This window comes from Clytia hemisphaerica, unplaced genomic scaffold (assembly GCF_902728285.1).
Source record: "Clytia hemisphaerica strain Z4C2 unplaced genomic scaffold, Clytia hemisphaerica genome assembly, whole genome shotgun sequence".
In the NCBI taxonomy this organism is placed as follows: Eukaryota; Metazoa; Cnidaria; class Hydrozoa; order Leptothecata; family Clytiidae; genus Clytia; species Clytia hemisphaerica.
Genome location: NW_027103907.1, coordinates 1,008,008 through 1,059,381, shown reverse-complemented (window position 1 = coordinate 1,059,381; position 51,374 = coordinate 1,008,008). Strand labels below are relative to the sequence as shown.

Below are 51,374 nucleotides of genomic sequence, written 5' to 3'. Positions count from 1 at the left end.
TTTTGAATTCTATCAAAAGCCACTGCAGATTATATCGATCGACACAAACTTTATATTACACCCCTGTCTCACAGCCCCGGTGGAACTCAGTGGGGATACAAATTCCTATTGAAATCTCAATAGGGATGAAAATTATATTTTGTGAATGTTCAATTTTAGCAGCAATAACTTTTGCGCGTGGCTAGGGAAAGTGAATAGAAAATTATTTCAAATCTCATTTTTTTCTTCAATCGAAAGAGTGATATGCTAGTATCTCCCCCCCCCCCCCCGGAGCAAAGATAAGATTTAATGAAAGAACGTATCTCAAATCATACACAGAAGTCTCAGAAAAATAAAAAATGAATTTATGCAAATGTAATCTATTCTTGATATGCGTAAGTCAGTTTTCTAGCCGAAACACGATTTTACCCTTGACTTACGCATATCAAGAATTGAAGCTTAACATGAGAAATGTACATTCCTTTATACTCCGTACACCTTTGGTTCTTTCGATATTAATGTAATTGAGACATGTGTGATTTAAAATTCCATAGCTCTTCGCCACAGGCTAAATTTCGGAGAAATCTAGATTGTGTCACTTACTGTGGAAAAAAGATAGACTCGATAAGGTAATTTAATTATTGCAGCTAAGAATTATTTGAATCAAGCTCGAAATATATTGAGAATTTTGAGTATTTCAACGATTTTTAGAATTTTAAGTTCGGGCAAGAATCTGTACACAGACCCAGTATCTACAGCTAAACCGACCGCTGTGATGGAGTGTTGGTGAGAGAGGGGACACGTCGAGAAAGGTTTTGCTATTTATAAATCATACTTCATCGCAGAGTTCTCTGTACGGGAAATTTTTTATCAAACAAACAATGCGCACCAGAGTGTGCAGTTTGGTTTTTATCCAGGCTCTAGACAAACCAAAAGACATATAATTCATCAATTCATTGGCGACTGCATCAGACAGGAATTTCTAATTTGTATTGCTTTTATTAATGAGACTTTAATTTCGTCATTAAATATGCTTGAAATGATGCAGGTCTTAAAAATCACCTCATTAAAAAAAATTACTATAAAGCCTCTCTTATTCCGACACGTGCGTCGATACCATGCGTTTCATATCTACGTGTGTCTTTCCGAAACGAGAGAAAGTATGTCTTAAATTTTGGGGAATTTTCTTTAGAATGTAGCATTTTCGGTAGGAAAAAATCTATTTCAAATCCAACCAATTCCAGCCACTGACTTTAATCCATTACCCTTTGTGCGCATTGTTTTTAAACGAGGCTGACATACAATGCAGCTCATAATCTATTGATAACTTTGAGTATTTTAACGTTTTTGAGAATCTAAAGCTCTGTCGAGGATTACAATTTTAGTATTTTCGTTTTGTGTCATTGGAAATTTTTATTTTGTAGGGATTCAGTGGCTTTCAGGCTATATTCTCAGCTTTATTGAAACAATCTTTTGAATCCTGAGATCGTGTCTCGTGTACACCCCTGTATCGTTGGCCCAACCTTATTCACCTAAATAGATAATCCGGTCAAAATATTGGTAAATTGGCCTATTTATAAGCCTCTGTAAGCATGTGTGTTGTTTAAAATTTTGTAGGGATTTCTCTCTGTCTATAGTAAATTTCAGAGAACATCTTTTTAGCCAAATGAGTCTTGTTTTATAATGTTGTTATAAACCAAAAGTGTCCAAAATTAAAATCATCTGAAATGGTACCCCGATGCAATTTGTATCGCGATTAATCTATTCTTGGTCTTCAGCGTCATATTTACCAAATCGAGGAAGGTGAGCCATTATAATTCCTACATTAGTAACACGCATGCGTGATTTGTTGGTCCAGCGCGCAGCAGAATGGACCTTTAAAAAGCAACTGATCGAAAAGATTTTATCTTTTTCGAGGCATGTGCGCGCAATAAATCAACGAGCCCAGGCTAAACCAACCGCCGATCTAGAATTTTTGCCCCGCCTACCCGCGCGATGTTTGACCTATGTTTTGGATTGAATTGGTAGTAGAGTCAAATTTCCTGGTTAGATTGAAGGGTTGTTTCAGGTAGGGTCAGGTAGGGTTAGGGCTAGGGTTGGGGATGGGAGTTAACCCCTGGTTAAGGTTTTAGCCCCCGGGTAGAGTTTGGAGTAAATACCATGTTTATAAGCAACTTTGAACTCCTTAATGCAGTTGTGACTCGATCTCCGAGTGGTTAAGTTACTGGTGTTCTAATCATAGGAGCTTTGTATATAGTGGGTTCGAATCCAATCAGCGGCAAAAGTTTCGAAATTTCGAGAAATGCATAAAAAACTTTCGAAAGTTAGCTATACAAAGAGGAATTTTTTTGCGTCACTTAAGGAACCCGGTACAAACGACATTCGGTTATTGCCACGTCAGCTGGACCTTCACGCCGCTCCGACTTCTTGTCGTTCTTTTAAACCACATTATCCTGTGATAAACAAAGATGAATCCATAGTGGTGGTACAGTCACTTTTGGTCGAGGTTGTGGACGGCAAAGTATGAAATTTGTCGTTCTTTTTTTAAATAGACCCCCTCTAGCTTACAGATCATAGTGTGACATAAATTTGACGTCAAACAGAAAGGTTGTGCTCTTCGTTTATTTTTCAAAATGAAGAATTTTCAATAAAATTTTAAAATATGGAAGAAATAGCCAAATTTCAACCAAAAACGACATCACCTGGCAAGATCCTGATCCCTGATGAAGATGCGAGTGACAACAATCGATGTACCGAGCATAATTGTATAAAAGACGATGAAAAAATGAGAATTCAATGTCATAAATGCCAACGAACGCTACATTATGCCTGCACTGGACTACCACCATACCAGTTAAATATGTTTTTAAATAAAGGTTACCGAAAATACGTGTGTATAACTTGTTGCTCTCCGGCAAAAGAACTCGGTAGAAAAGTTCATAATCAAGTGGAAAGAATTAAAAGCTGCACGCACAGTTATAAAGAAATCGAATCGTGCGAAAGTATAATAAAAGTCAAAAGTGAGAGTGAAAAAAGTCTAAACACAATGATCAAAGATTTACAGGCAAGATATCAGGAATACATCAAGGATAAAAATCAAGTTACCAATCTAATACAGAGCCAGTTTTCCACGCTAGAAACAAAACTAACATCCAAGATAGAAGAGACGTTGAATAACAAGACTGCAAAAATTCAAACCGCAACAGAACCACGTAAGAAAAGTTTTGCTGAAGCGACTAAAAACAATGATCAATTAAGCGTAAATAGCATGAAACAGCTACTACGAGAGGAAAAAATCGACGAACAAATTGAGGACCAAAGGAAACTATCGACAGACGCAAATATCATTATCCATGGGGTAAATGAAAATGAAAATAAAGAAGATATCGATTTCGTTACTGAGCTTCTGAATGACGTTAATTTAAAGACTCAACCAACCTACGTCTCTCGTGTTGGAAAAGAATCTAAGGTTATGCGCCCAATCAAAGTTGTATTCAAAGACAGTCATAACAAATACAGATTCATGAAGAAGTTGACTGAATTGAAACAACACGAGAAGTACGTGAAATTAAGTATCACCGACGACTTGACAAAAATGGAGAGGGAACAAATCAAAGAGTGGAAAAAGAGAGCAGACGAGATGAATAAAGCCAGATCGAATGACGATTTTAAATGGAGGGTACGAGGAAGCCCTCGTGAAAAATTATATTTTAAAAAGATTTTTTGTACAAGAACGGTTTAGAGGCCCTTGTGCCTCAACTGTAATCACCTTACAAATTGTAAAGTAGCGTTGACTTTTATTAGCCTTTGTTGCTACCTGTTCGTCAACTTGAAATAAACTATTACATACATACATACATAGTGTCAGCTCCTGAAAAAATTCTCCATTATGTACGTCATGTACGTCAAAAAGACGTTGTGAAAAATACTACTAGGTCATGATTATTTTTTTGATATTGTGAAAACTTTCCTACATTCGCACAGGGGAAATTGGTGGACGCCAATCATTAATTAATAAATGACCGTTTAGAAGAACAACGGATGTTTTTAATGAAATATATAGAGATGGAAATGCAATATTTCTATGAATAGTTTAGTTGTTCTTAAATTCGATACTGTCTGTCTCGCAGACGACCATGTGTCACTTTTTAGTCACAAGTCGGGATAAAATTAAAGGAGTCTGTTGGGATTGAGATTGTCATTGAGAGGATGTTCTCTTTATGGTGGGATTCCAGTGCTATTGTAAATAGGTCTAAATTGTAGCTGAGATTCTTTATTCCATTAGGCTCGTAGCACAACTTCTTCGTGAAAGCAATAAATATTAAGGTCTTTTACTTACAGTGAACAAAAAGCCCCTCCCCCCCCCCACAAGACAGTGAAAGCCGAATTTTTGACATGAAGATTATCTAAATACTTTCTATAACCCAGAACCCATCATAATGGATTATTTATTAGTCCACCCTGGTAAAAATTCTTGATAAGATCTGAAAAGATCGTTAAAGATCTTTAAAGTTCTTTAACAAGTAAGAATCTTAAGAGATCTTTGTAAGATCTTACAAAGATTCTTATGCAATCTTGAAAATTTCTTATTACAAAAAGATCTTTAAAGATCGTGTCAAGAAATTGTTAAGAATTGTCAAGATTCTTCGCACACATTCATAGTAAGAAAATTTAGGTTTCTTATTAAGTTCTTAAGAAGAATCTTATGAAATCTTATGAAATCTTGCAACCATAAAATAGTTCAAGATTCTTTGTGTTTCTTATCAAGTTCTTATAAAGAGACTTTCCAAATCTTAATTGACAAATATGCTAAGAAACTTTAAGATTCTTAGCGTTTCTTATCAAGTTCTTATAAAGAGACTTTCCAAATCTTAATTGACAAATATGCAAAGAAACTTTAAGATTCTTAGTGTTTCTTATAAAGTTCGGGTTAAGAATCTTGTTGAATAAACACAATAACACGTAAATTTGTGGTTATGATAAAATCTTCGATTTTGACTTTTTTTAAAGAATTTAAATATCAAATTTAATTTACAAATAGGGTATATAGGGTAGAATTATTATTCTACAAAATATGTAGATTTCATATTTCTACAGACATCTGTAGAATTACGGCAAATTAGTAGATTGCTACACAACAGAGTCTATATTGTATACACCACAATGAGTAATTTAGCGCTGACAAGTAAGGGCGAAGAATACAATGGGATGGAGTATAATACCGGATAAATAGCGATCTAGACAGTTAGCCTAACTCGTCAGTTAGACTGTTTACTCGTCACTACAAAAGTTCTTGGGTGAGGGGTTTGGAGCTCACCGAGGCTAGTCACCTAGTCACCAAGGATAGTTGTCCTAAGATTCGGTAAGAATCTTGAATCGATGTAACGCCGATCAAAACTATCTCGCGTGGTTAAGTTAAAGATTTTATCCAAGGATAGTTGTTCTAAGATTCGGTAAGAATCTTGAATCGCTGTAACAGACAAGAATCTTATTAGCATCTTACAAAAGAATCTTATCAGATCTTTAAAGATCTTAAAGGATCTTGGCACGTTCGTAGTAAGAAACTGAACAAGAACTTGCAAAGTTTCTTGATAAGATCTTATCAAGAACTTATTAAGAATTCTTACCAGGGCATGCCCTGATGATAACTTTGATATTTTTTCAAATCTTAGATACTAACCAAGGTGGCAAACTTCGTAGTTTCAACGTCTAAATGACGTCCATTACGTCTATGTAGAGTTCACAACATTCCTAAATTTCTTGATGACTGGCTTCCCTTTATAAAGAATTTTGTGTGAACCACTAAGGAACAAGACTTTTATTGGTTTTTTTACTTTTGCACGGCAGTCAAGATCAAACTCCAAGTTAAATACCTTTCTATAGATTATGCTTGCGTAAGCGAGCACATAAAAGTTTTAAAAGTTGTAAAAAAGCAAAGAGGCGCCGAAAGTAAGTAATCAGAGGCGCCCTTTCTCCTCTCTGCCACCACGCTACTGGTTGGATTAATGATACAGGAAAAAACTCATTATTAAAATAGCAACGAGGACTTTGGGGGTCAATCACGTACATATAGTCTGGGTGTTGTTTTGCAAACCCTAAAATAAACATTCGTGAGTCGGAGAATTCGGAAACACGAAGAGACATTGGTGGCATGGCATACGCAACAATATAACTATTATACATCTCCATGGTTACTAAATGTTTATAAAAAGGGTGGCCATTAGCAGGGTTTTTCAAAGACAAATCTTGCACATAGATTCAGAAAAAGGAAGAAGTTCAACAAATTTCAATATGCATTTCAAAGTAAGTTTCTTACATTTCAAAAGTACAAGTATTTTTTATGAGGTTTTTGCTTTTACTTTATGGGAACTTCCATTCTCAAATAGTTCCTAGCCTCTTTTTATCTTTAGCGAAAATTCAATTATGCAGGCAGTTTAAAAATAAGATTGAAATTTCGTAGTACTTCCCATCCAGGATTTGACACTTTCCAGTAGAGGTGGTCCGAATGGGTTAGGTTAAGGAAAAGGGTTATTTGAAGCACATAGCAAAAGTTGCACGTCGAATTAAAGTCCTGATTCATTCCGTCCATTCATCTATTGAAGCCAAACATTGTTTCCATCTTAGAATTCATCACTTAATTTTTATTTACTCTCTACAACTAGGTGTTGATGGTCTTACTCTTCAACCTGCTAGTTCTACTCCACGTAGTCAATGCAAGTGGAACTGTGACAACATCAAGAAAAACGGACAAAGCAAACTCTAGAAAGAATGCAATCCGAATTTTGGATGATCTACTGACTGACCAAATAGTTTTTGATCGTGATATTGTCGAAGCGGCAATGCCCTTGATTGATTTATTGCGACAGAAAGCAGTGGAGCAATATCAAAAAGCGATGGCTGCGAAGACTACAAATTCCGATGGAAATGATCTTCCTAAAGATGCTGGCATTGCTGCAGATAAAGAACGAAAACAGATAGAAAGGAAGACAATAAATGCAAATGGAAGGTATACTTTAAATTCAAGAAAAGAGGGAAAACAGAGGATAAAGGGAACCAACGTACGATCCACAAATCGCATTCCGAAAGATGCAGACATTGCTGTAGGAAGAGAACGAAGAGTAACGAACAGGTTAAGCGTGCAATCAACGAAAGCAAAGTACATTCCAAAAAATGTGGTAATCGCAAAAAGGAGACAAATGTCTAAATGGAACTTGGGATCAACAAAGACTAAGAACCATCGCAAAGATGCTGGTATCATATTAGGAGGACAGAGAAGGAAAATTGTAAGAACGAAAACGACCAAGAACATTCCCAACGATGATGGAAGAGGGCAAAAAAAGAATAACAAGGAAAATAAGAGATCCAAAAAGTCTATGATGAGTAGACGAATCCAAGAACAACTTTTTCCTCTCATCAAACTCTTTTTAGTGAAACTTCCATTAGAAATGAAATCTAAGAATGGACATAACTGGACAACGTCTGGATTCGATTGTGTCGAGTTTATGAGCTCAAGTATTTATTGTGCAGCATGTCAGGATCCTTGTCTTTGTATAGAATGCATTTATGGTTCACCAATGGAAACTTTCCAGTATTGCTGCTTCAGATAAGAGGAACAACCAACCGTCAGAGGGGAATTCTATTGATTATTTACTTAATAATTCCTTCATTTCTTTGGTCTCGAGACGTTTTTTAGAACCCGTAAAGGTGCAAAAAAGTTACTTTGACTAGCAGAACATTATCGCATTTTTCTTTGTTGTTAAAGCAGCTTCAAAAATAAAAGTGTGTTAGGAAAAAGAGCGAAACATAATTTATAGAATAAAAAAATTGTTTGTATAATCTACTGAACAATTGTTTTTGCATAAATACAGCTATTGACCTTGGAAATCACTATACATTGATTGAACAAACAAAAATAACCTCATATTTTTGATATTCTAAGCTCAGTAAGATAGTTAGTATTAAAGATCATAATTTTATTAATCTGCTCCACTTTTTTCCAGGACACACTGTATATCGAAAATCAAATGAAGTGTAAGTTGTTAAATAATAGGGAATAAAAATATATTTACGTGGAAAATTCTTACAAATAAAAGTTATAATTAATATCCTAAGGAATGAGAAAAGCCTATTTTGTTAATCCTAAACTACTCTTTAATTAAGTAAAGAAAACTAATGATTTTATATAAAATTATTACATGATGTGTATTCAAGCATAGAGGTATAAAGAAAACAGGAGTTGAATGTGTCGGTAATTGGTCGTTAAAGTCTTTTGATTTCTTTTATAAAATGTATCAAAAGAAATTCTAAGCTCGCCCGATGAAATAAGACTTTTTAGTAGAACTCAAGTTTGCTCTGAACATTCTAATAATCAGTATTGAAGATTCTAGCCTTTTAATATACGAAAATTAGATAAAACTTCGTCCACGAAACAAATTTATGTTCCATTTCGCTATCCGTTCAATTTTGTTTTGAAAAGATATTTTCTCAAGCCAGAAAATGAAAAGTTCTTTATAAGCACACACGATTTCAGACTCAATTTGTAGACATAAAGTCGCTGGAGAATTTTGGAGGAAAGTATCAAGCAATAGAGTTCACCTGAAAGAAAACATTGATCGAAAAATCTTATCATTTGATGAAGGATTGCCAAGTTTACAGGCCTTTTTTTAGTCCAAATATTTTCTTACACTGATGTCAGAAACAATGAATCTCGTCTCATCTAATTTCTAAAGCTTAAATGAGCCAATAAGATTTAACCTATGGATAAAAGAGCTCATTAAAAATGCACGATATATGAGATTATGAGCATGCATACATCGTAACTTTTTTAATCGTAGGGCGAGCTTGGTTACAATAGCATACTTCTCCTGTCTTTCTTTATACCTCCATGATTCAAGGTATTATCGAAAAATCATTTTTCAAATTTGAGATAAAAGAAGAAACTCTAATACAATCAATTCGTAACTACTTTCTTTTAAACTTCAGACCGTTCATCTTCGTCAAAGCCATTAAGAGTTTATTTTTGGAGGGAATCTTCCCTGTTAGAGCCATCAGCGGCGCATTCTGAATAGGATTCTTACCAGCTAGCGCCATTAACACTTTATTTTGTACTGGACTCTTCCCAGTCAATGACATCAGCAAGTTATTTTGATTAGATTGTTTATCACCTAGCATCATCAACAATTTATTTTGAATGGGATTCTTGGGACTCAATTTAAGACACATATTTAAAAGTTCTCTTTTGCATTTCGGTTTTGTGTCTGAAGTGACTCGTTCGGCTGGATTCGGTTTACCTTTGGCAGGTGGTTTACCGCCCCCGCCACCACCTTTATCACCTCCACCACCTCCACCACCAGGAACAATAGGATCAATCTTTGGCTTAGGATCAGGAGCTATCCCAGGTGCAGAATCCTCTGGTGGTAGTTTAGGTGTTTTGATGATCAAAGGTTTTGGATCAGGGCCAATAGCTGGTGGGGAATCTGCTGGTACTTTGGTTGGAGCAGCTCCTGGTGACGCTGATTCTGAGGTCAGGATATCGACATAAGGTGCTGGTTTACTCTTATCTTTGATCAAACTTGCTTTGATGCCTTCACCACGATCCTCTGATGTCAGATACTGGAAGACCTAATGTAAAAAAAAATAACATTGATGTATGAAGTAAGGTCACTCGGAGCAGAACACTTCATGGATAGCTGAGCCATTTCCACAGCTATATTCTAAAACTATATTCCTTAGATGTAGAGGGTTAAGGGCCTACTCTCGGACTAATAGCCAGAGAGCCCTGCTAATAAATTTTCCACCCAAGACGTTCTTATTCCAACCTTTCAAAATAATTTTGAAAGTTCCCTCTATTGCCCTAATTCTGCTGTATTAGCCTCCTTTTCGAACATTTTCCACCCAGGACATTTTTATTCCAATCCCCTCCCCCCCCCCGTTTATTAAATTTTGAGATTTTTTCCAACCCCCTGCTTATTCTAAACCCCTATGCTATTAGGTACCCTAGAGTACATAATATTCTTGCAAGGCCTACAAGAAGTAGAAAGAAGTACAAAATGTTGCAAAGACTTAACTCTCTTTTTACTAAGCTGTTTAATTAATTCTAAATCCTGAAAATGCAAAATCAAGTTTGATAATACCTTGGGGTTAATTTGCGGCTGTGGAGGCGCCTCAACTTCGTGGTGTTCCTCTTCAAAAGCGGCGATATGACCCGCAAATCCACCATGACCCGCAAATCCACCATTACCTGCAAATCCACCATGAAATCCTCCACTAAAACTGACATCTAAGGCTCCTCCATGTCCGCATGGACCTAATAGAAATAATAATATCATAACAACTTGAAATATTTGGCTGTTCATAAATACTTCATAAGCATATGAAAAGCAACTTCCCAAAGTATTAGCATGCAAAACTCTTTCTTATTATAAACTTTGATGTTCACTCAACTTTCAGAAATTTCAACTGGCTTCTGAAGGCCTTCGAATTTTCTCGCGCTCTTGTCGCACCAAGTTGTCGACTCAAATGCGCCAGAAAATCACAGTAGGAGTGTTGAGGCCAGCTCTGGTTCGAACAGTCTAGAATCTGCGCTCTTCTCCTAAGAAAAACCATTTGCTTGGAGTCGAGTTGCGGGTTTATGGAGAATCGGTATCGGCTTCAGAACTCCCAATGAGCCCCGGTTGTGTTGGTTTCAGTCAGACGGAGACGCCATACTGTTTTCAGAGCAATCTTTCGATATATCTACAGGAACTAGCCGTAAGTTTTATTTTCTTTGAATATGTTGTTGGGGGTTTTTGGACCAATATAGTTTGATTTCCTAAAGATCACAAACATGCGAGGGGTCCCTTTAAAATTCAGATTACAGGCACTTAGAGAACAGAGGTGGCTTTTTATAATATTGTGAAGTTTTATCCTCAACAGATCTTAATTCAAAATATCATACCTCCAATTCCATGTCCAAGATGACACCCATCTCCTTCGAAATGTGGTATAAAATGGTGAATATCACCACAACGTTCCATGAGATGGATGGATGGTACATGAAGATCATGACACATATCAAAATGATGATGATCGCTATGGCTTTCACCAAAGAATCCTTGAGAAGTAGATTTTGACATCAAAGCTTGTAAAGGTGGTTCTTTACCACCCATTATGGCACCTGGTCCTGCGGCTCCACCTGCTGCTAGACCAATACCAATAGCTGGCCTGCCTACAGCTCCATATCCTACAGTACCCGCCCCAATGAGGGCACCACCGGCTGCATAACGCCCTCCCGCGTGCATCAATCTACCACCATACGTTAAAACATCATTGACAGTTGGCAAGACATTTAATTGATCATGGAATACACTTGGGTGAACGCTTTGTTTGTCGGAAATCAACGGAAATTCATTGACATGTTGCGCAATTCGATCTACTTCATGTCTGAAGAAATGATTCATATGCGCACTGTTGTGTCTACTCGGAAAGTGTGGAATGTGATAATCAAGTGGATTGGCGAGACGATGATCTAGAGTGTCTTCTAACTCATGGATAGCTTGATGGTGGTGATCATGATAAGGATGTGCATAATCATCATAATGGTGACCGTGATGCCCTTCCAAATTGTGACCGTGATGACCTTCCAAATCGTGACCGTGATGTCCTAAATGATCAAAATAATAATAATAATAATAATGAAGCGCTTTCCATAATGATTTTGATGTAGCGTTGTGGACATTTTTTATAAGTAACACCAATTTTGGGTTAGCCCTCGGGTTGCTTTGCATTCTAGCTAATTTTCTAAAAAACTTCATTTGACTATCTCTGACATTATACCATATTTATGATTATTAGGTCAGGCTATCGTCTGTCATGGTTAGACATATAAAGCTTTTATTTTACAAGATAGTAAAAAAGAATTGGCAAATTAATCTGAGCCCTAGAGCCTTAGCAAGCTACAAAAAAAGTATGTGTCTAGCAGGCATCACTCTTTAGCAGCTGATAGAGGTAAAAAAACACGACTGGAAATAAAAAAAGAACAGCAAGGAACCTTCGTGCATCATATGGTGAGCGATATGATCATCCAAGCTGTGTTCATAGTCATCCTGACTCAACGAATGTCCATTAGCGAATTGTTTGAAGAGATGATGTGCTGGATGATCGTCTAATGGTAATGTTTCAGCCAATCCGTGGTGACCGTGATCGTTATCGTGATGGTGGATATAATGATCACCGTGACCATGTGTACCATAAAGATAGATCGGTGCGTGATGACCTTATATAAGGGAAATAACAACGAACGTTCCGGTGAGTGAAATTCGACTTTTTCTGATATGAATTGTCGAAAAATCAATAATGGACCCTTTTGGGGCCCTTAAAGATATTCATTCACCATAAAGACGCGTATCATAAAGATCGAAACGTGATTACCTGATAATTTACTTGATAGCTAATGTTGCTAATGTTATAAGTAAATTGAAGTTAGAAATCTTTGGGTGTTTAATTTTGAGGTAATAAGTATGCCTGAGCGAAAAGTAAAGAGAAATCACAAATCACAAATTTTTGGTTCAAATTATAGCAGATACTTTAAAATATTTTTGAGATAGCGAGGATCTAAGTTGCCTTTACACTCTGAACAGAACTGAATAAGAACGAAAAACAAATGTAGGCTCACCTTCATTAGTCGCAATACTGTGGCTGTCATCCCCTTCACCTGCATCACCATAATACCCCAAAGCTGCACCTGCACCTCCTCCTCCACCTTGATGAGCACTACTGCTATCATGGTATCCATCCAAACCTGTTTGATGACCCATCCACGTATCACCACCCGCAAACTGTTCACCATAACTATTTAAATGACGATGTCCGAAATTGTGATCTCCACCATACCCGTTTTTTGTATTCTCGTTTTTAGTGAATCCGATTTCTGGACCTTTTAAATGATGAAGTGAGAAGCCAACACGTGGTATTTTGTGATAATTACGTGCCCTTTGCATCCAGTAGTGAAACTTATCGTCTAGCGTACCATGTGAGTTCTCATAACCGTGTGGATCGTTTTCCAACAACTCGTGGTAATGTCCACTGATCATCTTGTGTTCATCCATCTCATCTAATCCACTTTCTTTTGAATGGTGACCACCTATTGGAAGATTGAAATGGATTTCTGATAAAAGAAACTATAAAGAGGCATTTATTCGGTAGTTTGCCCTGTAATAAAGGCAATCGACGAGACACAGTGTTCTTTCAACACCAACCTTGCGTGATAGACTTTATCTATAAAACCTTGTTTCTAGGAATAGTGACCATCTGTTGAAAAATGTTACTTAAATTTTCATTAAATGTCAACATAGTTAACCAGATGGTTGTATGATACAGGCATGTATGTCAGTTTGAAGCCAAGTAATTGGAGGATCAACTTTCAGAAAGTCGGCAGTTTAGACTAGGATTTAGGACTTTACCATGCCCAGCTATTCCATGAATTCCGTTTCCAGTTTTCGTAATGTCATACCCAGCCAGATTTTGATCAGCTAAACCATGAACTTTGTATAATGTTGTCTCTTTACCACCGTTGTGAAGAAAATTTGCTAATTTGTTCATGTGTTTATCTAAAGAATGAAAAATCAATGTAACAGTTTTGAGTGATCTTTTCCCTTTCATTCTATTTCATATTTGCAGAATTGTATTACTCTAAGGTTCCGAATAGTAGGGGGTCCGAATAAAAGCAGGGGTCAGAAATTTTAATCTCTGAAATGCAAATAAGGTAATTTTAAGCTGGACCCAGGCTACTTAGAGAAACTCAGTTTGTGATAGCCGAAAATATTTTCAAGAACAAATCAAGGGGTTCACAGCTCTATCGGTTATTTAAAATGTTTGTAACATAACACATCTGTATCAGTACCCTTGTCAAATCAGTCCCAGTGGGAAAATATTTCTTATTTCTGGTCAAATTTGGAAATTTTACAAATCTTTAGGGTGACGTTTGAAACTCCATTGGGGGAGCTTAAGCAGGGATGTTATGTGTCAACTCACGAATTGAGCTGCCGTCAAGGAATTTGTCTTCGTGGAGCATTTTATCAAGAATCTTTTGTGCTTTTGGCATCTTATGATGACCAACAGTACCAAATGGATGTTCGCCATGATTATTAAACTCTTCATGCTCGTTGTTCTTCGCTTCCCTTGTTTCTGCTGTATCACCTTCTGTGTCATCAGTATCTTCTTTTGAATCGTTGGACCTTATTTCTGGTGACTCAGTTTCATCATTGATTTTATTGTTTGGGTTTTCATCGTCTTCTTCTCTTGAGTTATTTGATCTTGTTTCTGGTGATTCAGTTCCTTCGTTGTCGTCAATATTCGGTCTTTCATTATCTGAGTTCCTCTGGTTATCATTTTCCAAGGCATTGTCATTTTCACCTTCGTTTTGAGTATCTCTTCTTGAAGATTCTTCTGTGCCTTGAGACAGACCCTTAGTATCTGCATTATCGCTATCGTCATTTCTTGAACTGTTAAGCTGTTCTTCATTGTCACGTTCAGATGGAATTCTCCTTTCTCCATCTGATTGGCTATCATTGTTATCTCTTTCCTCGTTAGAGTCTTCATTATTAATATCTTCACGCCGAGTTGCTTCGTCATCATCATCTGTTTCCATCAAGTTATGACTTGAATCTTTTTCAAGTCCCCGTTCACCCTCATTTATACTTATCTCACTGCTTTGAAACATCTTCTTTAAAAATGTTGGGCTTTCTTGAAAATTGTCCTTCTGAGATCCAAATGTCGATATTGACGCTGAACCTGGAAATCAATAATCTGTAGACTTTATGCATTTTTACATCTATGCATACAACCCATAACCCTGTTGACGATCTCCTTCTTCGCTAGAGAAAACCAGAAGAGCACTCCAATGTAAGAATATACCAGTTTCTAGAAGCCTTACTACAGTTCTGAGCTGATGTTTTTATTTTCTAGATTAGTTTGTCATACACTTATGGCTAATCTAATCGAAGTGGAAATCTCCATTCATTTATCTCCTTCATTTATCCTCATTGCTTAGAATTCTAACCTGATAACCGAGACAGAGATATATTTAAAGATGAATTTTGATTTATAGAGCTTACCTGCTTTGCTCAAGCTTGATTTCCTTGTTGAAATGGTCTCTCTCTTTACTGTAGATGCAGTATTTTTGATATGATCATAATCTTCTTTCAGAGCTGTAGCAAAGTTTTCAAACTCCTTTTGACTCGCAAAGGATTCTTTGGTTATTGGCATTTCCCAAGAAGCCATGTCATCTAAAAAGGAATTACCAGGTACTACTGTAGTATCTCCAGATTTATTAACGAAGGTTTTTGTATTTGTCTCACTATGGGCATCTGAAGGTAAATTGGTTCTCCTAGATCCGGTTTCGTCGTCTTCATCATCGATATGGTGATGATGGTGGATGTGATGATGATGTAGATGATTATCATGAAGTTGTAGTTTCTGTGGCGAGGGTGGTTCCTCTACAGCTCCCCCTGGATAACCTTCAGTATTAAGGTTCACAACTATTTTACGATATTTATGAGTTAATCCTTTCGGTATATGTGGATAAGGGACTTCATATCCAAGATTTCCATTCAAACCCCATTTAGAAGAGATCAACCTTGAAAGTTCACCAATTAATCTTTGTTCTGGTTCTCTAACATTGTGTTTCTTAATATCGTGAAAAAGGTTGTAAATTTCTTTTGTCTCCCGATCAACCTTATGACCTATACGTGCATTTTCTAGATTCACCAGTTTCTTTGGTATCAATGAATCAATGAATCTTGCATCATAAGTAGGGTTTGGATTATCTTTAGTATATCCAACCCAACCGTTAAGCAAGCTTTCACTTTCGCTACCCCCTCGATGACTGTTTCCATTTTCCGTGTCGTGATTGTGACTTTCCAGTATTGGTTCATGGTGATGACCAGTGCTTAAGGTATCTCTACTTTCAGCATCTTGCTCCTCCTTGTGTTTACCAATATACCTGAAGAACAAATCAAATGCAAGGTTCATGCAAAAACTTTATATGACAAAGAAAATAATGTTTGACTTGAAATAAGTCTAAATTAAAATTCTCTAGGATTTGGAACACTACCTTATCTCATTCTGAGCTCTGGGATCCTGAAATATCCTATCGATTTTTTCCATCGTTTCTTTGAATTCTCAATTAAAAATATTTTTCCCTGTAAAAAAATCATTGATTTAAGGTCAGACCCAGCTTCAAACAGATCGGAATATAAAAATTACCCTTTAGTGTGGATTCCATCATCTTCGTGTTCTCCATCTTTGAATCTGGAATGTTTGAAGTCCTCCTTATGCTCATGGTCTTTGAACCAGGTATTATCTTCTTTAGGATGATGTTTCAAATGTTTATATGAAGATTCGCCATGGTGGTGAGCACTTTTCTCAGGATGTTTGTAAGTATCTTTGTAGGTGTCTTGGTAATTATCACTGTAATTATCACTGTAATGGTCATTGTAATGGTCATTGTAATTATCTTTGTAAGTGTCTTTGTAAGTGTCTTTGTAATGGTGCTCACCTTCTGGATGGTGCTCTCCAGAGTGTTTTCTTTTTCCTTCATGTCCAAACATCCCCTGATGACCGTCTCCATGTGCTATCATTGCAGCTTCGTCTGCTTTCTTGTTACCATAATGGTCAACTAAATTGAAATCATTAAAAAGTTATAAATCGAAAGTTATATCAACCTTTCCTAGAATCCCTAGAAATGAATGGTCGAGGTTTTTCAGCGAATTTAATTATGCAACCAATCAATTAAAAGGTCATGTACTTAAAAGGGATAACGGACCATGAAGTGAATTATCAGAACATACCAATGCCTGTTGGCACATCCCAATTGAAAAAAAGACCTTTGCGAAAATTCTTCCTTTTAAATCCAACTTGAGCTTGAAAAGTTGCCCTCTTGAAAAACAAGTAACAAGGTCCTCCTTCTGTGATTTAAAAAAGAGGCTGTCTATAATTTCAAATTTGCAAGGTCTAAATGTTTCAGTTATTCCATTTATTGTTTTGGGGTATCGGTTTCATGTTGAAAATGACTTTTTGCTTAACTTCGCTCGTTAAATGGTGTAGTATTAGAACACTTACTTTCTTTATGTCGATGATCTTCTTCATGATAATCTGCATTTTCATTTTCATCAAATCTATCATGATCATTATAAGAGTCGAAGTGAAGTAATTGACCATTCAAACCATAATGAGCATGCTTTCCTTTTTCATGATGGTAGTCATGGATATCATCATGTCTGGTAGCTTCAGATGTTTGTTCTTGATTCCTTGAACTTTCTTCAGATGGTGTTGATAGCTCACCGAAATCATTACTGGTAACATCTAACTGCAGTTTGTTTTGTTCTCCTTGTTGAGCATTGAGTGACTGCTTGAAATTCTGTTTATTCTGTGCGCTGGAAAAAGGGTCAGCATTGAGGCCATGGAATTTGACTGAACTTGCATCTTTGCTTAATACACTTTGAACCAAATCAGGGATGCCATGTTTCTTACCGCTATCTCTATTTGATGCGAATGGTACCTGTTCTAAGCTGTCATAATCAGATTGGTCGCTAGGAGCATCTTCATTGTGGTTTTTCTCGTTGTGCGCATGCTCGTGATGACGACCATGATTATGTTTATGATGCTCTTTACCTTCGTTTGTATCATGGTAATGATCATGTGCTTCAGTATTAACATCAAATTCATGTTGACTCATATGAACATTGTGTTGTTGATGCTCTCGTTCATGGTTCTCAGTTTCATGATGTTCAAAGTCTTTATGACCATAATAATTTTCATCTGCTATTGGATCTTCACCTTCCATTTTGACGTCATGCATATAATGGTTTACTTGACTATCTTTATCTTCTTTTTCATTGGTCAATGATATCGGATCTTCGTCATCTTCAGGTGATATATGGGTAACTGTTTGGTCATTTGGATTACCAATATCCTCGGGGCTATCATCCAAGCTTCTGTTCTGGTGATTGATTTGACCGAAGCCAGGTTCTAAGGTGCTATTTAGATGTGGCAGAGAGATATGGTTCCCTTTCTGATTTTCTTGCCCTTCTGGATTGAAAGACGATTTCAATAGTGATATATCAGACCCTGACAAGTCTGAATTCTTTCGTCCATTTTCATCAGCTAATAGTGAATTATCATAAAATCCTTTTTGTTGGTTCATGGAATTTGTAACAAAATCATTTAGAACTCCTTTTGTTGGAGCAGGTTGACTAACTAAAGAATTATCAATGGTTTGTTTCCTATCTGCAAGTGTTCTTCTATCACCAGTGTCATTTTTCAATTTAGTTGATGATAGTTTTCCTAAAAGCAATTTTGGAATATCTTGTACCGTCCTTAGTAGGTTGGTTCTTCTCTCAGCTGGTACAGGATCATGAGTCGTAGTATTCGTTAGAGACAAAGTCGTATTCATTGTCTTCGATTTCTTTTGCAATCCCCAAGGAGTTTCTGTTAACTTTTGCATTTTATCAATGAAGTCATCCTCAGCTCTATCTTCGTGTTTACCGAGATCATGATGTTTAACATCGTGATCAAAGAGATGTTGCATTTCAGATTCTTCGTGATGGATACGATCGTCTAATCTATGGTGCTCGTCACCGACATATCCTTTTGGTAACATGTGGTCAACAGTTGATGCGTCTGCTGTTTCATGGGGACCACGTTCTTCCTCCTCGGGGTGGTCTTCATCATCATCATCATATTCTCGATCCTCTCTATTGTGTTCATGTGGTTCGTCATGATATCTTTCAGGCTCTTCATGGTCACCATGCTCTTGTTCATGGAATTTTTCACCTTCTTCTGGACCATGATTGCTGTCATTGTGGTGATGATGATGAGGCTCCTCGTGATGATCTTCTACGTGCTCAGGCTCAGCATGTGCATGCTCTTCATGATGAAAGTCGTTCTTCTCAGCCTCTTCATGAAGTCCATGCTCCTGTTCATGGTCATTAGGAGTTGAAACCAGTTTCTCATAATTAATCTTTGGTTCTTCAGCATGGTGATCCATATGATGATCTTCGTGGAAATCGTCTCCATGATCGAATGTTCTGTTACGTTTAGATGATAATCCTAATCGATGTTTTTGCTTCTTATGTTTGTTTTTCTTCGAATAATGTTTCTTTTTACCATGGTATTTCTTTCGTTTGTTTTTACTGTGTTTCTGCACGTGTTTTGATATCTTTTTATGCCACTTTTTATGCTTCTTTTGTTGATAATTTTTAGCTTTTTTGGTGGTATGCTTCTTACTTGAATTGTGTTTGCTCCAGTGCTTCTTCTTATGATGTTTCTTTCCAATCTTCTTTAGATGTTTATTTTGATGTATCTTTCTACTCTTAGATTTTTGGATCAGCTTTGTAATTTTCCTCGGTTTATGTTTTTTATTTTGCCTCGACTTCCCTTTTCTTTTTCGCGATGAATTATTTTTGAAATCTTTCTTTCCATGTCCCTTTTTCAAATTGAGCTTTTTCTTAATGTGTTTTGATGTCGACTTAGGCTTTACAATTTTATTTTTCTTGTCTAATCCCCAAGACGTATCAGCAAGTTTGTAAGTAATATCATCAAATCTTTTCTGAGCATCTTTATACTCTTTGTTTGGATCTTCATCTGCAAACATATTCTTGATATTATTTTCAACGCCATAAATGAGGTTGTTTGTAATCTTGTCTTGTTTTTCAATCAACTGGCCATGTTTGATATCACCGCTTTCGTCGACACTATCTTCATCAGTTTCATTTTCAGTTTGATCTTCACTTTCATTATTTTGTTCTTCTGATACAACATTTTTCTTTACCGTTTGAGCTACATCTAAATTATTAACAACCTTCTGTTTCTTTCCTAATCCCCAACTGGTGCCAGCTAATTTTTCCATCTTATGTACAAAGAGATCTTCAGCTTTTTCATCATTACCAGTATTATGCGTGACATCATCAAACAGACCTTGCATGTCATTTTCTTCATGTTCAATATTATGATTCATTTTATCGTGTTCCTCCTGTACATATCCTTCAGGTAACATATTATCAGTGCTATTGAATCGGCTTTCTTCCTCATTTTCACGCTTCTTTCTTCCCTGAATTTGACTTTTTCTTGTTAATCCCCAAGTTGTATCAGCCAACTTATCAGTTATATCTTTGAATCGTTTCTGAGCATCTTTGTATTCCTTGTTTGGGTCTTCTTCAGCAAACATCCCTTTTATTGTATTTTCGACCCCGTAAATGAAATTATTTGTTATTTTATCTTGTTTTGCAACCAATTGATTGTGCTCTGTATCTTCTTCTTCTGAAGAATCATTGAAGTCATTTTCCTGATCTTCGTTTTTATTTTCATTTTCCTCTGTACCAGCGTTATCAATGTCACGTTTTACTCTTCTTTTTATATTACTTTTCTTTGTCAATCCCCAAGTCGTATCAGCGAGTTTGTTGGTAATATCATCAAATCTTTTCTGAGCATCTTTATACTCTTTATTTGGGTCTACTTCAGCAAACATATTCTTGATTTTATTTTCAACACCATAAATGAGATTGTTTGTAATCTGGTCTTGCTTTTGTACTATTGATTGATCTTTTTCGTCTGTCTCTAGCTCTTCACTATCTTCGTTGTCCTCTCCATTCTCTTCTACATTGTCATCTTGCTCTGGAATACTGTGCTTCTTAGTTTCTTTCAAAGACATATGGTTCAGTGGCGTAGCAGTTGATAGCTCAGTCTTTTTAATATGATTTCCTCCTCGTTTTGATAAACCCCAAGGTGTATTTGTCAATTTCATCAGCCTGTCAACGAATGTGTTTTCAGCGTACCGTCCATCATTTTTACCATCAAGTATGTTATCATAAAGACTAAGAACAGCTTGCTTTTCATTCGAGAAATGCTTATCCATAGCATTACGCTCCATTTCGGCGTAATCAGCTGAAACAATATCTTTGCTGGCTACATCAGACAAGTTTTTCTCGATATTCTGTTTTTTAGCTACAAGATTTCTTTTAATTTTGCTTTTTGTTACACTCCAGGGTCCAGCACCTGTCATTCGTGAAGCTTGTTTCAAAAAGGCCATTTCAGGGCTTTTATGGTGACCATGTCCATGCTGTACGTTCTTGAAAAGGTCAACAATGTTATTTGTTTGATCCATGATAGACTGTTGAACCATCTTGCGTTCATCATCTTGATAAGACTTTGGTAACACATTATCAACAGTGGGAATATGTTCACCAGTATCGGAATTAGGTTTTGAATCTTCTCCACCAACATCTATATCTTCGTGTTCATGGTGGTGACCTAAATCATCTCTGGAGTTTTTATCAAACTCCTTTCTGAAGTCATTTCCACCATTTATCATCTTCTGTATCTGTTTCACTGTATCTTTTTCTTTACCAGGATCCATGGTGAATTCGATTGGTGCAGGTCGATCAGAGCAACTGGAGCCTTTGTTTCGGTAGCCAACCTCACTCTTTCTGCAACCAGCGCCTGGGGATTTATGAAATTCGGATACATCAGCGATATGGGTTTCTTTATCTCTTTCTTTACCGTCACGTTGTTGGAGGCCATAACCCGCATGGTCGTGCTGCCCACTATAAAAGATATTGAAGTTTAGTTTTTTAGATCTTGTTATTTAATATACCGTAACCTAGAGTCTCTCAGCTGAACACTTTATGTTCTTAATGAAAACTTAGAAATATCACATTCATTCATTTGAAGTCTTTATTAGTCCCTCTCTCTCAAGCTACTGCAACATAGACCCTCTCGATATTAGATTAGATTCACAGCAACATAGACGTAAGGACATTTGAACAATTATTCACCCTTTAGGCGAACCAGTAAATTTTAATTAAAACTTACACTAAAATGTCCCAAAAATATTTTGAATGAGCTATCGTTATTTAGTTATTATCAACAGACATAAAAAAGAGTTAAAACCTGCATATTCTTGGAGGTTTTTGAATTCTGAAAATATGACTTTTCATTTATTTGCTCTTACGTTTTGTTTATTATTGATCTATTTGTTCTTATAAATTGTTCTTAAAAAGCTTATAATTCATGTTCTTCAATTGTTCTTAAGATTTGGCTCTTAATTGGTTCTTAAGTCTTGGTCATTATTGAGCTTACTTATTCTTATAAAATTGTTCTTAAATTGTTCTTACAATTCGTGCTCTTCACCAGCAGCATGGTGATCAGATTGATCGTCATCATCGTGGTGCATCCATCCGATGTGGTGCGAATGATCCGTATCGTTCTCATCCTCCACGTGGTCATCATGATGAAGTGCGTGGTGGTTGCCTATGATGAAATGAACGCAAAAATAGTTTGTTGAAATCGAAATTCGATGGGATCAAGTTTGAAAATGACGGGTCTTCGGCAAGATTTTCTTTAAAAATTCTCCCCCAAGGCCATGTGATGTGATTAGCAAATATTCTTCTCAAAATAGCTTCTCTGTTTCAAAAACTGCTAATTGATTGATTGATTGATCATAACCTTTGAATATTTGTTTCACATAATTTAATACAACTTTTAACAAATTTTATACTATACATTCTGATATTGAGATAAATAGGATCATTACTTTTTTACGAATTTTTTCAAAATGTAATCAACTATCAGAAACAATTACAGCTCTACAACGTTGCGATACGTAGGGTAAAGATAGAGCCAAGGTAGGCTACGGTTCGGGATTCCTATGCGAATTATAATAAAGATTCCAAAATGCTAATAAACAGTAACCTAGAGTGAGTCCCTCCCGCCTACTTTTCGATAGACAGTTATCAAAAGAGGAGGTTTTGGTTTCCTCCGACTTTAAAACGTAACTTTTTCTCGTGAGAAGCTTAAAGGAAAACGTCGTTACATTTAGAAGACACTTTTGGTTTTGGCTATTGAATATTTAATGAGACGCCGATGGTGTAAAACTAACCATTAGTGAGATCATCGTCATGATCTTGGTGGTATTCATAATGGTGGCCCACACAATTCCGCTTGCCTTGACACCCTCCATGGACGATAGCTCCATGACCTCCACCACCGTGTCCACCACCCCAACCAAAGCCACCACCTCCATGATGTTCATACCCTCCTCCTATGTCACCACCGCCATGGCCTCCTCCGTAACCACCATATCCACCACCTCCATAGCCTCCTCCTCCATGGCCTCCGCCACCTCCTCCTCCGTAACCGTATCCACCAATATCTCCTCCATGACCACCATACCCGCCACCACCACCACCATCTCCATACCCTCCTCCTCCATGGCCATGCCAGCCATATCCACCTCCATGTCCACCTCCATCAGCAAGTGTATAGTATCCCTCTCCACTATGGCCTCCTCCGTTACCTCCTCCGTAGCCTCCCCCTCCTCCTCCATAGCCTCCCCCTCCTCCTCCATAGCCTCCCCCTCCTCCTCCATAGCCTCCCCCTCCTCCTCCATAGCCTCCCCCTCCTCCTCCTAGCCTCCCCCTCCTCCTCCATACCCTCCTCCTCCTCCTCCTCCATAGCCTCCTCCATCACCTCCTCCGTAGCCACCATAGCCTCCGTGTCCTCCATGCCCTCCTTCATGCCCACCATATCCTCCTCCTATGTCATGACCACCGTAACCACCTCCTCCATAGCCTCCGTAGCCGCCATCACCTCCATACCCACCCCCTTCGTGACCACCGTATCCACCTATATCGTGACCTCCTCCATAGCCACCTTCTCCTCCTCCATAGCCTCCATGTCCACCATGTCCACCTCCCCAGCCGCCTCCATGATGGAAGCCGTGTAGACTGGGGTATCTATCATGTATTCGACCAAGATGATGTGATCCATGATGACTCAATCCGTGAAGAAAATGTTCAAGATCGTGATGACCGTGACCATGACCACCTAACGAGACAAAAAATGTTGATTTTAAAAGCCAGGAAAAATAAGACTTCCGAATTAGTTAGAAATTTTCTGACAAAAATTGCTTTTAGAGGAATATTAATTTCGATTCAAATAAATCTGAAATGGTTGAAAAATTATTTCGTGGAGAGTGAAATACATTTTCCGGCAAAGTTTCACATCACTTATCTCTAATGAATTCTAAAAGCCATGAAATTTTCACAAATGAATAGCTCAAAGTGCACGGAGAAGAGCTCTATGTATGTTAAAATTACAAAGCAGAATCTCCCTTTTAAATGTTAACTATCAAATAATGATCCGATATAAAACAGAAAACATTGGAAATGTGTACGTACCTTCTCCATGTCCTTCGCCATGGCCACCTCCTCCTTCACCACCTCCATGATGTCCACCTCTACCTTCACCGTCTGAAATGATTGAAAAATTATCTCGTGGAGAGTAAAATACATTTTCCGGCAAAGTTTTACATCACTTATCTCTAATGAATTCTAAAAGCCATGAAATTTTCATAAATGAATAGCTCAAAGCACACGGAGAAGAGCTCTATGTATGTTAAAATTACAAAGCAGAATCTCCCTTTTAAATGTTACCTATCAAATAATGATCCGATATAAAACAGAAAACATTAGAAATGTGTACGTACCTTCTCCATGTCCTTCGCCATGGCCGCCTCCTCCTTCACCACCTCCATGATGTCCACCTCCACCGTCACCATACCCTCCTTCGCCTCCTCCATATCCTCCATGGTGACCTCCTTCACCACCTCCATATCCGCCATATCCTCCTCCCCCATAACCACCTCCTTCATGACCACCATGTGTGTGGAAATCATGTAAATGATGCATAGGTCTAATCAGATGACCATGTCCGTGATGTCCCATCATAACACCACCATGATGCCCCATGTGACCACCATGATGTCCACCTCCGTCTCCGTAGCCACCTCCGCCATGACCTCCTTCTCCCCCTCCATAACTACCTCCTCCACCGTAGCCACCTCCTCCACCTCCTCCACCTCCTCCACCTCCTCCACCGTAGCCACCTCCTCCGTACCCACCATGACCATGGTGTCCTTCCCCTTCTCCGTAACCACCATGTCCACCATAACCACCTCCATCTCCATAGCCACCTCCGCCATAGCCACCTCCACCACCACCACTATCACCATATCCTCCTTCTCCATGGGTATGATCCCGAATACCGAAGCCACTATCCATACCATCTCCATAGCCTCCTCCACCACCTCCCCCATAGTCACCTTCTATCCCGTGATGGCCAGACATGCCACCGTGATGTCCTCCTCCGTGGTGACCGTGCTCAAGCTCGATGTAATGATAATGACCGTGATCGTGATGTGTGTGATCGTGCTCTCCCTCATGACCTGTAAAGATTGAATTGGAAAGTATCAATGTCTCCAAGTATTAGTTATTCTAAGTTTATATTAAGAAATCAATTTTTTGACACGGGGAAAAGTTGAACCTGTTAAAAAAAATATATTGAGGTAAAATTTCACAATCTCTCCCTTTTTTTCTAGTGAATGTCGAAATCAAGAAGATGAGCGTATTCGGTTTAAGTTTTGTTTCAAATGTTGAAGTAAGTGCTCTGAGTTTAGAAACTTGAAAACACAGTCACATAGTTTTAAGGGCTCTGACCATTGAGTTTCAAGCCCGAAGGGCTAGAGGTCAATCTCTTTGGTAGGATTTGAAGCCAACAAATCCTACCAAAGTTGCGCGGCCTTGAGCGACCCGCCTGGTTTTTACACAAATGACAGATTAAAACTAAAATTTACCGCTTGATTTCGAAAAGTATATCACTCGAAAACAAAGGAATTGCTAGATTCAATCCGTCATCAAAAATACGGCGCATATTTTAAGGCTTCAATTTTTCTTGCCTGAGAAAGGTTAGAGATTGACCTCTAGCCCTTCGGGCTTGAAACTCAATGGCTCTGACCATAGTCAGAAAACTAATTTTAGTATCTGAACATAAAAGTTATGTTTTAGATTCTTTAACACTTTTAACAAAGAATTGCCTTTATAAATAGCTTTTTAATCAAACCCCTTAAGAGTAATTAAGAACTTAATTGCAAAAATGATGTTATGAACTTTAAAAAGACGTTAATAATATGTTGCATCACCTTATTTTATAAAAAGTGCTAAGTTTTAATGGGTAATTAACCTTTTTGTTTCGAACTTTTTTCAAACTGTCTGCAAAGAATTGAACTATTTCAAATTTTGCGGAAAATATTTTTAAAAAGATGTGTCAAAAGTTATGACTGTTTTTTTAAGCAAAATCAAGATGAAAAATTGATGAAAAACCACTATTTTGAAGATTTCGAGACAAAGAAGCATTTACAAAAATTTTCCGCAAAAATTTTTATTTTTCGGTAAAAGATACACCATGTACTGCGAAAAAATTTTCAAAATGTTTTTTTTTCGCCGAAACTAAGCTCTTCAAAGTTGAAATACTCTTCCTCGCAAAAGTCTTCATTTTCTTTTTCATCTAATTTTTTCAATGCAATTTTTGAATTTTCAGATTCAGGAATAGTTTGTCTAACAGAAAATGTATAACATGTCATAGTTTTGTTAGTTACATCAGTCAGAAAACACATTTTAAACACGGCAATTATGAAAAATTCACTATGGTCAGAGCCCTTAAAAATAAATCAAAGTCATATCGAGAATAAGTGAATTTTTTTAGTACTTCCTGTTTGTTTAAATATATCACGGGTGGGGCAAGGATTTCTCAATAAACATGGTCGCAATATTGCTGGTGGTAGAGGATTAAAAAAGACAAAGTGTATGTAAAAGACTACACATTTTTTTATAAGAACATCCAAAATTTCTTAAGCCTTTGCATGTTTTTATTCTTTGGGTTTTACGCCTAATAATGTTCTTAAAGTGTTCTTAATTTCACCATTTTGTGACTATTTTTGTCCATGATCCTTCAAAATCTAGTATTTCAGAGTTCGCGAATCCATAAAATTTCTTAACTTTCTCTTTATATTTTGTCCATCATAGCCTTATATAGTTCTTATAAAAAAACGTGTACGATATATTTGGACTTATTTACATTTCCAAAAATCACGCACCTCGGCAGTTTCGGAACACTCGAAAACTTGTAGTGTTGGTAAAGAGAAAACTGATTTCCCCGGGGGGGGGGTAACTTAGGCAAATGGAGGGTACGGTATGTGCCGCCCTTAAGGGTACCTTTTTTGGACTTCCAAAGTCCCGCTAAGGGTCGGAAAAATCAGAAAATCAAATTTCAGTCCCAATAAGGGTCGAAAAATTTGAAAATTTCAACTTTTTACTCCCTGAAAGATCGAAATTTGGTCAAAATTGGTCAAATTTGTCCTGCTAAGGGTCGCAAAATTCCCAAAATTTTCCTTTGTTTTCTCCTTTTTAGTCCCGGTAAGGGTCCAAAGTTCGAAAGTCGGGTGGCAACCCCCCCCCCCGTCAGCTCGCAAACCCGGTACCAACCAAACCCCCCCCCACCGCCCCCCCCCCCCCCCGGGCTGATTTCTCAGTTCAATACCTTGAAAACATGTACTCAATTTCTGAAAGGGAATACTTATGAAATGAACGTTTAAGAGGTGTCTTAAATATTCAGAAAACGTTGAAAAGTTAATTTGATAGTTTGATTATCTTGATTTTGTCCTTATACTTCGTCTCATTTTATAATTTTACTTGCACTTTTAATAGCCTAATCTTTATTCATTTTTAGAACACTAAATAATTACTGATGATGATATTAATATATCGAAATATCAACATTGCTTCTGTCAAGTTTCATTTGTCTATGTCTTGCTATTTGGTGCTTACCGTGACCGTGTTCATGATGGTCCTCGTGATGGTCGTCATGGTGATCGTCGTGATGCTCTTCGTGATCGTGATCTTTACCCCAATCACCGAAATGTTCGAAAACACCGTTCGGCCCTTCTTCCCACTTATGATGGTGCCCGAACTGTCCGGTGTCCCCAAATCCCCATTCGTCATGATGTCCGTATTCGGTGTGGTGACCGTACACATGATGATGTGTATCTTCGCCTGTAAGTATTATGAAAAGTACTTTTGTTTATTTTCTTGTCTTTCATTCCGATAACAGATTGGAATAAGTTAATTATGTAGTAAACCCTAATGGATCGAGCCAATTTCCAATGAGAGATTATGCAGGCGCATCACGCATAAACTCTAAAGGGTCTGGTCAATTTCCCATGGAATGGGTTATCAGACCTCCTACTATGCCAAACCAATCGCGTGGTCTGGCAAAATTTCATATAATACATATCTTTCAAATGTTGAAGATGTTTTTAAATTCAGCATCTTAGCTTGGACATAGAGTTTGAACATCGTCCGAAAAATAGCTCATTTTCGTGTCTTGACATGGGTCAAGAGGGGCAAGAGCTTCTTTGTTTTTTCTGTACCGGTAAGTCTAAAACTAGCAGAGCAGTAACCCAAACCACCCTATTTCTCGACCCCGCCCGAAAAATAATCTATATTTGTATTTCTTTCCTTAGCTGGGATGTGCACACCCATTTGACATCATAAAGTTTTAGAAAACTCGGAGTTACGGAGTAATGGCACGGATGCTACACGACTAATTCAGACATGAACAGAACAAGCAAACGCTATTGGAATGAGCAAGCTGATACTTTCGTGTTACGGTTATTGTATTATTGTATAACACCAATATCACTGTATTACATGGATTATAAACGATCCCCCGTCTAAGTAAAATCATTCTACGTACCTGTTCCGTGTTCACCGTGATCGAAATAATGCGTGTTATGGTCTTCACCGTGATGTTCATTGGCCATCGTCATCCCTTTCTCATCGTGATGTGGTAAACTACCAAAGAACTGTTGCCATTCACCCATGTGTTTACCACGGTCCTCGACCCCTCCACTACGACCCCAAACATTGTTTTGGATCATGCGAGCCGCGCTTGATGTGGCGGCACTGGCTTCATTTGCTGCAGTAGCCATTCCTGTAGATATAGATAGGATAATAAGATCTTTAAGCAAAGCTGGAATTTTAGAAATACCTGAAAAGTGCTTATATAAACGGTCTTAGTATTACCTTTTAAAATAACGTAACGAATAGAACAGCACGACAAAATATTTTCAAAGCAATATTGGGTATAATTCATTATCAGAGATCAGGTACAGAGCAACAAGCTTGTATAAAAGGTACTTAGTCTGACACAATAAAGAAATCTGATGCTAGTCGTGATCATGGCGATAGAAAAGTACATACTTGCAATTTTGCCAGCAGCAACATCAGGAGACACCATTCCACTACTTTTTCCGCCTCCACCACCTTCACCAAACAAACTACTCCCGTAACCAAGGTGGTCCTTAAAACTACCAAGACCACTGGTATAACCTCCTGTACCTGCGCCGATAGACCCTTCTTTTGGTCGGCTCAACATTGCAACTGAAACGGAAAGGTTGAAAATCCTATTCAGATCTGAAAAAACTTTAAAACACGATTTATTAAAGGCTATTGAATTCTTATAAAATGGGGTGAAAATCGAAATTTGAATTTTTTTCCATCAAGTTACTGTTTCCAAATTAAATCACTTAATCAAAAAGTGAGCAAAACGGACTAATTTCTCAACACTAGCTCATGTAAGAAACAATGAAACAAACAAAAGCCTTTTTACTACTCTTAATTTCCACACAATATTCTTACGTGGTGATTCTACAGGCTGTTCAGCGGAATTCCATCCGAAAGGTTTATTTGTGTCCAGTGCCAGGCCTTGTACTGAATTCACTGCCGCTCCTATAAAAAAAAGATATCGCTTTGTTGCAAACAGTCAAGGAATTCAGGTGCAATTACCGATTTAACTCCAACTATCGATCCTTAGTCACCAGAGCTTATTCATAATGAAGTAATCGATATACAGTATTTATTACTGCCCCTGGCCCTCCCCCCCCCCCCCCCCCCCATCATCAGCCCTATGGTTTAGTTTAAAAAGTCAAGTGTCAGATTAGAAGGGCCTATTTTCCGTTCTTACTTCTTCAAACATAAAAATAGTAAGACCACAATAGAGACAAAATATATGAATTAACAAAACGTTGACCATGGCACCTATCTTACGGTTCTATATAAATAAATATCAAATAATCGTGACCAAGCAACTTTTACTTACCTATGACCGCTGGTCCAAACTTTTGAGCATTGGTCAATCGCTGAGTCAGCAGATTATTCATCGCAGATACCATATTTGATCCCGCGTATGGTTTAGGGTTGATGTTAAACATGTTTCTTGTTGACGCATCTTCATTTTTAATTCCTGTTGGTTCACTGGATGTTAAACTTGGTAACGATGGCAACATTGATTTCACTGGATCTGAAGGATGTTCTAATTGTTGGTTCACTGGGTGTTGTGTATTTTGCTGACGATGCACTGGACGAATGACGTAACTTTTCGATGATGCAACCTCGTGATGTGGAGTTTCAACTAATGTTTTATTTTTACTGGTAATAGCTGTTTTCCTTGCTGTGATAATAGTAGGGATGTGTTGTTTTCGCCAAGCATTTTGTGGGGAATGGTGTCTAACCATCGTGTGTCTCTTATGAATGTGATTGAGTCCTTTATGCGATAGGACTAGAGGTAGGTAATGCCTCTTTGCAGGTATATTATAGATATCTCTGATTTCAGGACCTTGATTCAAAATGACTGATGGTTTTTGGATTTGATAGAAATGCAATGGTTCAAAGTTTCCAATATTTCTTTTTGTTCTAAAGTGTGGTTGATTGAATAATGGTTGCTCGATTGCTGATGAAATCTTTTTTTTATTTGCCAGAGAGTTTTTTCTATCAGTTTTCATATTACTTGGGCTCCCTTTTCCAATTACGGTTCTTTTAGTTGAGCTCCAAGCACACTTCATAGGGTGACCTTTGCAAATGAATTCTTTCTTGAAACTTCTTTCAACAGTTCGATTGACTGTTAGTGCATTTCCTCCGTCAATACCTCCGATACCTTTTGAAGTAATGATAAGAGAAGTTTTGTCAATAAGTGAGCTTAAAGGTATAGTAAAGAGTTTGCTTTTGCTTTTATGTATTGAGAATCGTCCTTTGAATTTTGACAGAAGTTAACTTTGCTGTATAGGTCAAGATTTAGATGACCATTACCATTAGATAAGGCACTGGAAATAAGTGAACTACATGGCAAATTACACATTACAATCACTGACCTTTATGTATCTCCGGACCAAGCTATATCCGCCATCTTTGATTGAAGTTTTTTTTGAATTGGTACCCATAAAGAAGCCATTGCAGTGTTAAAAATTAACGTCTAACGTCGCTATATCATCAAAAGTTTTAGAGGGAAAGTAGGTCTAGCGCTCTCGATGCATTTACACCGCTATTGAGTAGTGCCACCATTAGGGTACCACTTTTCAAAAAACTCAGATCAAAGAATTTTCTTGGCCGGGATAAAGAAACTTGGTCCAGGGTATATAAAGGTCAGTGATTACAATGTGCTAAACAATCAGATGAAAGGTGTCCTTGCGTAGGCTATTCTATAAGTGGGTTATGTATCTCTAAATGATAGTTTCTACCTAAATTTTGTATTATGAGACTACTAATTTATATAAAAAGTCCTTACCTCCAAGCCCAAGACTTCCGCCCAGGTTTCCTGTAATCACGCCCATCTGTGGGTGTCCGTTTCCATAGGTACCAAAATTGAGAGGATTGGAGTCTAACGGTCGCATAGCAACTGAACCTCCAACGCCGCCTGTAACATCAATAATATTACGTAAACTTTATTTATTGCCACAAGGAGAAAAATCTATCTGAATTTGATGAAGACCTAATATCTAGAAAAAATTGTAGAAGTATCTAAAACGCCATTGTAGAAAATATAGTAAACGTGAAAACACTTTGATAAAAGACGAACCAACCAAATATAACGAATCAATGGAGCTTTTTGGTGGTCAAGTACCCTATTAGGGACCACTGTGCCAAATTTCAGCTTGTTGGTAATTTTGTCCAGGTTTTGGTGAAGTTTTACCTAATTCTACTGAACTAAATATGAAACTTTTCTTTTCAATGTTGAGTCTTTTCAATGCAGAAAAGATTACAATCTTCCTTAGAAAAAATCTGGTATTTGGCCGAGATAGTATTCGAAATACAAATAACTTTTAAGCTTAATGTAACTCGATAAGGAAAAAGATTTTTAGAACTGCCAAAGAAATCACATACTATAATTGAATATCCTACTAAGCTCAAATATTACATACCTCCTCCAGCACCACCACCTCCACCACCACCGCCTGCTGCCTCAGCCAAACGGTGGTTACCACCTGCCCACGTGTTACTTCCAATAGTACCAGCAAGACCAGGGATGGCATTATTCAACCCATACAAACCAAGAGGATCCATGGGTGATGCATGCGCTGTGGTTCCACCATCAGGGTTGCCAGCAAGACTGACACCTCCTACACGACCTAGACCGATCCCTATACCTCCACCTCGTCCAAGAGGTAGATGGGTTCCTGTAAAACCACCTCCTAGACCAGGGATGGTAGGGTGTCCAGCTAAACCACCGATACCTCCTGCAGTTGCTAAACCACCTATTCCAATGCCGTTAATACCACCTAGGCCACCTCCTAGTCCATGACCGAGGCCTCCAACTCCACCAGGGGCTATTCCGCCTGGAAGCCCTCCAAAAGCTCCTGCTCCTAAATGATAGGCTCCAAACCCCATGTAAGCTGGGTTGATTCCAATATTCAAACCACTTCCTCCACCAATTCCTGCCCCAGCTAAAGGCGCACCTGCAGCCAGAATAGCAGCTGATAGCGGGGAACCTGAGTTCAGGGCGGCAGTCGTTGCGGAGCCAGCAAGGTTAGCTCCGGCAAACGGTAACACTGGATATTTAACTTTCTTAAGTTCTTTAGATTGTACAAGTTTCTCAGCATTGGACACAGTCTGACCAAGTTTTTCGGTAAAATCGTTAGCATTCTCGTTGCTTTGTTTAGCAATATCTTTGAATGATTCAGCAGCAGATTTGAGTACACTTTGTGCAGTCTCCATCATTGCATGGTGATCAACTGTGGCAGCTGGTGCAGCTACTGGCTTGTCAAATCGCTCCATTGCATGACCCAGGGCAGCAATACCTATAAATTGAAAGTTAAAAAAGCAGTGTGAATAAAACAGGCTGAGACATAGTTATGTCATAGGATTTGATTTAGGATTTGTAATGTTTTCAAGTAGGCCAGTATTCTGAAAATTTAAGACTAGAATATGTTTCTGTTTTCTTTTCCCTTTTAATAGGAGTTGTGAGACGTTGTCTGATCCAAGCAATGGATCGTACGGAGATGATAATATCACTTAAGAATCTTTAAATCCAAATAATCTAAACTCAAAATGGGCTTTTCCAGAAATAGTCCGTGCCCCCTGTTGAGGATATTGGTTAACGATTTTTGTTCAAAAGTGGATATCCAGGGGGTTGATCGTATTTTTAAGAGTGAATATCCAGGTCTTTACTAATAAAGTAGGATATTCAGGCGGTTCGATTCTTTGAAAAAACATTATCCTCAACAGTGGGGGTAAACTCAATTTCTGGAAAAGCCCAATACCTTGAGGAAGGATACGAAAAACACAGACTAAGAAGACTACTTGATATCATGTGAAATTGGAAACATACCTGCTTGAATGTTTCCCATTTGTCCTTCAAGTTTTGTTTGTGCCGTTAGTAAATCGGTTTGTTGCTTTTGGACCACTGGATCAGGAGCCGGGACCACTTGCGGGGCAACTGCGGCTGCATCAAGGGGAACGTCAATGACAGTCGAATTCCAATTTGGTTCAGAAAGTTTCTCGCCCCCACGATTGGGCCCGTGTCCATTATAAAATACCGGTCCGGCCGGATGGGTACCAGGGGCTGGTAATGTGATCCTGTAGTCTGGCCATCTGGTCATTTTTTCTTGCAATCCAGACATGGTGTTTGCAAGAGCTAACATACTTTCTTCTAGTTTCGCGTTACTCTTGATCCTTTCAGCATTGACACCTGTTATGAAAGTTAAATACAATACCCACATAAGATCCGGATCTATGACGTAAAAGATCCCAAACTATCGTCATAATTTTCTATTAGGAACAAAGAAAATATCTAGGTTGCCGACATTTTGGGTTGAATCTATGAGAAATCTTGCATTGTCAAATTTCCTTCTTAATTATCTGTATGAATATTTTAAAAGTGATCTTCCATTAAAAACTAAAATTAGAATGAAAATGTAACTTTTACTGGAAGGTAGCTTTAAAATATTGATACATGGCTCTGGTTATTAACTGATCGAGTACTCTTGTGGCATTGATTTTCCACGCTTATTTTAATTATCTGTATGCTTAACTTCGTTACTATACATCAGATTGTAATTAAAGTTACCTGTTTCCATAGCTTTATCCATTGCATCCTCGTTTTTCACGGAAAGCGACTTCACTTTATCGCCCAACGTCGCAAGTGTATGTTCTAACTTTCCAATATGCTGAGCTAATACTGCTGTCGATTTGGCGTCTTGTTCTGCAAGCTCTTTTTCCGTTGCTAGAAAATCTGGTGACACAGCTCTGTTGTTACCTGAAGAACGTTAAGCAAACACCACATAAGAATATCAGAAATAGTTAGTAAACCACAATGAGCAAGAAATGTTGAATAAATTTTTGAACAAGTCAATTTTGAGCTCTTATTTAGAAAACCCCATAACTTTACAGAATATTACTTTATGACATTGAAATTTTCAGAAGTGCCCTGAAATAAGTTATAGTTTACTCATACACAATTAGAGCGCTCTACGTCAAAATTTGAAATTTATGGAAACTTTTTTGGACCACCCGGTGGTCTCGATGGCGTCACTTTACTTACTTTGATACAAGGTCAAGTGTTATCTTCGATAGACGTAATAATACTTTACACTAGTTTACACAACCTGCCTGCTTTTCAGTTCGCCCGATGCTTAATACACAATTTTTGCAACGTGTGAGGTTATTCAGGCTCGTAAACCACTTTGAAGCAAGGTTAAAGTACACTCGCCTCATCTACTTTCACTACAGTAAGAAGTAGGTCAAGGATTGTCATCCGATTTGTTTTGTGACTAGATTTAAGTCGTTTTGGGTAAGATTCAACTCGGACAAAGATTCCACTGACTTTTCTGGGAAGACTGGAAAGGGATATTTTTACAGGTGTGACAAATAGCTTGAGTTGGGAAACTGGTTATTTAAATGCCCCGAATTCATGGTCTTTTCCTTCAAGATAAGGGCAGTGGAATTTACCTAAAGCGACGGTAGATTTTGACCAGAATCAAGGATATTATAGGGTCGTTATCGGGTAACCCATCCAAAGGTTGAAGAAACGAAACTTGTTTACCTGCTCCTCCGATTCGTCCTTCAAGGCTTTCCATATTACTTTGAATATCGCCTAAAGTGTTCGATAATCCAGCTATCAAACTAGCTCTTTCAACTTGTCCAGGACGACTCTGCCGATCACTAACAAAATCGATCTTATTGTTTAATCGTCCAATCAGCTCCTCTAATTTGTACATTTCTGCACCCATAAATGGGCTGACTGTCTGACCAATCTTTTCAGCATCAGCACCAGGGTCACCAGCATTTACAGCAGCCGTGTCAATTTTCTGGTCTATGGATTTGATTTTGTTAGTTATTTGGCTTAGAACACCATCTAGAGGTCCACCTTGAATGTTGTAATCTACTTTCTGGACCAGATTCTCGACCTGAAAAATCAAGTGGAATTGGATTAGATGAGCCGCTTTGGGTTAGTTGGTGGACGAGCGACTTTGAGCCCAGAGAAAGATGAAAATACAAACTTTAAAGAATAATGCTTTTGCCCCTTTTTTTAACGTTTATTCTATCATCTGTAAAAACCGTCAATTTTACGTCAAAAGGGATTTTCTGAAAAGAATGTAAAGACAGAGCTTTATTGAAAAGTTAAAACAAAAAGGAGAAAAATGAGTTTGTATTGCTTAAACTACAATATCTTACGTACCCTCACACAAAAAATCACGTTACAGCGATCAACAGTTGATTTGTCAAAACGTGGGGATAGGTCGACAGTTGTGGTGGAGGGCTACCGTGTAGACGTCTTTTGCGCCAGAACTAGAATGCTTCAGTTTTTTATCATATCATTGTTGAAAATTAAGAGTTTTCATATAAATCTCTTACCTTTTCCTGTAGACCTGCCAGTTTAGCATCTTGAGGTGATGGGGCGGGTGTTGGTGGAGCAGGCGGTGGTGACGTCGCTTCAATGGCTGTAGCTGCTGGCCCCGATCCTGTATTAATGACTGAAATAAAAAATAATGTTTTAGGCAATAAACCTTTTGGATCGCCTTCATCTTAACTTATTCATGCTTGACATGATTTGTTTCTTTCTTACGCTTTCTTTTTTATATTTGGAAAATTCTTGCTTAAAACAGTTTGCACTTCACTTAAGAGACTCAGAGAAATTACTCTCATATGGCGGCAGGGCTTTGCTTAGTTTTATTTAGAGGCAGACTGAAAATGCCGTGTCCCGAGAAGTAATTTTCCTCGTAAATTCAATACCAGCGCCTATAAAATCGACCACGCCATTAAGGGTGGATTGGTGTATTGACACACATGATTATCTTTGGATTAAGTAAAAGTATAAGAGATTTATTGATGATGAAACGGGCATTTGCCTAGTCTAGTATGATCCCTATAATGTTATCTAACTAATGAATGTAGTTAAGCTCTGATAATTATTAAAGTTAAAATTACTTACTTATAGGAGCAGGTGGCGGCGGAGCGGGTGGTAAAACAACCGGTGGAGGAGCGGGTGGTGGCGGTGGAACAAATGAACCTGATGGTGAAATATGAACCACTGGTTGGCCGCCACCCGACCCTGAGTAATCTGGACGTGGATCATTCAAATATTTCAAACGTAAAAGATCATGATCATCAAGATGTCTTTGCGTGGCTTGATCATCGTCCAGTTGGATTGGTTCTGGATTTTCCGGAGGGAAGACGTCATTCTCGGGAAAGTTTAGCCTGCCTCCTCTCTTCCTTGAACTGGATAAATAATTGTAATAAATGTTGTTTTTTATAAGAAAAGACTTTATAAGAATATAAGGCTTTATTGACCAAAATGTTAAGAACAAGTTACAAACATTTTTAGTTTTTGTGGACAATAAATACTCAATTTTTAAGGAAAATGGATAAAAATACTCAAAGAAAGGTGAAAATAAGAACATGTTATATAAGAACATTTTTAGGCTTAAAAACTTAAAAAGTTAAGAACCTCAGGAGGGTGTTCAAAGATTTTTGAAAGATCATATAAGGTCATGAAACCTAGTCTCATGGTGGAGAATGTTACTGTGAGTATCACATACTGGTTTATCCTTAAAATATATTTTTCCCAGCTGGCACACGACGTTGTTTCAACGTTTATCTAACGTTCACAACGTCCATATAACATTAGATGGACGTTAAAGTAACGTCGTGTGCCAGCCAGGTTTAGCGCTGACTGTTATCAATAAAGAACAGTTTATGACGTAATTTTGAGAAAATACTTTGAAAAGGATCTAAATCTTGATTTGCTATCACGGTGTATGAGCATACTGTGGTACTCACGTTAGGCCAAGCTGGTCAAGCAGGCCAAGTAAAGTTGGAAGCACTTGCAGTAAAAAATCACTTATAAGCAGTTTCACATGATTATCAATGTATCAACCAATCATTTTGAGTGTTATATTTAAATTGTTTATCATATAATTTTCATACTTTTCATCATTTTTGCTTCTTGGTGTGATAGCTCGCTTGTCACCACTCTCTTCGTCGTCTCCATGACCATCTATCAAGTGAGGTTCTAGTCTAACATTGTGTTTTGACAACCGAACGATTTGAGGATTGTTTTCACCTGAAAAGCAGAGAGATGATGTTCAAGCTAGATTAAAATTTACTCTAACATACCATAATATTAAAAAAAAAGCCCAGAGAAAATGGGGGAATGATTTTCTCACCCTCGAAAAATAGCTCAACATCTTCAAAATCAATGAAGAATCGAACGAAATAGAACAACATATTCAAATTTGCAGCATAGCTTCCCAAAACTTGGCGCTAAATTTCCTGATATTTAAATATTTTTCTCATTTGCAAAGGAAACTCCTCATAAGGGGCAGTAGTAGTAGTAAGTCTGCGACCGCAGTCGGAGGCGACCCGAAGGCTCCTCTTTCGATAGCTATCTACCCGAAGGTAGGGGAGGGCGCCACTCTTTCTCCCTGGATTTCTCCACTTACCCTTGATCCTTCTCTTAGTTGCTGAGCATCAAGCAGAGAGGAATCAAGTACCATTTTGGGAATCTTTGGTATGACCCGGCTGGGGGTTGAACCCACAACCTTGCGAACCGTAACCGGATGCTCTACCACTGCACTACGGTCTCGACCCTTTAACGTATGCCCAAAAAAAACGGTGTAAAAATCCCTGAAAAGAGCAAAGGAATATATCGAAAAAGAAAAAGTTCACCCGCCCTACGGTAAACTAAAGTATACTTACCTCCTGCAACAAGCTTCAAAAGAGTCAACAAATATATAAACCAAATACATCCAAATATTCGCATTTTCGCATCTTCAACGTCAGGTCAAATTTCTCATGTTAAATTTTTGTTTCGGCTGAAAAAGACGTTGTATTTTTTATTTCAAAGTGTTTATTATGACCCTGCCCCTGCTACTTTTTACACTTTCTCTCTAAACGAATCTTATATTTCAAAAATTTGGTACCCCCTTCAAAGACTAGGTGGGACCCCCGCCCAACTGAAAGATTCGTGCAAAATTTTGTCCCCAGTTGGAAGAATACCTTTACAACTTCAGCCCCATAGGATATTGAGTTTATTTACATCCTCATTTGAAATTTGATTGAGTGGAAAAATTGCACTCTAAAGCCATCCTCACTGTATTTTTTGAGGCGGCAACAATAAAACTTTTCTGATTGCCCCATTGTGGAAAAAAATGACATCGGGGCAATTAGTCAGGGAAGTTTTGATAGACTAAACTACACTTCACTTAATCGAATAGCGCAGATCATCCAACTGCAGGCGAAACGCTTTGTTCTAAAGGGATGCGGTAAAATGCCCAGCTTGCACACAACACGTTTCAACGTTCATCTGACGTTATATGGACGCTGTGAACGTTAGATAAACGTTGAAAGAACGTTGTGTGTCCGATGGGAATGAGATTATCTGACAGCATTTGATCAGATAAAATATTTAAAACTGCATCGTATTTTGCTTGGAAACGAGTGCGAAATTGACTGGGTTCTGGGTTTTTGTCCCGAATCTGTAGTATGAGAATCATCAAAGTGGTCTCTCTTACCGCCTGGGCAGATTTCCTTATAGACACATGACCCGGGTGTTTTTTCAAACAAAGTTTCTAAATGGCAAACTTAAGGCTTCACTTTTTCTTGCTTGAAAAAGATTGAAGATTCAAACATTCATTTCAAACTCAATGCTTTTATAGCACATACATACCACGCGTAAAGAAATCCGGATTAAATTATTGCAAGCTTGAAATGCTGTAGGTAGACGAAGGTAAATCCATAGAAATAACCTAGATACTACACAAATCTGCCCTCATGGTTAGAAAATCATACATAGAAAAATTGTCTAAATTTATAGCTAAAAAGTTTTTTTTGTTGTTTTCTAGTTACTTTCTTCTTCAAATAAGCCTCTAATCTAATTTCGAGATTCCATGTGTAAATTTATGGTAAGTTAAGCATTATTGTAACCAAGAAGTAATTAAAGTAATTAAAACAAAGTACATAATTAAAAACAAACAGTCAACAAAAGCCCCACTGTGCACCATCTTAGATTCGAACGTTTTGTTTATGCTCAAGAAGAGTATTCTAGCCGCTTTACACAAAACACTCTTTTCTTTGAAATATAGCTCGCTCATTTTCTGTATTAATCAACTTTTTAATTACGATAAATTTAATGGGAAGTAATTTGAATTTGAGATAACTTGAAGGTAATGAGCCTCCCTCATTTTGGTGACTTTGGATCCACAAACCGAATTTGACCTGTGGAGACAAATCACTATTCAAATCACTATTTTTTGCAATAATCCTAGTCACATGCGCTATAAAACTCTTCTGGCAGGTTATATTTCGGAGTTGAGCCATTGGTATCGCTGGTTTCAAATACCTGAAGGGCTAGATTTGGAACTCTTGGATGAGATCCAAAACGCGCATGACCCGTGTGGTTCTCACGAAAGTAAACCCATCGCTAGATTTGTAAAAAAAATATGCCACTTAAAAAAACAAAGAAAGGACTATTCAATCAATCATTGTAAATGTTGTGCAAATCTTAAGGTTTCACTTTTTTTGCTTGCGAAAGGTTAAAGATTCTTATCTACAGTAGCCCATTTAGCGTTTTAAACTCAATGCAAGATATGGCAGAATTGATTGACAAAAAATTCTCGAAAGTAAGGGGAAACTTCTCAAGTCAAATATAATATCTCTCCAGTAAATGTCCATGTGGATAAAAAACCTCATGTCTTATTGATGCAATTTCAGATTTAGATTTGGATACTCAAAAGTGTACTTTACAGAAAAGATATAAACTACCTTAATGGCCCTTTTTACGCTGGCCCTAATTTAACGCTGGTCTCTTTTACGCCAGCCTTTAATACGCCACAGCCTGATTTTGGACTTACCCCAAATAAGGCCGTAAATAACGCCAAAATTTGTTAGAACGGCTATTTATGATTCAATTTACATTAAAATATCATTTTTCAGTAGGAAACCGTTGAAAATTCCATTGAAAATCACTGATTTTTGCGAAGTTTTAGATATGGAATAAAAAAATGGATAATTTTTATCTTCGAATCATACCTAAAATCGTTTAAATTGAGAAATAATGATAAAAAATTAACGCCACTTTGAAGTAAAATTTGCAAAATTTTTACACCGGCTCTTTTAACACCGGCCCTTATTACGCCAAGAGCCTAAAAATAACGCCAATAAGGGCCGACATAAAAAGGGCTGATAAGGCAAATTAATTTACCGAATAGGAATGACTTTTTCAAGATGTTAAAAAAAGTCGATTATAGGGGTAAAAAGGGGTACCCCTCTTGGTTAGCAGCCAATCGAAAGTAAATTCGAAATGTCAAAAGAAACCAAAGGAACCATCAAAGGAGTTTATTTTGGTAATTTTGTTTGTCTCACTACTTAAGGGCTCTGACCATAGTGAATTTTTCATAATTGCCGTGTTTAAAATGTGTTTTCTGACTGATGTAACCAACAAAACTATGGCATGTTATACATTTTCTGTTAGACAAACTATTCCTGAATCTGAAAATTCAAAAATTACATTGAAAAAATGTGATGAAGAAGAAAATGAAGACTTTTGCGAGGAAGAGTACTTCAACTTTGAAGAGCTTAGTTTCGGCGAAGAAAAAACATTTTGAAAAAATTTTCGCAGTAGATGGTGTATCTTTTACCGAACAATAAAAATTTTTGCGGAAAATTTTTGTAAATGCGTCTTGTCTCGAAATCTTCAAATAGTGGTTTTTCATCAATTTTTCATCCGGTTTTTGCTTAAAAAACAGTAATAACTTTTGACACATCTTTTTAGAAAAATTTTCCGCAAAATTTAAAATAGTTCAATTCTTTGCGGACAGTGTAAAGAAATTTTGAAACAAAAAAGTTAATTACCCATTAAAACTAAGCACTTTTTGTAAAAGAGGGTGATGCAACATATTATTAACATCTTTTTAAAGTTCATAACGTCATTTTTGCAATTAAATTCTTAATTACTCTTAAGGGATTCGATTAAAAAGCAAATTAATAAAGGCAATTCTTTGTTAAAAGTGTTAAGGAACCTGAAATATAACTTTTATGTTCAAATACCAAAATCAATTTTTGGACTATGGTCAGAGCCCTTAATAATAGAGTTGACAACTATTTAGTGGGATTAACTGAAGTTTAGACATTTTCAATTTAGTTGACTTGACACTATGGAGACAATTTTAGTGGGATTTAGTTTAGACATTTTCTTGACACTATGGAGACAACTATTTAGTGGGATTAACTGAAGTTTAGACATTTTCAATTTAGTTGACTTGACACTATGGAGACAACTATTTAGTGGGATTAACTGAAGTTTAGACATTTTCAATTTAGTTGACTTGACACTATGGAGACAACTATTTAGTGGGATTAACTGACGTTTAACTTTTCAATTTAGTTGACTTGACACTATGGAGACAACTATTTAGTGGGATTAATGAAGTTTAGACATTTTCAATTTAGTTGACTTGACACTATGGAGACAATATTTAGTGGGATAACTGAAGTTTAGACATTTTCAATTTAGTTGACTTTAGTGGGATTAACTGAAGTTTAGACATTTCAATTTAGTTGACTTGACACTATGGAGACAACTATTTAGTGGGATTAACTGAAGTTTAGACATTTTCAATTTAGTTGACTTGACACTATGGAGACAACTATTTAGTGGGATTAACTGAAGTTTAGACATTTTCAATTTAGTTGACTTGACACTATGGAGACAACTATTTAGTGGGATTAACTGAAGTTTAGACATTTTCAATTTCAATAAGTGCTATGAAGCTTATTATGTGAAAAGCGACTTTGACCTGATCGATGTCTACCAAATTCAATCTAAGCTTTTCGAGAGAATTCTTGCAACGGTGTTCAGACCCGAATCAAAACATATCATTCGGTTTTTCATCGGAAGAAATAAATGACTTGGCGTATGTTCCGCAACGAACTTTTAATGATTGCGTTGATTGGTTGAATTACTAATTAAGTGTTAATGCATTCATGTATTTTTTATCTATAGCTCAGATGTTTCCTTAACTCGAAAGGCTTCCTCACCTCCCGCTTGAATTTCGAGTTGAGAAAACTCTGCCGTATTATTTTTGATTGAAATGCTCTACTGTATTATAGAACTAGGTCACAGTGTGGATGTAAACCACACTGAAACGACCGCCTTCCATCACGCATCTTATCTGATATTCCGATGGCGTATTGGCGGCCGCCCACGCTAAAGCTCTAAAGGAGCGGGCCAATATACCATCGGAGAGAAATAGTAGTCATCCATTGATGTGCCGACATAAGTTTAGCCCTCATTTTCGGGGCCGTGCTGAACGCTCAAAAATTGTTTTTTTGAGATCTGGCGCCTCAAAAAGACCGTCAAATCACTGTCGTTAGTTACCACGTCATGAGTATGTCGGCAAAAAGTACAAACAACATGGCTGATGTAATTTTCAAAAAATGTGTGCTGTTATGGTTGTTTTTGGTTTCTTTTGATGGATTTTTTGTAGTTTAACTGTACTTATCACTCCCTGAATATTAGTTTTAGTATCCAGTGTAATTTCTGTATGTGCACCAACCCAAAAAATGTGTTTCTACCACAGAAAAGTTGATAATCATAACTTTTGTTTTTGTTTTTTTTTTTTTTCTGCACTTTCTTTTATACCATTCAAAGACCAAGAAACAAGCAGTCTGTTCCTATGGCTTAGGCTTTTATCAGTAACTTTCATGTTGTTATCTATCTTAGACCGTCCTCCAAATAACTTCCACCGGCCCACAACCAGAACTGAATTTTTTGGATAAAATCTTTATTAAACGTCACAAAAGTGTTCATGAGGTTAGTATTCATTTTCTATAGCTTCAGTTTTCTTTTAGTGTTATTATAGATGCTGATTATGACTTTTCTCTTCTTTCAGGCTTTTTTGTGTACAATGTTTTTTCTATTTTGTTTTTGCTTCGTGATCAGTTTAAAGAATAAAAATACTTATTGAGTATTTCTACATGCCCTCCTTGTGAAAAGAATGATAAATTTTTCATGCTCCCAAAATTTGTATTTGAATTTATTTCGTGAACCTTTGGAAGTTTTTTCTGACCCAAATTTGTCGGCCATGACACCTTCCCTGTCCAAATTGCACTCGGGCCCATTTTTCTAAAAAATTACGCGGTCAGGCGAAATTCCGTAATGTATTTCTTCCAGATGTTGAAAATTTTCCCGACCTTCAGAGATTTAGCGTGTCGGAAGAAAATTTCTACATCGGGTGCCAGATAATCACTACGATGGCCCCCAAGGCTCACCACGCACTTCCAGTTCTTATAAAATTTGTGAACTAGAACTGTCTAGGGTCATGGCCCAGAAGGCTCACAAGACACTGCGCACTTCCCAGTTTTTTTGTGACGACACTGCGCACTTCTAAACATATTTTAAAGACGCAAAAGTCCCCTTCGAAAGAAAGCCGTTCTGGTCAGCAAAATAGATACCGAGTTGTAATAAATGAGTTGATGATAATCGAAGAGGCTCGGAAATCCCGAGTTATTTTTCTCGAGTTAAAAAAACTGAGTTACGAAAAAAACGAGTTATAACGTCATTTTTCGATTTTTAAAATCTCGAGTTATCTCTGATGGTATCTTAACTCATTTAAATTTTCGAATCATTTCTCGTTTTTTAACTCGGTTTCGCTTCTTTTAAATTTTCGAGTCATTTTCCTTCATGTAGATTCTCGGATTCTCGAGTTATTTTGGCGTTCACTGCAGAAGACTCAAAACACACCCACACACTCTCTAGTTTTCATGCACTAGGCAGGGGGGTGGTCCAATGGCGGAAAATGCTAGCTGCGTGGAGGCAAAAAAACAAAGTTGATATTTGTTCACTTTTTGCTTCCCCAATTTTTGCCACTGGGGGGGATTTTGCTGACCAGCACTTAACTCAGAAATTTTAACCTGTAACTCTTAATACGAACAACTCGGAAATGTTAACTCATTTTGCGTAACTCGACATTCATTTTAAAGACCGAAAAAAATTTCATCGCGCGGGCCGCTCGCTTGGAAATTTCCCGCCCTGAAAAAAAAGTCAGAAGTGCGCAGTGTCACTTGAGCCTTCTGGGCCATTGACCCTAGGCAGTTCTAGTTCACAAATTTTATAAGAACTGGAAGTGCGTAAAAACTAGAAGTGCGTGTTTTGAGCCTTCTGGGCCATCGTAAATCACGCATCACGCTCGCGAAAGAGCGCGCACACATTATTAACGCTTACATGTCATCTCCAATACATTTTAGATTATTCATTGAAAACAGATTACAATATAGTCATTTTTCATGTCTCGATTATTCAATTCCGAATATAAGACATTCAGGCAAAAAAAAGAGAAACACCTGGGTAATCTAGTTAAAAAAACCGAAAGTAAATGGTAGACAAAGTAATGAGCCAAGGCAAAACGAGATTAGCGTACCACTATGAAAGAAACCGCCTCCGGCGGTCGATAATGGGAATCTTTTAAATCTTAACCCTTTCAGCATATTCCTATTCTTTTAATAGGGGAAGCATCTTGGGGGGGGGCTCGAGCCTCCCTTAAAATCTCAAGATTGACAAGTGCTATGACCTTGAAATTTTGACCAGTGGTATTTATGGAAAATTTAAGATGATTTGCAAAATTTTGGCTCGGCCATCTGTCTAGTTAATATTTTACAGACCAGAATGTAAATTTGACCAAAATAATGTATTGATTGATTGACTAGTTCGATTTGAGTGAAATTCGTTCCTGAAATAAAAGAGACTACTAACAGAAAAACTTCGTTCTCGTGACTATTTTGTACTTTGCAGACCGGTCTGCAGAATACACGTCGACCACCTGCCGGAACTCAGGAACTACTCGAGCTTTTGACTTGAAATTCTCACTAGTGATAGATCATCCAAGACATTGTGCAAAATTCCAATTTAGTCACGTAATCAGCGGTTGATATTTTACAGACCGGTCAATTTTTACCTAACATGACTACTTTCAGCGTAACTACTCGTCGGATTTCGCTGAAATTTTGCCTCTGTATCATCTATCTGTAAAATACAAGAAACCAACAGGTGGCAAGACCCTCTACCTCAAAAATACAGGTCACATGGAGCTCCCTCACAAAATTGGAGCAGAAAATTAAGATTGAAAGATTAGAGGGGGTCCTATTTTCAGATATTTACAGTATTTTCAAAAAGGATGACGTCATCAAAGATGTCAAATCAAATTTGCAAAATTTCAAGTCATTGCATCAATTTTTCAAAAGTTATCAAAACAATTCGTTTGGGGGGGGGTATTTAGGTAAAAATTAATACCTGAGTGATATGTACCGGCCGTAGCTCAAAACCAGTGTTTTTCAATTCAAAATTCCATTTGTTGTTTTAAAGAGCTGGCTGAGGGCATGTATTTTGTAACGGTACAAAATTTTTGTTTGAAACCTATTTTAAAATCCACCTTTTGGGGAAATATTGATTTTTTTTATAACGAACAGCTTCTAAAGGTTAATCTCTTTGTAGGGGTAAATAGAAATGGGTACTAGGAATAGAGATGGTATGAAAACAAATCAAAAGTAAATATTATCGTAATTTTTTTTGTGCTAAAGCAAGTTATATATTGTTACAAAAATCAAAACATAAAGCTAAATAATTGAAGGCACCCATAGAAGTAGATTATGTGGGATAAATTATTTTTTGCCGTTACTGATTCCATCTGTGCAGCTTCTTCGTCGACGACTGCTGTCATCTCTGCGACGGCACAATCTGAAAAATAAGTAAACAAAAACGTTATAAAGCTTAATCATCAACAACAACAACAACAACATCAATAGACCTATGACCCTATCCTATCAAATAGGTGGTTTTAGACCACAAACTTATCAGAGGAAGAGATTTTTAATTGTGTAAGTATGTTCATTGTCCTTTAACAAGTGTTGCACTCCTTCGCATGTTTCCAACGTACTTGCTCTATTGTCTTAAATCCCCCATTTTTAATTATGCCATCATAAGGTACATTTAACACCGCTGCAATAAGGTTTTAAGGAGTCCAGCCCAAGAAGGAACTTTAGGCCAAAAATAAGTGCATGAGTGTTTATGTGTAGACAGTAACCCAATGGGCACAAACGTCTTTTGGACGTCTAATGTACGTTTCGACGACGTCCAAATGTCTTTAAGCCGTCCATTTAATGTCCATAAGACGTTGAATGCCTATAGGGAAGGGTCTATTTTTGGCCTCCCAAAGACTCTTTCTAAAGGTTACAAAACAACAAAAACTCACAATAGTCCCTCAGTCGATCAGAAATTGAATCTTTTTCTAAGGGTCGGTTATCAGAGGTCCGATCTGCGCACCATTTATAGAAAACTATTCACGCAAATTATCAAACCTCCCTCATAAGTATAGTACACGTTACTACAGAAGTTTGTCTTCCCGGCTGGCACACAACGTTGTTTTAACGTTCATCTAACATCATACGGATAAACGTTAAAAGAACGTGTGTGCCAGTTGGATAGGGAAGGGATCGAAAGTTATTTATTTCAAGCATATCATACTTAAGTTTCTATGAAGATCATAAGACTATTTCGCTTGTCATAATGATAGGCTTAGCAAGAACCGTGGAAGAACCGTAAAAAGTGGGAAGGCTGCAGGCTCAAAATGAGATGAAATTCGCAAGGAGTTTGAAAAGAAATCTTATTTGCTCAAAAGTGGGGACTGAAGTTTCCCCAGTCAGCCTCCTTGCTTCCGCTGGCCTCTCAGCAAAATTTAATTTTGGCTTATAAAGATTATACTTACTTGGTTCCGGCGCTGCAGCAACGAAAACAATTAGAGGGATAAGGGGCTAGAATTCGTCTTCGAAATGAGCTCAATGGTATACGGAAAAAATTTGAGCACCCATCACGACGGCGCCGAATGACACTGCCAAGGAATAATGGATCTTTTTTCATCTCTGAAGAAGCTTTTCGTTGTGCATGTTGAATGACTAAATCTTCATCTTCTGATAATGTAATATTAAAAAATTTAGATATAATCTGCCATAAAGGCTATTAATGTATTTTGCAAGGCTATTTAAAGGGATAATCAGATGGTTTGTAATATTTGGCATGTGGGATAATTCTGAGAAAAATCTCAAAATATTTTTGTCTAACTATTTTCCAAAGTCAAGATATTTAACTTACAAGTTTTTGGCTTTTAGGATAAAAACAATAGAAGTTCAACGCAAGAACTATGTAAGAGAGCTTATTTTCAAAAATTTCAAATTTTGATATCTCAATTTTGGAAAATTGTTACACAATAATACTTTGAAGTTTTACTAAGGACCATACTAGAAAGTTTTTGCAATCGAAATATCTCAAACCATCTGATTATCCCTGGAGTATGCTAAAAAAGGTCAAAGAAATTAGAACAACGGAGCCTAATTCCAAGCAAATCTAGGGTTTACTTGGTTAAAAGGGTGTAAAATGAAGAAATGTATTAAAGTTATGAAAATAAAATAATAAGAGCAACTGAATATGTATACCATCTTCAAATTCATCAATTTCATCATCATCATCTTCAAGAACTTCTTCATCATCATCATCATCTTTTTGCTTGTGTTTCTTCTCGCTCACGTCTTTTGCTGATAGCCCGTCTTGTTCTTGTTTCACATCTTGCAACTGTTTTCGAACCTCGCGTTCGATTTCCTTCTTTAGCTCGTCTTTTTTGGTTTCTGCAAAGGTAGTATTTAGTAATACAAACTTAAACCAAGTGACGTTGAAATTGACCTGACTCAATAACAGTAATAAAAATTAGACTTCCGTTGTTTTTTTTAAGAATAGTTGATATTTATACGTTATATTTTATACGTCAATGATTGGGGACTATTTAAATGACACTTGCTCCATAAAACATTCACATTATGACGTTTTATGACGTTTTACGCGGTCAGTAATATTGAATATTAATCTCTGCAAAACCTATTGCGCTCACAATTTTCCGACAAGTAGAGTGGTACTTGAAAAAATTTTCTTCTGGGCCAGATTATTTTTTAAAAAAAAGTAAAGAAGAGAAACAAATTTTCATGTTTCATGTTCATTCTTGACGTTTCGATACTTCTTGTATCATGATCACAAGCAAATAGTTAGCTTACAAGTAAAAACGTGTTGATAAATCAATCTAGCGATTATAATCTAAGAAAAGTTTGAAAATCTCTCATGGATCAAAACACTACCCTCAACATAATCTCAGCAAAAGCTGAAACACCATCACACCCCAATTGCTCGACCGACAATACCAACAAATATGATACAAAACAACAAAACATTCAACCAAACAATTATACAAAGAATAAGAAAATGGCAAGATGAAGACAAAGCCTAGAGTCAGGTGTGGTACCAAGAGTAAGCACTCTCTGGCGCCCGCGAGCCACCCGTCATCTTTACCAAAGAAGAAACAGTGTTGATCAGACACTATTTCGTACATAAAAAAAGGGATTAAAATAAAACAAATTGTAAACAAAAAAGTTTAAAATTTCTGACCATACAGTGAAGTACAGCAGAAAGAAAGAGAAAAAGTTGAAAGGTTGACCGAGAGCCCGGTTCGGAACCCCGTAACCGAGTGGCCGTACACATTGGAAACGAATTAGGAAATGAGACAAACTCAACAAACTTAGACATAAACTACAAATATACTGGACAGAGAAAAAGATACAACACATTGAAATATAAAACGACTCTATCGATTAAAAAGAAATGAAAATTAGTAAATAGTAAAAGAAACAGTGACAAGTCCAAAATTTTTTTGTTGTTTAGTGTGGAGTAATGAATCTGAAAATTTTTTCGCATTACTGAAAAAGGTTCTCAAAACTTGATGGCGACCATACATTTTCCTCAAACCACTTTTTCCAACCGTGTAATCTTTGCTCCTTGCTTCTTTGCTCTATCAATGAGAGACATACTTGCACTAATGAAATTGTTCACACTGGAACAGACCCTACCAATCCTCAAAATTTCAGCTCCCACACAGTTATAAAACATCCGAGAGGATATTGCTCGACGCAAATAAAAGACGAACAATCGAAAAAGGAAAGTTATCTCTTTTGTCATAGAGTTTTGCATCTATGTAACCGTTGTCATTGGTTAATGAGAGATCCAAAAAAGTAATAGTATCACCTGAACTTTCAAGATTGAGCTGAAGTTCAGGAGGGTAGATTTCTTATAGTTTCCATAAATAAATTGTCATCATTGATGGTTAAAAAGATCGTCGATGAATCGAAAAGTGTTTGAAAAGCGCCTTGCTTTTTGTAAATTTTCTTTCTTGAGGCTTTTCACCCATTGACTTTCAAAATGATATAAGAACAAATTAGCCATAAAGGGAGCTGGGTCCGAGCCCATCGGAATACCTATTGTTTGTCTAAAGATTTTATTACCAAATGTGAAATAGCAATTGCTCATGAGGTATTCAAGTGCCTCTTTAAAGAGCGGTTTTGTAAATTTCACCCTAGACCGATTATTTTTGGCAACCCAGCTAGCCCTAGACTTAGACAAAGAAAGTAACTCGTGCGAGCCACCTTGAAAGCAGAAGTCTGTAATTTGGTTCATTACATAGAGTACATTAAATAGAGTGGTGACAGCCCGGGGGGGCAGCTGGGCAAAAGGACCGACGGGTATGTGCGGGTCCTAAGGGTACCTTTTCCAATATGTTTAAAATGCACTGTAAGGGTCGGAAAAACTAGATATGCACTGTAAGGGTAGAAATTTCAGAAAACTTCTTTGAAAAATCTCTTTTGGAAAAATGCTAACATTTTTTTGCACGAAGGGATCGAAAATTTGGGGGAAAATGCCCTCTAAGGGTATGATTTTTACTGATTTTTGCTGCACTGTAAGGGTGCAATTTTAAAAGCCAATTTTTGGCCCGCACATACCGTCAGTCCGCAAACCCAGTGCCCCCCCCCCGGGGTGACAGCGCGACGTATCCACTTGGGCTCACTTAACGTTCACCTTCTTCGCTCAAATATGTTTCTAGGGAAAAGACGGCATAATTTTCTGCCTTGTTTAAAAGCTTACTGCTAATATTTTGTGATTTGAGAAAGTGTAGCTTTGGTATTTTCAGCAAGACTTATTATAAAAGTTAAAAAGGTATAAAAAGATAACAACAACTTGGTTAACTCACCGTGACAATGAACGAGGGCTGTGACAATTAATGCAAGAAAGAATATTTTCCTGGAAATTTCCATGATGAGCTTGGCGTTTGGAGAATTTGTACTGTTGAACTTTTCCTTCTTCGAATGTATGCTGGTTTGAAATAACGAATATGTTAGAGAAAATGACTTAAATGGGAATGCCAGAGTGGTTTGTGTTATGTTTATTCTGACGAATTCTATTGGTTGAAACTGAACACGTGATCTAAAACCTTGATACCTATTGGCTGATTTAGATTTTTTTTTCCTACAGAAAGTAAAGCGGAAGATTTTTCCTCATCTCGAAAAAATAAAACGAAAGGAAGTAACGAAATTGTTTGATTGGTTCGGAAGTTTCAAATGATCACAGATCCAATTTGATCGATTTATATCGGTAAGAGGAAGATATTTTTTAAGCACTCAATGACTTCAATTAACTCAATGACTCAATTAACAAACTAATGCTTTTCAAAACCATTTTGTGATTATATGCTTTTTTTATAAGAACATCTAAAATTTCGAAGCCTTGGGATGTTCTTAACTTTTCGAGTATTAAGCCTAATAACGTTCTCAACATGT

The 51,374-nt window shown here is 37.3% G+C and overlaps 2 protein-coding genes across 2 annotated transcripts; both read right to left on the bottom strand.

The window, feature by feature from the left end:
- Positions 1-8,877: 8,877 nt before the first annotated feature.
- LOC136809090 (uncharacterized) lies at positions 8,878-38,493 on the bottom strand. The gene is made up of 29 exons (XM_067065669.1): positions 38,376-38,493; positions 37,605-37,740; positions 36,610-36,896; positions 36,033-36,151; positions 35,221-35,584; positions 34,246-34,434; positions 33,508-33,867; positions 32,102-32,977; positions 31,468-31,596; positions 30,007-30,840; positions 29,547-29,636; positions 29,109-29,288; positions 28,603-28,839; positions 27,675-27,899; positions 24,500-25,237; positions 24,192-24,263; positions 23,425-23,838; positions 22,892-23,368; positions 22,128-22,263; positions 17,077-21,557; positions 16,222-16,633; positions 15,072-15,958; positions 13,990-14,748; positions 13,419-13,565; positions 12,632-13,099; positions 12,008-12,232; positions 10,916-11,620; positions 10,113-10,285; positions 8,878-9,600 (listed from the first exon to the last, which is right to left on the bottom strand). The coding sequence occupies exons 1-29, from the start codon at positions 38,437-38,439 to the stop codon at positions 8,941-8,943; spliced, it is 14,844 nt and encodes a 4,947-aa protein (XP_066921770.1). The 5' UTR covers positions 38,440-38,493; the 3' UTR covers positions 8,878-8,940.
- Positions 38,494-46,218: 7,725 nt separating this feature from the next.
- On the bottom strand, positions 46,219-50,954 carry LOC136809073 (DNA ligase 1-like). Its single transcript, XM_067065652.1, has 4 exons — positions 50,789-50,954; positions 48,159-48,347; positions 47,435-47,636; positions 46,219-46,407 (listed from the first exon to the last, which is right to left on the bottom strand). The coding sequence occupies exons 1-4, from the start codon at positions 50,850-50,852 to the stop codon at positions 46,332-46,334; spliced, it is 531 nt and encodes a 176-aa protein (XP_066921753.1). The 5' UTR covers positions 50,853-50,954; the 3' UTR covers positions 46,219-46,331.
- Between the last annotated feature and the right edge of the window lie 420 nt (positions 50,955-51,374).

What these genes read in the sequence shown, in the direction of transcription:
- LOC136809090 (XM_067065669.1), bottom strand. Translation starts at nt 38,439, where the DNA reads ATGCGAATATTTGGATGTATTTGGTTTATATATTTGTTGACTCTTTTG. An exon ending in AATGGGAAACATTCAAGCAG is followed by an intron (nt 32,978 to 33,507) that starts GTATGTTTCCAA and finishes TTCAATTTATAG; the next exon opens with GTATTGCTGCCCTGGGTCAT. An exon ending in TGGCGAAGGACATGGAGAAG is followed by an intron (nt 23,839 to 24,191) that starts GTACGTACACAT and finishes TTGTCTCGTTAG; the next exon opens with GTGGTCATGGTCACGGTCAT.
- LOC136809073 (XM_067065652.1), bottom strand. Translation starts at nt 50,852, where the DNA reads ATGGAAATTTCCAGGAAAATATTCTTTCTTGCATTAATTGTCACAGCC. An exon ending in AGCCCTCGTTCATTGTCACG is followed by an intron (nt 48,348 to 50,788) that starts GTGAGTTAACCA and finishes CTACCTTTGCAG; the next exon opens with AAACCAAAAAAGACGAGCTA. An exon ending in TGCTGCAGCGCCGGAACCAA is followed by an intron (nt 46,408 to 47,434) that starts GTAAGTATAATC and finishes CTTATTTTTCAG; the next exon opens with ATTGTGCCGTCGCAGAGATG.